This window comes from Schistocerca americana, chromosome 8, assembly GCF_021461395.2.
Source record: "Schistocerca americana isolate TAMUIC-IGC-003095 chromosome 8, iqSchAmer2.1, whole genome shotgun sequence".
In the NCBI taxonomy this organism is placed as follows: domain Eukaryota; kingdom Metazoa; phylum Arthropoda; class Insecta; order Orthoptera; family Acrididae; genus Schistocerca; species Schistocerca americana.
In genome coordinates this window covers 102,028,560-102,100,648 of record NC_060126.1, presented here as the reverse complement: position 1 = coordinate 102,100,648, position 72,089 = coordinate 102,028,560, and the positions used below count along the sequence as shown (strand labels likewise).

General features: G+C 44.1%; 1 pseudogene; it reads left to right on the top strand.

The window, feature by feature from the left end:
* Nucleotides 1-30,235: 30,235 nt before the first annotated feature.
* On the top strand, nucleotides 30,236-30,353 carry LOC124546384 (annotated as a pseudogene).
* Nucleotides 30,354-72,089: the final 41,736 nt, after the last annotated feature.

The following is a 72,089-nucleotide window of genomic DNA, read 5'->3' as shown; positions in this document are numbered from 1 at the left end:
AAGACGACGGATTCGCGCCCTCCCATCGGCGTGATGAAGAAGGTATCGGCATTCACCAGAAAATTCAACGGTCTACCACCGCGCCAACGTCCAGCGCCGATGGTCATGTGCCCATTTCAGTTGTAATTGCGATGTCGCGCTGTTAACGTGGGCATATGCTTGGGCTGTCGGCTGTCATTAGGAGTGTGCGGTGCACTGTGTATCCAGACACACTTGTACTCTGCCCAGCATTAATGTCTATTGTCAGTTCCGCCACAGTTCTCCGCCTGTCCTGTTTTACCAGTCTGCCCAGTCTACGACGTCCGACATCTGTAGTGAGGGGTGGCCGCCCAACCCCACAATGTCTGGACGTGGATTCACCCTGGTTTCGCCAGTTGTTGAAGACACTAACCACAGCACTCCTAGAACACCCTACAAGTCGTGCAGTTTTTGAAGTGCTCGTCTCGAGCCTCTGGGTCACCACTGTCTGCCCACGGTCAGACTCAGATCGCCCACCGTCCCAATTCCACACACGGACAGACCGCTCACTGACGCTACACGCATGGCGCGTGTGTCTGACTAGCACTCATTCCGCGCCAGAGATGCTGCCATCGCCTCGGCGGGTTTATATTGATAGTACGTTGAGCCGTGGTAAAAACTGCTGTTTTGAAGAGCGCGCCGCAGCGCGTAGTGTGAAGTAGTCGCCCTCCGTTTCTGGCGGTGGCGCTGCTGTGGCAATCGCAGCTTTGGTGTTTCCCTGTGGTGGGAAAGGGGAAAGGTTGCCTCTTAACGTGCATTTAAGGGGCGCTATGAGCTCGCTAGTCGGTCAGTCTGGGTCAGTCTCTCGTCCCCATCTTGCTAGTCTGTCTCTTGTCCGCGTTTGTTAGGCAATTAGTGTCTGTCTGTCGTTCGGAGTGCTAGTATGTCTGTCGTTCGGATCAACCTTTAAGGCTGGCAAAATGAGAGTCTTTCCACTCCGCCAGTAAGAGAACTAAGCGAGTAGTCGCCCGGTCGGGCCTTAGTTCCTGCATCTGAGTCTGCGCGTTAGGCGGCCAGTTTGCTCGAGTTTGCTCAGGCAATGGTCACTGGCGGTTGGATAGATCGGTTGGACGGTCGCGCACTGAGACACAAGTTGACTTGTCCGTCTTGAGCGTCGGCGCATGTGAGGTCGCCACGTGAGTCCAGTTGGCCGCGGCGTATAGAGAGGGGTAGTGACTTCGCGGTCGACACGAGAGCAGCAGGAGTCAACCCACGACATCAGTCTGACCGGTGCGAGCTGCGACGACGTGAGACGGGAGATCGGCGCGCCTTCCTGCGTCCGTTGAAGCGGCTGGCAGCGGACAGTTTGGGAGAGCGGTTTGGGGGTGCTGCACCAGGTCTTCTCGAGAAATCGCAGTTTATTAGAGGTTAAGTGATTGGTGATATGTTGTTTGATTTACTCTTGTTAAATTCTACTTGTTTTCTTGGTGAGGTCACCAGCCGTTTTGCTTTGGGGTCGTCCCACCATTCTTCTCCGTTTGCCCACCCGCGCGAAGGAGGTTGTTTATGAATTTGGTGGTCCGTTTTTCCCTTGTGGAGTAGGGGCGGGTTAGAATAACCTGCGGTTTTGGTTGTTCGGTATCTCCCTATCAATCTACCGTACGTTAGTAGCTGCCTCTGCCACGTTAGTCGGATTTGGTGGGTTAACGAATTTATTGCTTGGAGTGTAACGGCCTAATACCTGAAATATGTTTTGATGTTTGGAAACTTTGATATTATTGCTATGATCTTGAGAGGCGGTATCTGTATACTGTAGAGCATCTTAACTATTGTTTGGCCAACCTTGTAGAATTTTGTATAAGATTGCATTTCATGGGCTTTTATTTAAATGATCATTTTAGTATATCAAGTTGCCACCCTTTCATCGTAAGACTTTTCTTAGAAGTTAAAATCGAGTTGCACCTTCGGTGGCAAGGTAGTATTTTAATTGTTAGTGTTTTGTACCGTTTCCATCCCTCCTACGGGGAGGGGAGGGGGTGCGTAGTTTGTGTGCTTGTGTAAATTGTTAAAACTCTTAGTTTAAAGTTATCTGGTGTGTTGCAGATTTGCACCAGTGTAGTCTTTCAGACGCTGTTGTGAGCGGTCGTAACTACGGCCGTGTCAAAAGGGAGCGGCAAGGTTCTCTGCCCCAAATCTCATACAGTCAAAACTTGTTTCTTTCTGCCTCTGAATAAATTGTAACCTTGATATTTAGAGGGTGCTTTATGATTATAATTTTAAATCTGTTTCTTTTAAAAAATGCTTTTAGGCATTATTAAAGTGAATAAAATTCCCATTTGTTGAAAGAGATTTGGTTGTGATCTCATCAGTTACTCTCTGGCAACTACTTCCATGCTTACATAGTGTGATTAAATGTGTTAATGTTCTTGATGAATCGCTAGTAAATAAAATGAATTCTTAAGAATATTCTTTGAAAATAAATCACGGTTCATACGTTGCTGGTCATAATGTGATGGCTGATCACTATATGACCAGTATACAAAATTCTTGGAAGCTGGCTGCATATGGAAAGGGAAGAGCACTTGTCGCCCACACACATCTGATTGATAAGTGTCGAGCGCATCCGAGATGCGTTTATACGAGCCCTCGGAAGTACACAAGACGGGCAAACCAGGAACTTTAACTTCATCGAACAGTGGCGTAGCGTAAATTTTCTTTATTTTACGTCTATGGTCACAATTTTTATCATCAGACTACCGGTTTCGGTCTATAATGACCATCTTCAGACCTGTTTTATAAAAACATATCCTAATATACTGGAGCCATAGTTCATTCAGGAAATTAGGACATGTTTTATAAAACAGATCTGAAGATGGTCATTAGAGACCGAAACCGGTAGTCTGATGACAAAAAACGAAAAGAAAATTGTGACCATAGACATAAAGTAAAGGAAATTTATTCTATATTCACGTCACTGTTTTATTCGCGACCATATCGCAACTTGTGCAACTGTGTAGCGTGTTCTGAACACACTTTTTTTTTTAAGGCACACGCATGTTTTTTCTATGGAAGTGAAAACTAGAGGTACAGCTAGTGATGGCAGACAAGTTTACACTGTTCTGAATCTCATACCTTGCGGAATACGCAGATTTTAAAGAATGGAAACGGTGCCAAAGTTTGTGTCGTAATACGCGAAGCAAGGGTTCTTTCTGTACAGCAGGCTTCAGGCCGGTGCACCGGTGCAGGCAACCCGCAATACGCCAGAAACTGTGGCACTGTATCCATTACTGAAAGTCGAAGTATTCCAGACGGTACAAGGTTTAGAGCAGTGGAAGAAAGTCTGCCATCACTAATTTGACCTCTAGTTTTCATTTCGGTAGAATAAACATGCAAGTAACATTAAAAAAAGTATATTTGTTTACTTTTGGGGACGGTGCATTCTTGCCCATTGTGTGACCCTCTGAAGTATGTGCGTCCCTGGCCAATTTCATTTTTCATATTTTTGTTTCATTCCGGAAATGTAAGAGATGGCAAAGTTACATTTTCTGGCATCTGTTGCTCATAATACGCATGTGAGCTCCAGAGAAATTTGTGAGTACCTCTGTAATAGGTCAACACAGCATGATTTGCATTTTGCACGCAATCTGCTGTGATACATGTTGTGTGTTCCAGTAGTCAACATATTATTTAATGGGACTGCAGAAAACGCATTGAATTCTGTCACTTGGTTCTGATGCGACATCAAGGCAATAGGTTCGCTCTTCAAGTAACTGTCTTAACCCGTGAAGCTACTTTCACAAATCATGGAAAGCGGAATGTAGGATGCGTGCCTTATTGAACCGCTGAGAATCTGCTTTGACCGCGGTAGGTTGAACGTCAGAGCCAGCAGAGTGTGAACGTTTGGTGCGGAGTTATTGGGGCTACATGACTGGTCCTTACTTTCCTGAAGAAACCTTAACGGGTAAAGGTACTTACAATTTCTCACTGACAAGGGAACCTCCCCATCGCACCCCCCTCAGATTTAGTTATAAGTTGGCACAGTGGATAGGCCTTGAAAAACTGAACACAGATCAATCGAGAAAACAGGAAGAAGTTGTGTGAAACTACACTCCTGGAAATGGAAAAAAGAACACATTAACACCGGTGTGTCAGACCCACCATACTTGCTCCGGACACTGAGAGAGGGCTGTACAAGCAATGATCACACGCACGGCACAGCGGACACACCAGGAACCGTGGTGTTGGCCGTCGAATGGCGCTAGCTGCGCAGCATTTGTGCACCGCCGCCGTCAGTGTCAGCCAGTTTGCCGTGGCATACGGAGCTCCATCGCAGTCTTTAACACTGGTAGCATGCCGCGACAGCGTGGACGTGAACCGTATGTGCAGTTGACGGACTTTGAGCGAGGGCGTATAGTGGGCATGCGGGAGGCCGGGTGGACGTACCGCCGAATTGCTCAGCACATGGGGCGTGAGGTCTCCACAGTACATTGATGTTGTCACCAGTGGTCGGCGGAAGGTGCACGTGCCCGTCGACCTGGGACCGGACCGCAGCGATGCACGGATGCACGCCAAGACCGTAGGGTCCTACGCAGTGCCGTAGGGGACCGCACCGCCACTTCCCAGCAAATTAGGGACACTGTTGCTCCTGGGGTATCGGCGAGGACCATTCGCAACCGTCTCCATGAAGCTGGGCTACGGTCCCGCACACCGTTAGGCCGTCTTCCGCTCACGCCCCAACATCGTGCAGCCCGCCTCCAGTGGTGTCGCGACAGGCGTGAATGGAGGGACGAATGGAGACGTGTCGTCTTCAGCGATGAGAGTCGCTTCTGCCTTGGTGCCAATGATGGTCGTATGCGTGTTTGGCGCCGTGCAGGTGAGCGCCACAATCAGGACTGCATACGACCGAGGCACACAGGGCCAACACCCGGCATCATGGTGTGGGGAGCGATCTCCTACACTGGCCGTACACCACTGGTGATCGTCGAGGGGACACTGAATAGTGCACGGTACATCCAAACCGTCATCGAACCCATCGTTCTACCATTCCTAGACCGGCAAGGGAACTTGCTGTTCCAACAGGACAATGCACGTCCGCATGTATCCCGTGCCACCCAACGTGCTCTAGAAGGTGTAAGTCAACTACCCTGGCCAGCAAGATCTCCGGATCTGTCCCCCATTGAGCATGTTTGGGACTGGATGAAGCATCGTCTCACACGGTCTGCACGTCCAGCACGAACGCTGGTCCAACTGAGGCGCCAGGTGGAAATGGCATGGCAAGCCGTTCCACAGGACTACATCCAGCATCTCTACGATCGTCTCCATGGGAGAATAGCAGCCTGCATTGCTGCGAAAGGTGGATATACACTGTACTAGTGCCGACATTGTGCATGCTCTGTTGCCTGTGTCTATGTGCCTGTGGTTCTGTCAGTGTGATCATGTGATGTATCAGACCCCAGGAATGTGTCAATAAAGTTTCCCCTTCCTGGGACAATGAATTCACGGTGTTCTTATTTCAATTTCCAGGAGTGTATATACAGACTGAGTAGTCCATGTGCAAGCTAGACAACATCAAGGAAAGTATGAGCTCGGGAGTGCCGTGGTCCCGTGGTTAGCGTGAGCTGCTGCCGAACGAGAGGTCCATGGTTCAAGTCTACCCGCGAGTGAAAGTTTAATTTTTCATCTTCAGACAATTATCAAAGTTCAGGCACTCACACATAATCAACTTCGCTCTCCAAAATTCCAGGACATGTTCAGATATGCTTGGACGTATGCAGGATTTGACGGTATACACACGGAAAAATTTGAAAACGTTAAAAACATATGTTTTGACAGAGCATAGGGAAAACTGTGCGACTGTGAAAATGTTGCATTCATTTGTTGCAGTTTATGTGACAAACTCTTATGTTTTCATCACTTTTTTGGGAGTGATTATCATATCCACAAGAAAACCTAAATCGGGCAAGGTAGAAGAATCTTTTTATCCATTCGCCAAGTGTACAAGTTAGGAGGGTCGACAACATATTCCTGTCATGTGACCTACATGCCGTCACCAGTGTCGTATAGAATATATCAGACGTGTTTTCCTGTGGAGGAATCGGTTGACCTATGACCTTGCGATCAAATGTTTTCTGTTCCTATTGGAGAGACACGTCCTTTCTTCTACTAATCGCACGGTTTTGCGGTCGCAAAACACAGACACTAAACTTATTTCAGTGAACAGTGATGTCAATGAACGAACAGACAGATCATAACTTTGAAAAAATAAAGAAAGTAAACTTTTCACTCGAGGGAAGACTTGAACCAAGGACCTCTCGTTCCGCAGCTGCTCGCGCTAACCGCGGAACCACGGCGCTCCTGAGCTCTCAGTATCCTTGATGTTGCTTGTCTTGCACATAGACTACTCAGTTTGTATATTTTGCTTATTTTTTTCATAGCTCCACACAACTTCTTCCTGTTTTCTCGATTGATCTGTGTTCAGTTTTTCAAGGCCTATCCACTGCGCCAACTTATAACTAAATCTGAGGGAGGAGGTTCCCTTCTGAGGAAAGACGCACTCTCCTAGATGAAGTACTGTGTTATCGTCCAATGGTCGCAGTCCGCAACGACGAATGGAGTGGCTGAAGAAGGCACGCCTTCTCTTTCAGCACCGTAGCGCCATCACAAGGAAGCCGAGACAGAGGCGAGCGTGGACTCGATCGGCCCAGTTGGTGACCTCCGATGAAGCAGGCAACATTATCTGCACTCATGCTCATAAATTAAGGATAATGCTGATACGTGGTGAAACAACGCTCTGGTGGGCGGTTTGCGGGTTGACCACGCGGTGCATTTGACCTGCGGTCGTGGCACGGTGGCGCTGGCAGCAGTCTACATACGCAGAGGTGTGTTGGAGCATGTCAGAGTATGGTGCAGCGAGTAAGTGTGCAGACGTTCTCAGACGTGCTAATGGTGACAGTGTGTTGAAAATGGCTCAAAGAACACATATTGATGACGTTATGAGGGGTAGAATACTAGGGCGACTGGAGGCTGGTCAAACACAGCAGGTCGTAGCAAGGGCCTTCCGTGTGCCACAAAGTGTGATCTCAAGATTATGGCAACGATTCCAGAAGACGGGAAACGTGTCCAGGCGCTACAGTACGGGACGTCCACAGTGTACAACACCGCAAGAACACCGATATCTTACCATCAGTACCCGCAGACGGCCACGGAGTACTGCAGGTAGCGTTGTTCAGGAACTTAAAGCAGCCACTGGAACAGTTGTCTCCAGACACACAGTCTACAGACGACCGAACAGACATGGTTTATTCGCTCGGAGACCTGCAAGGTACATTCCACGGATCCCTGGTCACAGGAGAGCCTGTAAAGCCTGGTGTCAAGAACACAGTACATGGCCACTTGAGCAGTGGTCCTAGCTTATGTTCATGGACGTGTCCAGGTATAGTCTGAACAGTGATTCTCGCCGGGCTTTCATCTGACGTGAACTAGGAACCAGTTACCAACCCCTTAATGTCCTTGAAAGAGACCTGTATGGAGGTCGTGGTTTGATGGTGTGGGGTGGGACTATGATTGGTGCACGTACAACCCTGCATGTCTTTGACAGAGGAATTGCAACAGGTCAGGTGTATAGGGACGTCATTTTGCACCAGTATGTCTGACTTTTCAGGGCTGCAGTGGGTCCCACCTTCCTCCTGATGGGTGATAACGCACGGCCCAACCGAGATGCCGGCCTGAGTGGCCGAGCGGTTCTAGGCGCTACAGTCTGGAACCGCACGACCGCTACGGTCGCAGGTTCGAATCCTGCCTCGGGCATGGATGTGTGTGATGTCCTTAGGTTAGTTAGGTTTAAGTAGTTCTAAGTTCTAGGGGACTGATGACCTCAGTTAAGTCCCTCAGTTAAGTCCCATAGTGCTCAGAGCCATTTGAACCATTTTTTTCGAACCAACCGAGCTGCCATCGTGGAGGAGTACTTTGAAACAGAAGATATCAGGTGAATGGAGTGGCCTGCCTGTTCTCCAAACCTAAATCCCATCGAGCAAGTCTGCGATGCTCTCGGTCGACGTATCGCTGCATGTCTTCAGACCCCTAGGAAATTTCAGAAGCTCCAACAGGCACTGGCGCAAGAATGGGAGGCTATATCCCAGCAGTTGCTCGACCACCTGATCCATAGTATGCCAACCCGTTTTGCGGCCTGTGTACGTGTGCATGGTGATCATATCTCATATTGATGTAGGGGGAAATGCGCAGAAAACAGTAGCGTTTTGTAGCACATGCGTTCCTGGACGGTTTTCTCAACTTATCACCAATACCGTGTACTTGCAGATCTGTGTCGAGTGTGGTCCCTATGTGCCTATGCTATTAGCGGCAGTTTTGTGTAGTGCCACGTTTTGTGGCTCCACATTCTGCAATTATCCTTAATCTATGAGCACGAGTGTAGTTAGGAGACCAGTGCTATTCAGGTCTCAGATGGAACTTGTACTTTAGGAGAGAGAACTGTGACGCTTTACTGTTCAATGTCAGTTGTAAATATTCGACACACTCATGTGGCAGTGGAGTATATAAAGTTAAGTAAATCTTTTTATCATTCATATAATAAAGTACATTAATGAGTCGTGTCTTGCAGTTAGGATCAGCCAACTGGCACAACAATCAGAGAACCCGCAATTATAACCGAACAATTGTAGTTTAGTTAGGTCATAACAAGTACCACGTAGATCCACGTGGTACCAGCGCGATGGGTGACTCGCTCACCACTCGCTTTTGCGGCAAGGACAGCACTCACCCAGCTCTTTAATGCTCGCTGGACAGTTGGCCTGTACGTTTGCCTGATTTGATGTGAAAATACTTTTATCTGTGGTAGACCTAAAGATGATGACTATGCACAAGTACCGACGACCCAAGAGGAATTTAAACACCACGTTGTTGTAGCGTGTTCAATGGTATCAAAGGAAATTCTTTAGTCCGTCCAGAATTGATTACATTAGCGGCTGCAAACGTGTATTGCAATAGACAGTGGGCACTCAGAACCCTTGTTCGCATAAATGGGATTTTAAGGAAGTGTTAACGACGGCATTGTTTTAATTTTCTTTCTGTTGCTGATTTTGATGTAATTCTGCAATGTAAAGGTGTATCTTGGCATTAAACTCATGATTTAAAGCTATTATTCAGTAATTTTACACTTCAGTTACCTGTTGCTCGAATCCAGTCAATTTTTGGCGCACACATTTCTTTGAAGGCTCTCACAGAAACAAAAGCAGAACTCTTACCGTAGTTAACTGCACTGCTGAATGGCGACTCCTTTGCCGCCAGATCAGCCCGACGCCACAGTTCCGTGTAACAACACAAACTTCCTGATAAGACAGTAGTTGGTTTCAAGTTCAAAGCAGATAAACGACAAGTTCAAAATATTGCAACTACTCCGAAACTACGAGGAATTTTGATATGTGGAACTTCGCTGAATTCCATTGTTAAAGTACTACAATACTAGCAGCAGGAATAAATGTAGTTCTGTTTGAGAAAGCGAAATTGGTGTATATGTGATTGATATAACTTTGAAAAACAACACCATGCTTTATTTGATGAGAAGTTTTTGACAATTCATCTGGATGAGAACATAATTAAGTTGTTTTAAACGGTGCAGGAATATCTGCGTAGTTGTAGACTCAGTAGTGATATGTAGGTTGTTCCACAATTCCTATGAGGGGCTTGTAGGAGTTGTGGAGGGGACTTGGTAAAGTTTTGATGAGAAACTAACGTCCGAAAATTTACTGTTTGGATGTAAAATGACTTTGAAGGTAAGACAAGACCGCTTTCACATCACTCGCTTCACGGTGCTCGGGAAGAGTAGACACCTCTGACCTATACTCTACGGGAAATATTTCCTACAGGCACTTACTACGAGGATCAAAATATTTTTAAAAATGCGTGATGAACAGAATGCTGTCTTGTAAATTATTTATTCAAAACCGATTTGGTCACAGACCATCTTCAAAGTGCAAAAATATCCGCAAAATACAGTCTGCGGGGGAAAAAAAAACGCACCGCGAAGGAATTATCCGAATTGGACGGAAATCGTTATTTTTCATGTACATGTACAGACAAGCGAACGATTACAACTTCAGGACAGGATGATTTATTCAAGAGATAGAGCTACACAAACTGAGCAAGTCAGTAACGCCTTGGTCTAATTCCGGCCCTTATGCAAGCAGTTAATTCGGCTTGGCATTGACTGGAGCGTTATGCTATCAAAATCTCGAGCTGATTGGGTGACCCAGCCAATAACGTTCCGAACATATCTTCGCTGGTCACCGGGGCTCAGTTCGAAGCGGGAGCCACCGCTGAAGACAATTCTGCTCCAGTCAATGAGATTCCAGGCCGAAGAAGTGTCTGGAGACGCCTCAGACAACTGTCGGATACCAGCCTGACTGTCACCTACCATACGGGCCAAGAAGCGGGCGTGATGGTCTGGGCTGCCTCTTCATTTGGTTCCCATCCAGGGCACTCTTACAACACAGCGGTACGTCCAAGATATTCCACCTCTCGCTGTGTTGTCCATCATGGCCAGCCACCCTTGTCTTACATTTCAACAAGATAATGCCCGCCCGCACACGGCGACTGCTGCTTCTCTTCGTGCTTGCCAAACCCCTCTTTGGCCAGCGAGGTTGCCAGAATTCTACCCAATAAAGAACTTTTGGAGACTTATAGGCAGGGCTCTCCAGCGATCACGGAATTTTGACGATCTACCTCGCCATTTGGATAAAATTTGGCACGATATCCCTCAGGACGTCATCCACAACTCTATCAGTCAGTGCCAAGCCGAGCAACTGTTTGCGTAAGGGCCAGAGGTGAACTGACTTATTGACTTGTTCAATTTGTGAAGCTCTTTCTGTTGAATATACATACAATTTATTCTGAAATTTTGTCATTTATTTGTCTTTACATGTACGTCACACCTACCAGTTTCCGTCACGTGACATTCATGCCTTTAAACACGAAATGAAGAACATTAATGACATGTAGTTCTTTGAGCCAGTGTTGTAATGCTGAGTATTTCCGTTTCCTTACTTTCTTCAAGTCATCAGTGTTCTTTATTTCATGTTTAAAAGCGTGAATGTGATGTGGTAAAATATATTTTTCCACTGTGAAGACGGTTTATGACTGAAGCGGGATGTCGCCAAAACAATTTACAGGACAGCGCTGTGTTCAGGAGCTGCTCCACGTGGCGACCCTGCTGTTCGCTACAGATGGTGTACCTGCTTCGCATGCTTTCTTACGCACTGTACGCAGCGCTTCCGTGGAACACCACTGCCAACTCTTCTAGTTTCTATCGTACCAGTTTCTCGCAGCCTTTGTTGCAATAGGACGAAAAATTGTATGAGATGAACTGAGGCAATCCAGAAAACGTTCTCGATACATGTAAAGTGTTGGTCTATCGTTACTTACCTCGCCGTGAAGCGAGAGATTTGGAAGTGGTCCGATCTTCAAACTTATTTTGAATCCCAACTGTACATTTCTAGACACATCTTCATTATCAAAACTTTATCTGCTAAGTCCCCTCCAAACAACTAGTAGCCCATTGTAGGAACTGTGAAATGCGCTGTTTATATCAGACAGCGTGGCTTGGGGTAGCAGATTAAAATTGCGTGCCCGACCGAGACTCGAACTCGGGACCTTTGCCTTTCGCGGGCAAGTACTCTACCATCTGAACTACCTAAGCACGACTCACGCCCGGTACTCACAACTTTACTTCTGCCAGTACCTCGTCTCCCACCTTCCAAACATTACAGAAGCTCTCCTGCGAACCTTGCAGAACTCCGCATGTCTCCGCAATATCCTTTCTTTCAGGAGTGCTAGTTCTGTTAGGTTCGCAGGAGAGCTTCTGTAAGGTTTGGAAGGTAGGAGACGAGGTACTGGCAGAAGTAAAGCTGTGAGTACCGGGCGTGAGTCGTGCTTAGGTAGCTCAGATGGTAGAGTACTTGCCCGCGAAAGGCAAAGGTCCCGAGTTCGAGTCTCGGTCGGGCACGCAATTTTAATCTGCCAGGAAGTTTTATACATATTTTGTTTTAATTTAATGAAATATCAAATACCTTGTGTCGTATTTGTGTTTTCTCCTTACATTGGGTGTTTTTTGTTTGTTTTCAAGTTGTAACGTTTCCATATTTAAAGAGAAAAAAAATACTGAATGCTCTTTGATTTTTCTCACCAGGTGCATCGGACAACTCAAATTTCGTGACAGGAGTCTCAAACAGGATCACAGTTTTTAAAGCAAGGGTAAACAGATGTCTCACATTCAGGTGGTTCCTGTCCAATATGAACACTCTTGTACCATGCATATTTAAAAAGTTTGACGAATCTGGGACAAGAAATCTGATTGCGAATGAGGGGTTGAATTTTTAGAATATTATTTCTCAAATGCGAGTCAACATTATAATATAAACATACCTGAAAAATGTGAACGTGAGCTGAGAGGAACAGTAGACTGTGCGTCCAGCCCTCGGCATGACATCCACTGATGCGAACTCGGCGGCCGGCCGCGGCCTTTCCCTCACACCATTTGTCCGTGCTCTGCCGCCCGTGCCTCAGGGCAACATTGGCCAAGGCAAAGAGAGGGGGAATCATCTCTTCCTTCATGGAATCGTAGTTGTTCGATGCTCTTGACGCGCAAAATCAAAATGCATGGAGGAATTTTTTTTACTCGACCAGTTTTTACTTCCCCATTATTGTATTGATTTACAATAACGTTAAAACAATAATGTACGAACAATTTCAAATACAACGTAACTAAATGTGAAAAGGTTACAACTTCAAAACAAACAAAATACACGAAATGTGAAAAGCAAATACAAACACAACAAAAGACGTTTCATATATCATAAAATTAAAAGAAAATGTATGTATAGAACGATATATGGGGAATAAATATTTAGTATGTATTTGTCTGGGAAAGACCTATTAAAAAACCCAACTCTGCAAATGGTATTGAAGTGGACACACATTGGGCCAGTACCCAGCGTGTTTGGTTATTTGTTCCAAGCAGGAGAATAGGACGGCTAATCAAAAAACACTAACTTTTCCACAGATGTTTATTACTCTATTTTAGTGTTTACGTGATCTTCTCAAAGTACTCCGCGCCTACTTGAACGCATCTTTTATAACGTCTCTGCCAGTCCTCAAATAAATGGTGCAAGCCATTCCTTGTCAGGTCTTTGAGAATCGCCTCACTTTTCTTGAGCACTGCTTCAGAGTTCTCGCTTTCCATCAGGATCATTACGATGCAGCCGCGACTCATCACCGGCGATAATCGATTCGCCAAACGCTTTCCCTCCATCACCAAAGGAGCGCAGCGCCTCACGCTTGTCTCCATTCGCACAGCCTTTTTGTCGGGAGTCAACAGACAAGGCCCAAACAAGGGTGATCTTGAGACGATCGCCCATAGTTGTAAAGACATTACCAAATGAAATTCTCAACAATTCACTAAGACTACATAATGTTGTCCGCCGATCCTCACAGACAATCACAGCACCTGTGTTGATGTTGACAGACAGTCACAGCAGAAGCCGAAACACCAGGCACTCCTTGCTTAAAACAGACAAGTTTAGATTTGTTGCTGGTAGGTTTGATCATCATGCGAGTATTACGGAAATGCTTTAAGAACTCGTGTGGGAGTCTCTAGAGGAAAGGAGGCGTTCTTTTCGTGAATAGCTACCGAGGAAATTTAGAGAACCAGCTTTTGAGGCTGACTGCAGTACAATTTTACTGCCGCCAACTTACATTTCGCGGAAAGACCGCAAAGATAAGATAAGAGAGATTAGGGCTCGTACAGAGAGACGCATATAGGCAGTCATTTTTCCCTCGTTCTGTTTGGGAGTGGAAGGGGGAGAGAAGATGCTAGTTGTATTACGAGGTACCCTCCGCCACGCTATAAGTAGGCTGATAATGTTTTCTTATTGGCAACGTTACGTAGCGCTCTGTATGAAAATCACTGGTTGTGCTGTGTGCAGTCTGTGGCTAGTTTGCATTGTTGTCTGCCATTGTAGTGTTGGGCAGCTGGATGTGAACAGCGCGTAGCGTTGCGCAGTTGGAGTTGAGCCGCCAGCAGTGGTGGATGTGGGGAGAAAAATGGCGGAGTTTTGAAATTTGTAAGACTGGATGTTATGAACTACTATATATATTATGACTTTTGAACACTATTAAGGTAAATACATTGTTTGTTCTCTATCAAAATCTTTCATTTGCTAACTATGCCTATCAGTAGTTAGTGCCTTCAGTAGTTTGAATCTTTTATTTAGCTGGCAGTAGTGGCGCTCGCTGTATTGCAGTAGTTCGAGTAACGAAGATTTTTGGTGAGGTAAGTGATTTTTGAAAGGTATAGGTTAATGTTAGTCAGGGATATTCTTTTGTAGGGATTTTTGAAAGTGAGATTGCGTTGCGCTAAAAATATTGAGGGTCAGTTTAGTGATGATCGGAATAGGTAAAGAGCGAAATGTCTGAGTGCGTTCAGTTTTGCTCAGCTGTTTGAAAATCAAATAATGAAAGAGATTTATCAGCACAGTAATTAATTAATTCTTCTAAGGGGACGTTACAACGCACCGTATGGTGGATTGCGGAGTATGTATGTAGATGTAGATGTAGATGAAGTTGGTCTTCTTTGATGTCCTTGAACCACGTAAACAGTGTTTGACGAGGTTGTGCGTCTTCTCCGCATGCCTGCTACAGCTGTTCTTAATTTTCTGTGGCTGTGTGGTTTAAACAAACACAGAATTTTATAGCACCGTGTTGCTCCTCTCGAGTCAGCTCCATAGTTTGGTATGCGAAATGGAAAGAGCTTCTACAAAACAGATAGTTAACTATCAACCTGCCGACACAAGAATGCTGCCGCCTATGAACATTATAGACAAAAACTCGATCTTTTGAAATATTCATGGTACAGATAGTAACCTATCACGGAAGCTACAAGAAAAATATCAATCTGACCTTTATTGATCTTCTCCCGTGTATTACAACAACAATGTATTCTAGAAGCTCGTCGCAGATAAAGGTAAATGGTACAGGTGAATAATACTGTACATTTCTTTCTGTGGCTCATTAGTAGGTGTGCACCACTTGCGTTCTTTTCCAGTATGTGGGTGAAATTCTTCGTTAGAGGGACCAGCAGCAAACTGTGACAAATAACGGAACTAAGTCACAGAATGTTTGGACCGAGCTCGACATGGACTCCGCCGTTTGGATGGCAACCCTCCCTTTACATCACAACGTGCAGCAGTTCCGTGCGTGTGGGGGCCAGTGGCCGGAGTCCAGATGGCCCTGCAGAACTGCTTCGTTAGTCGGCCGTGCTGGAGCCGGAATCGCAGATCTGAGCGGCTGGCTCGCACGCAGACGCTGACTTAAGCGCTCGGGCAGCCGGCAGTCGAATTATTTTCGCACCTGCTTTTCGAGATTAGAAGCTGCCGAACGGTTAGGGCCCGTTATACCAGGGAGACATTCCTTCCGTGTGGTCAATGAACCCTGGAGGGTCGTGTGGGTTTTTTCTGCTTTGACTAACCATTTTCTTACCAGCGATACCACCTTTGTTAGAATTTTTAATTTATCAACGTAGGTACACCCAAGTACATATGAAATAAACGTAAGTGCAAGTATTCTCATAAAATAGCTATTTTATAATATTTTTATTATGTATTGTTTAACAGTGAACTACTTGTAAGGCGGGGATTGTTCACTTTTGTGATATTCTGTCTGGCTAATTCGTTTTATCTGACGGGGTTTCTCACTGTGCTACAAATGCACACTACCTTGATCCCTTCTGTGGGTATACGCGCATTTTCGATTACCCGTTTAACATGTGGAACGTATGATTTGTAACGTCTGACCTGTAGTGCTGTTGCTTGTTCTCGTTACTGGCGATCACGTTATTGTCTTATTGCCCCCACAGAGCCCGCAATCATTGCAACTCCAAGCTCCGCAAGACTTCGTCTACTTCAAGAAACGTCGCTGAAAATAAGGCTACAGCCATAGAAAAAAAGTGCCGCATTCTGCCGCGCCACCATTTTACTAGCATTTTTACTGTCGGAGGTAACTGATTTCCAGTCAGGTGGTAATTCATCCAGTACCTGAGGTCGCACGCCAATAGGCAGAACAGCCGTAAGAAGACTCCACGATTTTATTATTGAGAAGAGGAGATGACTCGACTCTTACTTGTCACTGGCCATAGACTGAAGTACATGGATTATCTTCTTTCATACCAAAGCTGGCTCACAGCAATAATACACTCCTGGAAATGGAAAAAAGAACACATTGACACCGGTGTGTCAGACCCACCATACTTGCTCCGGACACTGCGAGAGGGCTGTACAAGCAATGATCACACGCACGGCACAGCGGACACACCAGGAACCGCGGTGTTGGCCGTCGAATGGCGCTAGCTGCGCAGCATTTGTGCACCGCCGCCGTCAGTGTCAGCCAGTTTGCCGTGGCATACGGAGCTCCATCGCAGTCTTTAACACTGGTAGCATGCCGCGACAGCGTGGACGTGAACCGTATGTGCAGTTGACGGACTTTGAGCGAGGGCGTATAGTGGGCATGCGGGAGGCCGGGTGGACGTACCGCCGAATTGCTCAACACGTGGGGCGTGAGGTCTCCACAGTACATCGATGTTGTCGCCAGTGGTCGGCCGAAGGTGCACGTGCCCGTCGACCTGGGACCGGACCGCAGCGACGCACGGATGCACGCCAAGACCGTAGGATCCTACGCAGTGCCGTAGGGGACCGCACCGCCACTTACCAGCAAATTAGGGACACTGTTGCTCCTGGGGTATCGGCGAGGACCATTCGCAACCGTCTCCATGAAGCTGGGCTACAGTCCCGCACACCGTTAGGCCGTCTTCCGCTCACGCCCCAACATCGTGCAGCCCGCCTCCAGTGGTGTCGCGACAGGCGTGAATGGAGGGACGAATGGAGACGTGTCGTCTTCAGCGATGAGAGTCGCTTCTGCCCTGGTGCCAATGATGGTCGTATGCGTGTTTGGCGCCGTGCAGGTGAGCGCCACAATCAGGACTGCATACGACCGAGGCACACAGGGCCAACACCCGGCATCATGGTGTGGGGAGCGATCTCCTACACTGGCCGTACACCACTGGTGATCGTCGAGGGGACACTGAATAGTGCACGGTACATCCAAACCGTCATCGAACCCATCGTTCTACCATTCCTAGACCGGCAAGGGAACTTGCTGTTCCAACAGGACAATGCACGTCCGCATGTATCCCGTGCCACCCAACGTGCTCTAGAAGGTGTAAGTCAACTACCCTGGCCAGCAAGATCTCCGGATCTGTCCCCCATTGAGCATGTTTGGGACTGGATGAAGCGTCGTCTCACGCGGTCTGCACGTCCAGCACGAACGCTGGTCCAACTGAGGCGCCAGGTGGAAATGGCATGGCAAGCCGTTCCACAGGACTACATCCAGCATCTCTACGATCGTCTCCATGGGAGAATAGCAGCCTGCATTGCTGCGAAAGGTGGATATACACTGTACTAGTGCCGACATTGTGCATGCTCTGTTGCCTGTGTCTATGTGCCTGTGGTTCTGTCAGTGTGATCATGTGATGTATCTGACCCCAGGAATGTGTCAATAAAGTTTCCCCTTCCTGGGACAATGAATTCACGGTGTTCTTATTTCAATTTCCAGGTGTGTACATAAGTCGTGTTTGTTCTTTCGGAACATGTCCGAAAGTTTGTGACAGCCAGGATTGAAACGCGGGTCTCCTGCTTACAAGCCAGATGCGCTGGCCACTACGGCATCCACACACTGTGGTCACGACGACCGCAAGGACTAGCCTAGCGCGCCTCCCGTCAGATCCAAATTGTCGACATGTACCACACACTACAGATGCAGTGCCCTTGCTCATTAGCCTTATTACTTGTGGCATATCGCCGATTCCTGCAAGAGTTCGATCTTTGTATGCATCTGTACTGAAGGGATCGTTGGCCGCCATCGCTTTAATTGTATACACGGTGGTCCATTGATCGTGACCAGGCCAAATATCTCACGAAATAAGCGTCAAACGAAGAAACTACAAAGAACGAAACTCGTCTAGCTTGTAGGGGGAAACCAGATGGCGCTATGGTTGGTCGGCTAGATGGCGCTGCCATAGGTCAAACGGAGATCAACTGAATTTTTTAAAATAGGAACCCCCATTTTTATTACGTATTCATGTAGTACGTAAAGAAATATGAATGCTTTAGTTGGACCATTTTTTTCGCTTTAACATTCCGCCAGTGCGGACGGTATTTGCTTCGTGATACATTACCCGTGTTAAAATGGACCGTTTACCAATTGGGGAAAAGGTCGATATCGTGTTTATGTATGGCTATTGTGATCAAAATGCCCAACGGGCTGCCCGGTATCCTGGACGGACCGTTCGCCGGATAGTTACGTTATTTAAAGAAACAGGAAGTGTTCAGCCACATGTGAAACGTCGACCACGACCTGCAACAAATGATGATTCCCAAGTAGGTGTTTTAGCTGCTGTCGCGGCTAATCCGCACGTCAGTAGCAGACAAATTGCGTGAGAATCGGGAATCTCAAAAACGTCGGTGTTGAGAATGCTACATCAACATCTATTGCACCCGTACCATATTTCTATGCACCAGGAATTGCATGGTGACGACTTTGAACGTCGTGTACAGTTCTGCCACTGGGCACAAGAGAAATTACGGGACGAAGACAGATTTCTTGCACGCGTTCTATTTAGCAACGAAGCGTCATTCACCAACCGCGGTAACGTAAACCGGCATAATATGTGCTATTGGGCAACGGAAAATCCACGATGGCTGTGACAAGTGGAACATCAGTGACCTTGGCGGGTTAATGTATGGTGCAGCATTATGGGAGGAAGGATAATTGGCCCCCATTTTGTCAATGGCAATCTAAATGGTTCAATGTATGCTGATTTCCTACGTAATGTTCTACCGATGCTACTGCAAGATGTTTCACTGCATGACAGAATGGCGATGTACTTCCAACATGATGGATATCCGGCACATAGCTCGCGTGCTGTTGAAGCGGTATTGAATAGCATATTTCATGACAGGTGGATTGGTCGTCGAAGCACCATACCATGGCCCGCACGTTCGCTGGATCTGACGTCCCCGGATTTCTATCTGTGGGGAAAGTTGAAGGATGTTTGCTATCGTGATCCACCGACAACGCCTGACAACATGCGTCAGCGCATTGTCAATGCATGTGCGAACATTACGGGACCAGCCGCACTGTTGAGAGGAATGTCGGTACAGGTACTGCCAAATGCATTGAGGTTGACGGACATCATTTTGAGCATTTATTGCATTAATGTGTATTTACAGGTAATCACGCTGTAACGTTCTCAGAAATGATAAGTTCACAAATCTTCATGTATCACATTGGAACGACCGGAATAAAATGTTCAAACGTACCTACGTTTTAATTTAAAAAACCTACCCGTTACCAGCTGTTCGTCTAAAATTGTGAGCCATATGTTTGTGACTATTACAGCGCCATCTATCACAAAGCGAAAAAAGTGGTCCAACTAAAACATTCATATTTCTTTTGGTACTACACGAATATATAATAAAAATGGGGGTTCCTATTTTAAAAAACGCATTTGATATCCGTTTGACCTATGGCAGTGCCATCAGGTTTTTCCCTTCAAGCTAGACAAGTTTCGTCCTTTGTAGTTTTTTCGTTTGACGCTTATTTCGTGAGATACTTGGCCCGGTCACGTTCAATGGACCACCCTGTATATGGCACCTGTTCTTTTGGACACTTGTATAATTATAGTGTGCGGTTTAAGTTGAGAGTTTGGGTCTGACAAGAGGCGCGCTAAGATATTCCGTGCAGTTGTCGTGTGTGCAAGACATCAAAAGAACGGTCAGGATCATCACTGTAGCTCAGAAGGTACCAGCAGACGACAAATATCAGCTGTAACACCACTTATAAGGTTGGAAATCGAACTAAAGTACGTGGTTTCGCACAGTAACCACTAGTAGAGAAAGCTGAACGTACATTCTGAGCGTGTACTCGCCTCCCGCTGACAATCTCTCACTTTAGTGGTAGGCTACGCAGCTAGCAGTCACTGTCATCATTTTCATTGAAGGCATTGGCTCAACAGCCTATCCCTGTGCTCATCGTCGCACTGATCTGTCCTCGTCTCACTTGCCTCCACGTTCTCACAGGGAAACGGCCCTGTGACAGCTGGGCTAGAAGCTCTGTAGTCCGACGCGTTCCGTACATTACATTGTATACATTTAATTTACAGAAGATGTCATCGTTCCTTATATTTTTTGTGCTGCTACACCCCTTTACCTCTCGAGAAATTTATCCTTATTGGAGTGGACCGTACTCTCGAACGTTCCCTTCTTGAAAGTGTCGAAAGTCACTTCCGCATATGAAATGCACATGCGGTGTTTCAGATCAGGTGTAACGTACAAAATATATGGTAAGTAAAAGGAATTTTTATTTAGGTAGTAGGTAAACTTAACGAAGGTTGCACTTTCTGTGGAGTTACGAACGTAGTTTATTTCTACATCCACACACATACTCCGCTAGCTACTGTAGGGTGCATGACGGATGTTAACTTGTACCACGACCGGTCATTTCCTTTCTTGTTCTACTCGCAAATCGAGCAAGGGAAAAACGACTAGCTACAAGTCCCCACATGAGCCCTAAGTTCTTTTATTTTCATAGCCATTACGCGAAATGTACGTTGACGGTATTTGAATCGTTCTGCAGTTAACTTTAACTGCCAACTCTCTCAGTATTCCCAATAGTTTTTCATGAACCGAAAGTATTCTTCCCTCCACAGATTTCCGTTTGAGTTTACAAAGCATCTCCGTAATACATGTTGATAGAACCTACCGGTAACAAATCTAGACCTTTGCCTGTGAATTTCTATGTCTTCATGTAATCCGACCTGTCAGAGATTGTAAGCACTCGAGCGGTACCCAAGAATGGGTCACAAACCAGCCACTTGCTCTAATGACCATTATGTAAACAAACCACTCACTTCTTCCTGTGTTTTGTTTATTTAGGATGTAATAAATGGGCAATAACTGTCATTATAATTGCAATTAATAGACTGTAAGTGTGTTACTATTATTTACAGACAATATGGTTGCCAAGTAGCACACTTGTGCTCAGCTTTACGCAGGTGTCAGTTATGGTCAAATGGTGCTAACTGTCATCATGAAGATGGTAATTTATGACCCAAAAGGGGCGTCTCTCCTATTCCAATGGTGCAGGATGCTCCTACTGGTCCAGGTCCCATCACCATCTTTCTCAGTGCACCCAGCACCCTGTAAGGAGACTCGACATTCATAGAATGTACCTTACACGGGCAATAGCACCATCATGAAGCATTAGAGATCATCTACCATATTCAAGGAGGAATCTGAGCTATGGGAGCCATTCAATTTTCCACAGGACTTACCTGATTTGTCGGACTTCAGATTTTCAACTTTGAGCGTCCATCATATCGACAGCGGTGCTCCACTGGCGAAATATTGCACGGCAATCTAGAATAACTGTTCTTCTATTATCTTGAGTTCATGCTGTCACTGGCATCAGCACCACCACCCATGCGGTTCTAGTGGCATACCTCATGTACTAAGTGTTTCTATTCACAGCTACATACAGTCTAAATGTGAGTGGTGGTAAGTGTGTAGTAATGTACAAGTCATCTCGACACGCGTTCAACACTCTAACTGAAGTCTCCTGGCTTGAGGCACTTTTACAATAAGTCGGTGATTACACTCACATTTTTTTCACATAAGCTGATGGTGCCAATAAATTGATTCGTAAATTCAAAACAAACAAGAAAAATACTTCTTAAAGAATAAAGGAATGACTTTTTTGACAACTAAAAGTTCTTGAAAAACAACATGAATAAATCTTTGCATGAGACTATCGTTTCAAAAATTCTCTTGTAAACGAAAACGACTGTCTTCTTAGACATGCACAGTAGGCAGAATCCAATCTCAAGAGCAATACAAGAAGTCCACAATGGAGCAGCAGGGTGCTGTCTATGGTGGTTCCCGGTAGCAAGGGCGACGTCGAGTCCGGGCGGCGGAATGGTGCTGACAAACTTCTTCTTCTGCTGGCAGAGATGGAACTGCCTGATACTAACGCAGACGCAGCAGATGGACGCGCTTCCTCAGCTCGATCTAGGGCAGGCTAAGCACAGTGTGCTGTTCCTGCAATACCTGATTGGATTTGTGTCCTGACAGATACAACTTGCATACTGTGGACCGGAAGTGGTCCCTCACCAGCAGGATGCCGGTGTCTTCATGTAGTTGTTGCATGGGATGGGCCCTGGGTAGGCACACGGCGAGTTTAAGCACCATGTTTTTTCACCCTCTGCTGTATGGCTGTCTTCGAGTCAGCAGCATTGCCTCACATCATTGCCACGTACTCCACCACTGGGCTTATTGGTGTGAGGTGTATTGTAATACTGTGGTGAAGAGTCAAGGTCGACTACAGGTTCAGCAGAGGGTATAGGGCGTGGAGGCACACTGTAGCCCTCTTCCTAATCCAAAGGATGTGAGGGCCCCACGAGAGGCGCTGGTCTAGCTTGACGCCGAGGTAAACTGCTATCTTGGTGCACAGGATGGAGCCTCCCATGATAGTGAGTGGCGCAAGGTCTGAAAGTATCTTCCTCTTAGTGAAGGTGACCATCTGGCTCTCGGTGGGGCTGAACTCGAGGTGCCACCAAGCCCCTAGTGCCTCATAGAACAGTTGCAGATGGCGTCCCTTGGTGTGAGTGATCATGCTACAGATGAATGGGGCAGTGTTGTCAGCATAGAGAGCTAATTCCACCCAGTCCACTTGAGGTGTGTCAGCCATATAAATGGAGTGCAGCAGGGAGACCAGAATGTACCCCTGAGGCACTCCAGCTCAGATAGGCTGGACAGTGGACGTTCCTTGTTCGGCCTGCACGTGGAACGAGAGGCCAGAGAGGTGTGACTTCAGGAGGACCACATGTGACATTCGGACCCCTTGTACAAAGAGTTTGAACACGAGGCTGTCATGCCACATTGAGTCAAGGGCCCAGGAGACATCCAGGAAACCCGCCCCAATGTATTCCCTCGTCCCAGTGTCTTCATTGTGGGCTTCACTAGGAACAACAGCTGTTGTCTAGTGGCAGGCCACCCCAAAAACCAAACTCTTCATCCAGAAGGAGATGTTCCTGGTCAACAGGTATTCAGTGTCTCAAGTTGTGAAGTGACCTCCTCAGCAGAGATTGGGACGATGATGTCATGGCAGATACAGTCATGGCCAGCTTTGGTAATGTATCTGGTGGTGCCAGATAGAGATTTGAAGTAGATAGCAGTGCCATTGCTGGCAGTTGTCTATCCATCCATTAGCAGCTGAAGTTCGCCACCCTGACAGCGATTCCAGGCTTGAGGTGGTCTCATGGACGAGGCAAATATATATTGCCTCATCATAGAGAAATTGCCTGAATTCTCCTTGTTGTAGGAGGGACTACTGGCTCTGAAAACGCAGACCTCCAGGCTGTAGATATGGTTGTGGAGGTAATGGCGACCTGGAGGGCCGTCGAGACAGCGGAGACCAGCGCTGGAAGCTGGGACATGACTGTGTAAACGGTTTGCAGCAGAACACGAAGCTTGTTTGCAGGAACCCCATTGGTTGGCGCGGCCGCAGGAGTGGAGATTTTGAGCAGCAGATGCGGCCTGGGAGGTCGCTGCAGGGAAGGCAGACAGTGCCAGCACGTCTGTGGTAGTGTGCTGGGTAACACAGTCAGCCTTTTGTGGGGCGGGGACCACAAGAGGGCGTTCTATGCGGCGTCCGCGATGGTTAGAGGTGGACTCCTGGACAGTCACCTGTGCTTTGGCGACAGAGGTGTGGCTAAATCCAGGCTGGACATTGTGTACTGCCCTGCCACAACAGTTGTGCATCTTGAACGCAGTGCAGCCCCTGTAGCAAGCCATGTGGGTCTGACTACAGTTGCTCTTCTTTCTTCTTAGAGCATTACTAGCTCTGGTGCTGCCCAGAGCGTTTGACGCAGTGGACAGGCATGGTACAATTCTTGGAAACATGGTCGAGTCCTTGGCAAGAGAAGCATTGCAGTCTCTTGCCCTTGGCTCGAAGTGTCTCAACTGAGGCGTTGATGTCGGTGATCCTGTCGACATTGAAGATCTTGCGGTTATCACAGTTGTCAAGTTGTCAACCAGGCTGCTGAGAAACAGGGGCATGTTCCTGTGTGTCCCAGGAGACTTCATGTGTTCAAGTGTGCGAACCATGAAGCCCATGTTGACCAGCTCTTGTTTGAGGTTGTCAGCCGCCATCTTGAGGGGAAGGTGGCGAAAAATCACCTTCAGCAGCTTCAGCAGCTCAGCATTGTGTGTAAAACAATGGAGCCCCTGTTGCCGGATGAATGCCATTAGTTTTTGGCGGTAGTCAACTGTGGCATGGAAGACCTGGTAGAGGTCCTCACCCTTTGTTTTGAAACCTGTGATGATGGCGAAGCATTCACCATCTTGTTGAAGGTCATGTAGTCTTCCTTCTGCTGCATGACAATCGTTGGAGGTCTAAGCGGCTTTGGTCCCTGTTGAGGGTTTGGGTTTTCATCCATAGCGTCAGTGGCCACATCTGTGTCAAGTAGGAAGCGGTTTGAGGTGGCGACAGGTTGTGCTTTTACTTGTTCCAGTTTCTGTGCCCCGAATGACTTCTGCCCAGAGTTCCTGAAGGTGTCGTCCTAAGGTTGAGGCGGATTAGGCGTTCCTGGAGTGTCCTGGTAAGTCGCCTTCTTCATAGTGTGGCTCATGCGAACAGAAGAATGTGTAGCAGCGGACGAGGTATCGTCCATATCTGCCACAGCTGCTTGCTTACACGAGACCTGCGACAGCTCCATGTGTGTCTGGTCTGAGAGCAGGGTCATTAGGTTCGCCTCCGGTATGTCCTGAGTCTTCAAAGCGCAGGGACTTCTTGCATAGTCACGCCGAGTTGAGCAAAAGCAGACAGGGCAGTGGCCTCTTGACTGGCAGAGACCGATGGGGCATCCAACAGGACATCGGCTGCTTGTATAGCCGAGCCTGGGGGCGCAACATCAGTGGGGACTCAGGATCCATGAGTAGTTGGGTGTAGTTGTGCACGACCCTCCTGGGCCGCCACTGGCAGGGCAGTGCCATCTTGAATAAACACGCCTGGCAGGGCTCCTGGCGGTACTTTTTCTTCACTGGCCGCGCATGGCAGTGTCTGCAAGTAGAGTTGAAAAGCTCTGAACGCCTTTTCCTCAGATCGCGGCCAGGATATGCACCTCTATGAAAGCGCGTACAGCTGGGGCGCCGACAGTGGGCAAACGTCCGTAGCAGAACCCAACGCATCGTCTGTCTTCGAAAGCATAGCCGTCGTAAACAGGGGGCCGGATGGGGCCGCCTACGGAGCACGCTCCTTCGCCTGAGCACGTCCCACGGGACAGCGATCCGCCACACCCTTCGCCCGAGCAAAGGGGTCCTCCTCACTCGCATACGAACACGGAATGACTGATGCCTCCTCTTCGTCAGGCGAGGCCAGCTATACCTGCTTAGCGGATGGTTACTAGATAGCTATTGGTCTAGCCACGTGTGGGCGGATTGGCTGAGGGAAAATGGTGGGGCGGATGCAACAAGGGTCTCCATATGTGGCGGCCTCTATTGCGCCCTAGGAACTAGCCTGCAGGCTAGGCGACGTTCAGCTGACTTTGGCCGATGCGCCTGCGACGACCTACATAGTGGTAAAACGTTGCGGGTTGTGGCGTTGTAGTAGACCCCAGAAACACGCCACTAACAGTGTTTGAAAGTCATCTGCTTAGCGACAAGAAAGTTATGCTTTCGTCAAAAGAGTGGTAGCAATTATGCACTAATTTCTCAAAGATCGCTTATCTGTTCAACGATCAAATCACCCCCTCCCCCCTATGTTACTGGACTGCCACACACTGCATGTTGGTGACTATTCAAAAACAGTTAACATGTACAACAATGAGGATAGGCTACAGCACATTCATTTACAGTAAGCAACGTTCAGAAACTTGATGTGTGTTAGTTCTGCCATCCATTGGTCAGTGAATAGCTGTGTTGGGGGGTGGGCGGTGCAATTATTTGTACAGATTTTTTTGACAATGCGTGGTATGCTCTTTCAAAGTTAACTAATGAGATTGCTTTTGAGGATACTTTCAATAAAAATTTCGATATGTGTTGTTATGCTGTATATAGAATGCATCGTGCATCACCGGTACCTGATGTGGGCAAAGAAATGTGTGCATACTTACAGATGTTCATATTCTCTACAACGTAATCCGAAATGAAGAGAGGGAATAAATGAACTGTAAAAGCAATTCCTTGTAGTTTATTTCAAGTAAGATGCAGTGCCATTGCAGCTTGGTCAGTAGCGCATTATAAACAGTGGAACTCTTCAAATAGTTTCTGGATTTTTTGTAAATAAAAATATATGAGAGAGTCATAAATATTTCATAATTTCTGGTTATACAGTTTTTATATCTTTTGTACAGAGATATATTCAATAGAAATCATTGAGATACATTTTTCTTTGGTATCTGACATAATGACTAGATACCGAGGACTAGATAGATTACAGACACACATTTGCTTTGGTATATATGCTTCAATGATAAGAATTTTTTTACATTTGTACATCTCCAATGAATGTCTAAAATAAATGCTATCTGTTTTTGACACAACATTAGAGAGAATATTTTTTTTATTTATACATATATCATTGCAGTTATCATTTCGTTCCTCTTTGTCACCAGAGTTGGTATTGGAAAATGGGAGACCAAAAAATGCATATGTACAAGTGATTCACAATTCCTGTTACAGGCTCTTGGAGGTAGTAGAGGGGACTGATCTAGACGAAGTTTTGACAAGGAACTCATGTTCAGAAATGTATGGTTTGTATGTAAAATCAATTTGAGGATTGGATCACTTTCATATCTCACACTTCATAGTATGCACACGCCTGTATGCTGTAGTAGTAGTAGTACCATAGACCATAGACCATAGTAGGTGTTATGGCGTAAAGGCAAGCTGCTGCACGCCAGTCGAGAACGACAGGGAAGAGGAGGCTGTGAGGAGAGGTCAGCCAATCGCACACTGACCGGACCTCCCTCCAGGATGACAACACGACACCAGCGGCCTCTATGTGGAGAGGACATAAGCGCCGCGATCGATTGGTGACAGCCCAGTTCAGTAGCAGGTTCAAGATTAGCGACTTGGATAGCAGCATCAACGGTGGATCACTTCGCTTGTACACTCTATGTACTAAGACTTGGGATTGTCTATACTGAAGAAAGCTGATTATTTCGTATGTCGCCCTTAGCTTGCAACACATCTGTGTAATTGCCAAAGTTAAATATTGTAATTTTCTTGTTGTAATAAAATTCATTAATAGGACTTGTTTATTGGTTGGCGAGCGATCCGAGTATACAGGCTTCCTAGACACTACATTAGGAGTTCTCTTGTTTGTGATGAAGGACGTCTTCTTCAAAGAAGAGAGCGCAGTGCTACTCCAGTTCACCACAGCCAGTCCTGCTAGTTTCGAACATACAAATTTCTCACAGCCATTGCTGTACCCACTGAGGCTGTTATGTGACGTGATAATTACAACATAGATTGATGACAGCGCCCTCTTCTCAGCATGTGTGCATGCCATGAAGTGAGACATATGAAAGTGATCCGATATTCAAACTTGCACTACATATCCAAATGGTACATTTTCAAAAATGGGTCCCTTAAAAAATCTTAATCTACTAAGTCCCCTCTGCAACCTCTATGAGCCTGTAATAGGAATGTTGAATCAATTTATATATTCACTAATAATACTGAGATGGATAGCAGTAGGTCAAAGAAAGACACTGTACATTATATACAGGTTTTATATCACCTGCAACAGCTGTAAATACCACAGGCAAGATGTTCGTATTGCCTCACTCACTACATGCAAACATAGTCCACCAGAAAAAAATGAACAGTATCTTTATGTAGGAAATTTAATGTAGTTAAATTTTGCACTGGGATTCTTTTCCAGTAGACGCCACAGTTTTCGGATTATTCAAGAAAAACGTACAAAGGTGACGTTCAAATACGCTTTTCTCGAATAATTCGAAAACCGTGATCTTCGAAAACGTATCTCAGTACAAAATTTAGCTACAAAAATGTCTTATTTATTTTTCTGTACGACTGATAGTTTGCATGTAGCAAGTGAGAGGATATGAAAATCTCTCCCATAACTTTGGAAGTCATTGAAGTGTAGCTGCCACTGCCAAATGTAACTGTTGGCATGCGGCGGAGGAATGTAGGACGTGGATGGAAAATGTCTGGATGCGTCATATTAAAACTCGGTCGTGATCTTCAAGTGTTTTATTATTCCCAGATACAGTGCTGTGTTCCTCTTTGTCTGCGTCACAGGGTCCCGCGATGCCGAAGACGTCACTTTGCTGTCTGTAAAACAGCTTGGCGCCGAAGGACTACCTCAGCGACCCGTGCAACGTAGTGCAGCATGCTGGACGTGTACAGCTGTGATGTTTTAACGACATCAGGATGCGCCGGCAGCCGACTCAGCGGCCTCCATCCCCATTACCTCAGCACTGCTCACAGGGAGCCACACGGGCGGTCCACTGGGTGCTTCTTCACTGTCATGGTTAAGACCAAGGGCGACAACAAGCGCCTGTGATACGCCAGCCAAATCTGCAGCCCTTGCTCCGGGATGCCTCCGGCGTGTGTTGGGAGCCAACAAGACTGCCCGTGGTAGCAAGCCGTCGGTTGGCCCGCCGCTGGCTGGCTACAGACTCCACGTTGGCCTCAGATGGTCAAACCAGCGACACGCCATGGACTGGAACGCTGCCACTCCATCTGCTGCTGTGTTTAGCCTGTGGTGTGACGTGCCCCGCCATCCAGCAGAGCTGCCACACTTGAATTCCCCTCATTAGAAAACCGGCACCTATTTACATGTGGCTGTGCGCCTCTGTTTTGCTAATGCGCCAATCTGAGTCACGTACTCATAACACCTAGGTTGGGCCAGTTGGCCCCTTCTGCCTGTAACTTGCGCCTCACAAATCACTGAGTTTACTCTTTTCAGTGGATCTATGGACTTGTGGCCTCCATTCTACTTCGCAACCGCTGGTAAGTGTAACTTACCGTCAACAGACCTGTCCCTAGCTGTAGCTTGTCACTCAGAAATATTGCACCGAATATAACTTTTTCCTATCTTAAATGGTGGTGCAGCTACAGAAGATTACAAACAGTCCAGACATAGGAATAGGCGAATCATCAGTTACAGACACACACACACACACACACACACACACACACGCATTGTCATACATGGATATAGCACACACATACTGCATTTATGATTTACATATGCACACAGTATGCAGCTGACTCTATGCACAAACACGCATATATAAACGCTTATTTACATAACTATGACAAACAATGCACATACACTAGCATGCACAACTGCTATTTACAAATAAACGCACACTCAAACGCTGACGGGAGTAATGTAAGTATGGTAGACTCTTGATCCCCTCTGCGTAGATGAACCGTTTGTCATCACAATGAGACAAACTGATTTTAAGTTGCGAAACAGTATACATGCTGTGGCCTTGTGATCAATGTTCACTTGGTGGACCACATGTGGAGAAGAAGAATCCTCTCCAGGTGGCAGGCACTCCAAGTAATCATCAATCGTGAGAGCCACTGAGGCTGCACCATGCACTCCCTTAGCCCGCGTTCGGGTGGCATCTGTTTTTGTAAGGTACACATACATTTTCGGCCTAAGTCCCACAAACTCCACAATTTGTGAACCATTCGCCTCGTCTTTCGTCGGGCCAATTACTCCGTCTTGAGGTGTAATAGCGTAAGGACTATCGGCCGCATTTCCAGAGGTGTTGAATTCTATGTGATTGTAACCAGTTTTTTACATGGATCCCAGCCTTTCACTCAGTAGTTGAAACTCTGGATCAAAGAAGTTTGGCTTCGCAAACTCATAGTGAAATTGGTAGATGTGGATTTTCGAAAGGTCCATACACACATACCAACTTAAACACGTCTTGCGAACTCTATCGAAATCTTAGCCATCTACAAAGCGACTAATCCTTGATGGAAGATTGTGACCCGTTTAAAATCTGAACTGGCGATTTAATCTTGCACCCCATAACGTCCCTCTAAATAACGCGGTGGTTTGTCAAATTCTGCGTGGCGTTCCAGAAAATATAATAGCATTATTCATTAATTTGGGCAACGGCCTTGCCGCAGTGGCTACGCCGGTTCCCGTCAGATCACTGAAGTTAAGCGCTGTCGGGCGTGGTGGGCACTTGGATGGGTGACCAACCGGACAGCTATGCGCTGTTGCCATTTTTAGAGGTACCCTCAGCCTCGTGATGCCAATTTAGGAGCTACTCGACCGAATAGTAGCGGCTCCGGTCAAAGAAAACCATCATAACGACCGGGAGAGCGGTGTGCTGACCACATGCCCCTCCTATCCACATCCTCAGTTGAGGATGACACGGATGGTCCCGATGGGCCATTTGTGGCCTGAAGACGGAGTGCTTATACATTAATTTGAAAAAATATTTGTCAAAGTAACACGTAGCGAGATCGCTCTGTTTGGTTTCATTTTCAATCGCACTTTCACATTCTAAGTCTGGCGCTTACTTGCGGCACGATACTTTAAAAATTATTCGTATTTTCCCAATCAGATAAAAAGCGTTATGGCGAAAGAGCCATGCACGAACCAGAAAGAGACTATTCATTCTTTCGGAAAATTACGCTACCAGCGAAAGTGAATAAGTCCGTTTTGTGGACAGATGGCGATAACAGTCCTGCTCCAACGGATGAGTTGGAGAAATATTTAACTGTGAAATGGATGAAATTGACTATGTATTAAAAATTAACATCCAAAATCTGCAGTTCTTCAGAACATCTTCTGAAAAATATTGTGTATACAAGCATCTAACTCGGCTTCTGACGGAAATTTTAGTTCTACTTGGACAATACTGATGCTTTTCTTTTTATTCAAAGTAACCCCAATCTTAGAGAAACATCAGTGAAAAAAACAAGTTGAAACCAGGTTTGCATGTTAATTTCCATTTACAGCAGTTTTCGTTGTTGCGTATGTTTGTTTACGTAACTGGTTCGGAGAAAAGCACAAAATGCTACCAACACGAATGACCACAATATGTAGCACGCGAAACGAAGAGCATGGCGCGATGCGAAATCTGGGTCCATGTTAATCGATATCAGCATAAGAACTGACTGGCACAGCCTATCGCCAACAGTAAGTAAACACGTCGTCAGTACATCGGCCCACGTGCTGCCACAAGCGTGCTGTCCGTGGTAGCTTCTGTATTTGCCACGAGACCCACGCCTGGTCATCTCTGTCCACACGTATCGCCACTGGTGGGGATAGTAAAGATGTTATTAATGTAGCCATATGTTTCATAGTTTATTATAAAACATACCTGAGGCGACGCTTTTACGAAATGGCCCCTTACACTACAGTTGGAATCTTATGCATAGTACGTGGGCTTCGCTTGAATTTTAAATAATAACTACGTCTGCTATTACGTTCTACGGGATTTCATGTGACAATTAATTTCACATCCCTTGTGCATTTCGTGATTTAGTTACGACCGTTGACAACTGTTGACTGTGGCAACAAAAAGTATGATTAACTTGTAACTCTCTAAGGCAAGGCAAGTGTACCATAGTTGGCCGATGTCGCGTCCAGCCACCAGGCATGTTAGTAGTCAACATACCTGAACCTGTTCAGTCACGATATATATTTTTTTTTTTTTTGGTCATCAGTCTACTGACTGGTTTGATGCGACCCGCCACGAATTCCTTTCCTGTGCCAACCTCTTCATCACAGAGTAGCACTTGCAACCTACATCCTCAATTATTCGCTTGACGTATTCCAATCTCTGTCTTCCTCTACAGTTTTTGCCCTCTACAGCTCCCTCTAGTACCATGGAAGCCATTCCCTCATGTCTTAGCACATGTCCTATCATCCTGTCCCTTCTCCTTATCAGTGTTTTCCACATATTCCTTTCCTCTCCGATTCCGCGTAGAACCTCCTCATTCCTTACCTTATCAGTCCACCTAATTTTCAACATTCGTCTATAGCACCACATCTCAAATGCTTCGATTCTCTTCTGTTCCGGTTTTCCCACTGCCCATGTTTCACTACCATACAATGCTGTACTCGAGACGTACATCCTCAGAAATTTCTTCCTCAAATTAAGGCCGGTATTTGATATTAGTGGACTTCTCTTGGCCAGAAATGCCTTTTTTGCCATAGCGAGTCTGCTTTTGATGTCCTCCTTGCTCCGTCCGTCATTGGTTATTTTACTGCCTAGGTAGCAGAATTCCTTAACTTCTTTGACTTCGTGACCATCAATCCTGATGTTAAGTTTCTCGCTGTTCTCATTTCTACTACTTCTCATTACCTTCGTCTTTCTCCGATTTACTCTCAAACCATACTGTGTACTGATTAGACTGTTCATTTCGTTCAGCAGATCATTTAATTCTTCTTCACTTTCACTCAGGATAGCAATGTCATCAGCGAATCGTATCATTGATATCCTTTCACCTTGTATTTTAATTCCACTCCTGAACCTTTCTTTTATTTCCATCATTGCTTCCTCGAGATTGAAGAGTAGGGGCGAAAGGCTACAGCCTTGTCTTACACCCTTCTTAATACGAGCACTTCGTTCTTGATCGTCCACTCTTATTATTCCCTCTTGGTTGTTGTACATATTGTATATGACCCGTCTCTCCCTAAAACTTATCCCTACTTTTTTCAGAATCTCGAACAGCTTGCACCATTTTACTCTGTCGAACGCTTTTTCCAGATCGACAAATCCTATGAGTGTCTTGATTTGTCTTTAGCCTTGCTTCCATTATTAGCCGTAACGTCAGAATTGCCTCTCTCGTCCCTTTACTTTTCCTAAAGCCAAACTGATCGTCACCTAGCGCATTCTCAATTTTCTTTTCCATTCTTCTTTATATTATTCTTGTAAGCAGCTTCGATGCATGAGCTGTTAAGCTGATTGTGCGATAATTATCGCACTTGTCAGCTCTTGCCGTCTTCGGAATTGTGTGGATGATACTTTTCCGAAAGTCAGATGGTATATCGCCAGACTCATATATTCTACACACCAACGTGAATAGTCGTTTTGTTGCCACTTCCCCCAATGATTTTAGAAATTCTGATGGAATGTTATCTATCCCTTCTGCCTTATTTGACCGTAAGTCCTCCAAAGGTCTTTTAAATTCCGATTCTAATACTGGATCCCCTATCTCTTCTAAATCGACTCCTGTTTCGTCTTCTATCACATCAGACAAATCTTCACCCTCATAGAGGCTTTCAATGTATTCTTTCCACCTATCTGCTCTCTCCTCTGCATTTAACAGTGGAATTCCCGTTGCACTCTTAACGTTACCACCGTTGCTTTTAATGTTCAAATGGTTCAAATGGCTCTGAGCACTAGGGGACTCAACTGCTGAGGTCATTAGTTCCCTAGATCTTAGAACTAGTTAAACCTAACTAACCTAAGGACATCACAAACATCCATGCCCGAGGCAGGATTCGAAACTGCGACCGTAGCGGTCTTGCGGTTCCAGACTGCAGCGCCTTTAACCGCTCGGCCACTTCGGCCGGCGCTTTTAATGTCACCAAAGGTTGTTTTGACTTTCCTGTATGCTGAGTCTGTCCTTCCGACAATCATATCTTTTTCGATGTCTTCACATTTTTCCTGCAGCCATTTCGTCTTAGCTTCCCTGCACTTCCTATTTATTTCATTCCTCAGCGACTTGTATTTCTGTATTCCTGATTTTCCCGGAACATATTTGTACTTCCTCCTTTCATCAATCAACTGAAGTGTTTCTTCTGTTACCCATGGTTTCTTCGCAGCTACCTTCTTTGTACCTATGTTTTCCTTCCCAACTTCTGTGATGGCTCTTGTTAGAGATGTCCATTCCTCTTCAACTGTACTGCCTACTGCGCTATTCCTTATTGCTGTATCTATAGCGTTAGAGAACTTCAAACGTATCTCGTCATTCCTTAGTACTTCCATATCCCACTTCTTTGCGTATTGATTCTTCCTGACTAATGTCTTGAACTTCAGCCTACTCTTCATTACTACTATATTGTGATCCCATGTGGCATAAGATAAGAACCCTCACCAGAGATAATAATCTCAGATACAGGTATAGTACGGTAAGCCAAAATTTCACGAGTTTCAAAGGATTCTAAACCAGCTCGTATACAAAACACTTGTAAATGTGGACGGCACACTTGGTGCTGCTGCATCTACAGGTAAGGGGAAGAATGTTGTTAGGGGAGTAGGTAAAACTGCTCAATTTCTACTTTTAAATGGGCCTACCTTGTTTTGTGGCGCGAGATTTAATTTTTCTCTATTGAAAAGTACAATCCAGTATCTGATTTCGGAATCTCTGTCTGACATGACGTAATCTAATTGAAATCTTCCCGTATCTCCCGGCCTTTTCCAAGTATACCTCCTCCTCTTGTGATTCTTGAACAGAGTATTCGCTATTACTAGCTGAAACTTGTTACAGAACTCAATTAGTCTTTCTCCTCTTTTATTCCTTGTCCCAAGCCCATATTCTCCTGTAACCTTTTCTTCTACTCCTTCCCCTACAACTGCATTCCAGTCGCCCATGACTATTAGATTTTCGTCCCCCTTTACATACTGCATTACCCTTTCAATATCCTCATACACTTTCTCTATCTGTTCATCTTCAGCTTGCAACGTCGGCATGTATACCTGAACTGTGGTTGTCGGTATTGGTCTGCTGTCGATTCTGATTAGAACAACCTGGTCACTGAACTGTTCACAGTAACACACCCTCTGCCCTACCTTCCTATTCATAACGAATCCTACACCTGTTATACCATTTTCTGCTGCTGTTGATATTACCCGATACTCATCTGACCAGAAATCCTTGCCTTCCTTCCACTTCACTTCACTGACCCCTACTATATCTAGATTGAGCCTTTGCATTTCCCTTTTCAGATTTTCTAGTTTCCCTACCACGTTCAAGCTTCTGACATTCCACGCCCTGACTCGTAGAACGTTATCCTTTCGTAGATTATTCAATCTTTTTGTCATGGTAACCTCCCCCTTGGCAGTCCCCTCCCGGAGATCCGAATGGGGGACTATTCCGGAATCTTTTGCCAATGGAGAGATCATCAGTCACGATAGAGTTACATTATCACATTAGATTTCTGGCATTGCTGGCTGCCACTCTATTGCCATTTCTGTTGCACAAAGCATTCCGCCTTCCAGTGTTCAAGTAGCAAACTTCTATAGACGCGAAAATTTCTCTGTACCATGAAAAAACATTACTACTGTAATATCGCACCTGTTCCAGTTGCGACACAAAGTGGTCCTTGATCTTCTTTTTTAATGTAGATTTATACTTATTTTCTCGTTCGTGTTTCTTTTTCTATCTACTAGTCATTCACTGAAACAAAAATATATTTCTGCTAAGGATATGTTGTATTCACTTGGCGTCAAATATATAAATGTGACAGGAAAGTGCCAGGTACCACGAAAAGCAGTTGGTGTTGTGAAGTGGTTTTCTTGCACATAGCAATTATACAGCCTCGTCACAGGGACAAACAAGCGTTAGGCCACATCTGTGACAAGGATGATGGCTGTACAGATTAGCAACAAATCAACGATTTAATTTATTAATAAAAAATTTTACACTGCTTAATTGGCATACGAAGATAGTGCAAAGGGATGTAGGTTAGTACTCACTTGTACTGCTCAATCTCTAAACACTATTATAGTCCTAGATGCCACAAAACGATAACTAATATCACTTCTAGCATGTCCTGTTGGGTCTTCTTCACAGTGACTGTAAATCGAGGCTTATGAGAAAGACAGGCCACGGTGCGTATCTCACAACATGGACAAAGCATGATTTATGAATGCCACCACCCATCTCTAGCAGAGATTGAGTAGCTATTTCAGACAGTTTGAACAATTATTAAGTGTATGTTTAAACGCATGTATGTTCTCTACAGCACAGACAAAGTTGAGATATTTAGTGGGTATTTTTTCATCGACATCTTGATTTCACGTGGGTCGTAGTCGAATGAAGTCAGGTGCTGCTGAGGAGATTAGATCAGGAAATGAGATACTTAAAGTGGTAGATGAGTTTGGCTGTTTGGGGAGCAAAATAACTGATGATGATCGAAGTAGAGAGGATATAAAATGTAGACTGGCGATGGCAAGGAAAGCGTTTCTGAAGAAGAGAAATTTGTTGACATCGAGTATCGATTTAAGTGTCAGGAAGTCTTTTCTGAAAGTATTTGTATGGAGTGTAGCAACGTATGGTTGTGAAACATGGATGATAAATAGTTTAGACAAGAAGAGAATAGAGGTTTTCGAAATGTGGTTCTACAGAAGAATGCTGAAGATTAGATGGGTAGATCACTTAAGTAATGAGGAGATACTGAACAGAATTGGGGAGAAGAGGAAATTGTGGCACAACCTGACTAGAAGAAGGGGTCGGTTGGTAGGGCATGTTCTGAGGCATCAAAGGATCACCAGTTTAGTGTTGGATGACAGTGTGGAGAATAAAAATCATACAGGGAGACCAAGAGATGAATACGCTAATCAGATTCAGAAGTTACTCAGAGATGAAAAAGCTTGCACAGGGTAGAGTAGCATGGAGAGCTGCATCAAACCAGTCTCCGGACTGAAGACCACAACAACAACAAATGCTGCATCGGGCTGTGTGAGTGATTCTGGGAAGCAGCGTTCAGTGGGTCACACATGCAGAAGGACTTCTAGCCGAAGCCCTCTCCTCCTTCCCTTTTATGGTCGGACACAAGGGCGCTGGTTCGCAAAATACTTCGCCTGGGCCAGGCGGCAGTCCATCGCGAAGGCGGCCTGTTGGCATAAAGTGGGTGGAGGAAGCTGCTTAAGAGAGATTTCTGCAAACAGGGGGAGGGTCATAGAACTCCTTGTATTCTCATGTTAGAAGCTGGAACGATACAGACAGAGTGCAACTGTTTAGTGGAGCCAACAGTGTAATCCCCCTGATGCCAGAAAGTCGCCAGGTTCTTTTAGCGAGCGGGAAATACAAACATTTCATGGGAACGAATGTCTGGGAAGCTTAAGAGCCTTCTTTCAGAAATTGTAAATGGTCAGCTGATCTTTAAGGACTGTGGTCCTGTCTAGGTACATGTTTTTTGCCAAAACATGGCCGTACTTACTGTGTGAATGACGCATTCCTGATCAAAAATCTTCCTTTTTCAGACATGAGAGATCGGGAGTCTGTGATTCGCTCATCTGAGGACTTGCGAAGTGTGGGAAGCCAGGTGCTGTGTCTGGACAGGATACCAGGCCAGCAGAATAGCCAAAAGATTTAATGAGTAGAGGACTGCACTGGCATAGGGTTGTTAAGTTATGCTCACAGACCCCTGTTCTCAGGTGAACCATGGATAGTGGTATACTTGCTTGTAGTTGATTCCATTTGAATAGTGTTGAACGTCACTGTGGATTAATGCAAAAGGGACTAATTCAGGGGAGAATTTGTATAGCTTACACCCCAATGTGTAAGCTATACAAATTCTCCCCTGAATTAGTCCCTTTTGCATTAACCCACATTGACCCCAACGTCCCTCCCCCCCCATGAACCATGGACCTTGCCGTTGGTGGGGAGGCTTGCGTGCCTCAGTGATGCAGATAGCCGTACCGTAGGTGCAACCACAACGGAGGGGTATCTGTTGAGAGGCCAGACAAACGTGTGGTTCCTGAAGAGGGGCAGCAGCCTTTTCAGTAGTTGCAGGGGCAAGAGTCTGAATGATTGATTGATCTGGCCTTGTAACACTAACCAAAACGGCCTTGCTGTTTGGTACTGCGAATGGCTGAAAGCAAGGGGAAACTACAGCCGTAATTTTTCCCGAGGACATGCAGCTTCACTGTATGATTAAATGATGATGGAGTCCTCTTGGGTAAAATATTCCGGAGGTAAAATAGTCCCCCATTCGGATCTCCGGGCGGCGACTACTCAAGAGGACGTTGTTATCAGGAGAAAGAAAACTGGCGTTCTACGGATCGGAGCGTGGAATGTCAGATCCCTTAATCGGGCAGGTAGGTTAGAAAATTTAAAAAGGGAAATGGATAGGTTAAAGTTAGATATAGTGGGAATTAGTGAAGTTCGGTGGCAGGAGGAACAAGACTTTTGGTCAGGTGAATACAGGGTTATAACTACAACATCAAATAGGGGTAATGCAGGAGTAGGTTTAATAATGAATAAAAAAATAGGAGTGCAGGTAAGCTACTACCAACAGCATAGTGAACGCATTATTGTGGCCAAGAAAGACACGAAGCCCACGCCTACTACAGTACTACAAGTCTATATGCCAACTAGCTCTGCAAATGACGAAGAAATTGATGAAATGTATGATGAGATAAAAGAAATTATTCACATAGTGAAGGGAGACGAAAATTTAATAGTCATGGGTGACTGGAATTCAAGAGTAGGAAAAGGGAGAGAAGGAAACATAGTAGGTGAATATGGATTGGGGCTAAGAAATGAAAGAGGGAACCGCCGGGCAGAATTTTGCACAGAGCGTAACTTAATCATAGCTAACACTTGGTTTAAGAATCTTGAAAGAAGGTTGTATACATGGAAGAACCCTGGAGATACTAGAAGGTTTCAGATACATTATATAATGGTAAGACAGTGATTTAGGAACCAGGTTTTAAATTGCAAGACATTTCCAGAGGCAGATGTGGACTCTGACTACAATCTATTGCTTATGAACTGTAGATTAAAACTGAAGAAACCGCAAAAAGGTGGGAATTTAAGGAGATGGGACCTGGATAAACTGAAAGAACCAGAGGTTGTACAGATTTTCAGGGAGAACAATTGACAGGGATGGGGGAAAGAAATATAGTAGAAGAAGAATGGATAGCTTTGAGGGATAAAATAGTGAAGGCAGCAGAGGATCAAATAGGTAAAAAGACGAGGGCTAGTAGAAACCCTTGGGTAACAGAAGAAATATTGAATTTAATTGATGAAAGGAGAAAATATAAAAATGTAGTGTCTGAAGCTGTCAAAAAGGAATACAAACGTCTCAAAAATGATATGGACAAAAAGTGCAAACTGGCTAAGCAGGGATGGCTAGAGGACAAATGTAAGGATATAGAGGCTTATCTCACTAGGGGTAAGATAGATAATGCCTACAGGAAAATTAAAGAGACCTTTGGAGAAAGGAGAACCACTTGCCTCAGTATCAAGAGCTTTGATGGAAACCCAGTTCTAAGCAAGGAAGAGAAAGCAGAAAGGTGGAAGGAGTATATAGAGGGTCTATACAAAAGCGATGTACTTGAGGACAATATTATGGAAATGGAAGAGGATGTAGACGAAGATGAAATGGGAGATATGATACTGCGTGAAGAGTTTGACAGAGCACTGATAGATCTAAGTCGAAAGAAGGCCCCAGGAGTAGTCAACATTCCATTAGAACTACTGACAACCTTGGGAGACCCAGTTCTGACAAAACTTTACCATCTGGTTAGCACGATGTATGAGACAGGCAAAATACCCTCAGACTTCAAGAAGAATATAATAATTCCAATCCCAAAGAAAGCAGGTGATGACAAATGTGAAAATTACCGAACTATCAGTTTACTTAGTCATGGCTGCAAAATACTAACGCGAATTCTTTACAGACGAATGGAAAAACTGATAAAAGCCGACCTCGGGGATGATCAGTTTGGATTCCGTAGAAATGTTGGAACACGTGAGGCAATACTGACCCTACGACTTATCTTAAAAAAAGGTTAAGGAAAGGCAACCTACATTTCTAGCATTTGTTCACTTAGAGAAAGCTTTTGACAATGTTGACTGGAATACTCTCTTTCGAATTCTGTAGGTGGCAGAGGTAAAATACAGGGAGCGAAAGGCTATTTATAATTTGTACAGAAACCAGATGGCAGTTATAAGAGTCGAGGGGTATGAAAGGGAAGCAGTGGTTGGGAAGGGAGTGAGAAAGGGTTGTAGCCTCTCCCCGATGTTATTCAATCTGTATATTGAGCAAGCAGTAAAGGAAACAAAAGAAAAGTTCGGAGTAGGTATTAAAATCCATGGAGAAGAAATAAAAACTTTGAGGTTCGCCGATGACATTGTAATTGTGTCGGAGACAGCAAAGGACTTGGAAGAGCAGTTGAATGGAATGGACAGTGTCTTGAAAGGAGGGTATAAGATGAACATCAACAAAAGCAAAACGAGGATAATGGAATGTAGTCGAATAAAATCGGGTGATGCTGAGGGAATTAGATAAGGAAATGAGACACTTAAAGTAGTAAAGGAGTTTTGGTATTTGGGAAGAAAAATAACTGATGATGGTCGAAGTAGAGAGGATAGAAAATGTAGATTGACAATGGCAAGGAAAGCGTTTCTGAAGAAGGAAAATTTGTTAACATCGGGTATAGATTTTAATGTCAGGAAGTCGTTTCTGAAAGTATTTGTATGGAGTGTAGCCATGTATGGAAGTGAAACATAGACGATAAATAGTTTAGACAAGAAGAGAATAGAAGCTTTCGAAATGTGGTGCTACAGAAGAATGCCGAAGATTAGATGGGTAGATTACATAACTAATGAGGAGGTATTGAACAGAATTAGGGAGAAGAGGAATTTGTGGCACTAGAAGAAGGGATCGGTTCGTAGGACATGTTCTGAGGCATCAAGGGATCACGAATTTAGTAGTGGAGGGCAGCGTGGAGGGTAAAAATCGTATAGGGAGACCAAGAGATGAATACACTAAGCAGATTCAGGAGGATGTAGGCTGCAGTAGGTACTGGGAGATGAAGAAGGTTACACAGGATAGAGTAGCATGGAGAGCTGCATGAACCCAGTCTCAGGACTGAAGACCACACCAACAACAACACACCCCAATGTATGCTTTGCCAAAAACACATTTGCTGATTTGTGTTTGTCATTTTTGTGTAAAAATCAGCTAGTTGTAGTTACAAATGGATTAATAATACGTGTCACTGTTTTGTGTACTTAACTACGGCAATGTTTTCATTCATACGCCCCCAACTGTTAACTGTTTTTATTTTATTGTGGTGGTACATAGGTACACCAGCAACTTAAGGTTCAGTTTTATTACATTAATTAATTTGAGTTATGAAAGTGACCACTGGCATTGGTAACAAAAGTGCCATGAGTAAAATCACTAATTCATATATAAAAATTGAGAGTGAAGGTCGCAATTTGAAGGTTACTGAGAAGATAATAGTTTTCTTTAAGTATAAATAATAATATTTAGCATAACTGAGACATACATTTTTGATCAAACCAAGTGACGGCTTGTGGTGTGACGTCACAAGTTCGTTGCAGAGCCCCTGTTTCTCGTGAGTCCCACTGCGGGTGATGTGGCGTCACAGCTGGACTTGCAAACTTTTCCCCTATTTTCCTGAACAACATTGCTGTATAACAGCACCTATTACACACGAATAAAACAATTTTCAAATTAGTTTTTTCTCAATATCTCTGTAATACTGCGATACGTGTAGCCAAAAGTGATTGACAAGGTAAAACTCTTATTATCATTAGGTAGAAAATACGTGGACTGATTTGGAATTCTATTATATTACCTGGTCTGCTGACGTCTGTTGCTGTATCGATTGGAACGGGGATGTGAGCTTATGTTTCTCATTTTAAAAATCTTGGAAATATTTTCTTTATTATAGACGACATAATTTGGAATCAAGTTACTTTTGGTGAAGTCGAATTATTTGAATACTGTGGTTTACAATCTTTTTAAGAGCCATCTCTTGCACGATTGTAATTTTGTTACCATGTCCGATAGAACCTGCTATCATTTTTGTTATATTCCGTTCATGAATAGAGAATTCAGTTATTAATTTATTCTGCTTTTAATACCAATAGTAAAAATTATACATAACATTGTTGCTGAAGTTTCAGCGTCAGCTGCTAACAATATATTTGAACTTAGAAATATATACAAATATAAAACATGTATCAGTTTGTCACTCTCCAATACAACGTCTATTCACAAGATGTCGAGCGGTGGCCATTATGAAAGTTGGTAAACGTTATTCAGCTGTCAAACACACAGAAAGGCTTAATGCATGAATGTTAAAGCTTAAGTAAAGTACATCAGTCGTTGGAGCTCCGGAGAGAGGATGCTTACATCTCGCTGGCCGGAGTGGCCGAGCTGTTCTAGGCACTTCAGTCTGGAACCGCGCGACCGCTACGGTCGCAGGTTCGAATCCTGCCTCGGGCATGGATGTGTGTGATGTCCTTAGGTTAGTTAGGTTTAAGTAGTTCTAAGTTCTAGAGGACTGATGACCTCAGATGTTAAGTCCCATAGTCCTCAGAGCCATTTTGCTTACATCTCATTGGCAGCTGCGGAATCGTTCGAGGCAGCGCCCTTGTGCCACTGTGGCGGCTTTAGGAAACGCAGCAGCGTAACTCATGGCGTGCGTATTTGAAAGTGGGGCCGACTGGATAGCGTCCAATACCACAATAGCAGTTTTATGACGCCCGATATTATTCCTAAATAATTTTTTACGAAAGGAGAACATTATTTTTTCCCGAAGGAAAACGTTATTTCCTTCCACAGTCGATTATAAATTTTGCCAAGCTAACTGTTGTCTGTAGCTATTTTAATAAGTGTAATAAAAGGAAATCATACCATTATTATTTATTCTTGCATTTTTCATGCAAAAATTTACAAAACATCAGAAAGAAATATTTTCACCTCCTGGTCCCAGTTTTTGTTATAACGTTACCCCTAAAGATAGAATTTTCTGTAGTTGATTCACGTAACTCAATGCTTGATGATTACAAGATTCAGAAACTAAGTTTACTATTCCAAACAACACGGATGGTAACATTACAGTGAGTCTTTGGACACTCACTGGGACACGGTTCTGGTGCTCTCTTGAGATATTGCGCCGAAACTGTCTGCTGAGAGGAGCTGTGTCTCTGCTTATATCGGTGTTGTTGGGTGAATGGATGTCCAGTTGGGAACTATTTGTGTGATGTCAGGTGGAAGCATAACATATTGTAGTTGTATACAATAGGATGAGATATTGCAGTGCCTTCGGTGTTTTGAATTATGATGCAATGTTCCTTCGGACACGCATGCATGTCTGAAGGAGCAGGCACAGCAGCGACTACAGCAGGAAGATGAATTTTCGCATCTCTCGTTTCACCACAGTCACCAGATCAGAATGCTATTGAACTTCTGTGGTCTACTTTGGAGAGGAGAATGCGTAATCGCTATCTATCTCCATTTTCGTTATCTGAAGTGCCGATGTTTTGCTGGAAGAATGGTATATAAGATTCCACTGAAATACAGGACCTGTATTTCTCAATTCCAAGACGATATGAAGCTGTTTTGAATGCCAACGAGTTTCCTACACGTGTTAGGCATGATGATGTGTTACCTTTTTGCTGTTTCTATATTTTCAGGCACCCGTTGTAAATCTAATATTCGTGGGTGCTAATGTTTTTGCAGTGTTTGTGTAGCGTGTATCTGGGGTGGACATGGACACTATCTTAGTATTCATCCAGAGAAAAGTGGAAAATCGTCGAAAAACCGGATGCGAGCTGGCTCGACTCCCCGAGTAGAGCACTGCAGCCGAGTGGGGAAGCCGCGTGAATAGCGCTTGTCTCCACCAGTCGCCATGCAGACGTTAGCGGATGCACCTGACTGGCAGTTCACTCACTCAGTATTGATGTGTCGACAGAAGTGCCGACACAGTGTGGTTTGAGGAGACCGAAATACACGCTATAAGCTCACGCAGGATGGCGTGAGGTCTGAAACAGGATACGTAATGAATGCTATAAAGAAAAGTACGTAGCTGCTGGAATACTTAACTTTAATCCATCCTTGTTGTACATCGCTATTGACTCTGTAGATTCAGGCAATAAACTACTAATGACGCCTTGCTAGGTCGTAGCCATTGACTTAGCTGAAGGCTATTCTAACTATCTGCTCTGCAAATGAGCGAGGCTTCGTCAGTGTGCATCGCTAGCTACGTCGTCCGTACAACTGGGGCGAGTGCTAGTATGTCTCTCTAGACCTGCCTTGTGGTGGCGCTCGGTCTGCTATCACTGAAAGTGGCGACACGCGGGTCCGACATGTACTAATGGACCGCGGCCGATTTAAAGGCTAGCACCTAGCAAGTGTGGTGTCTGCCGGTGACACCACAAGTATCACTCGGTACTCACTCACTGAGTGACGGGCAATAGCCCTGTGGCCTCACCACGTGGGTAGGGAAACACACACGCAACAGGTAATCGGTCTGGCTGACCAGTTTCGCACCCTGCTCCGGCCACTGAGGGTGACGTCAGAGCCTACAGCAGTGCTCCCACAGCTTCGACACAATGTAGCGCCACTAATCGCCCCTGCAAACGTTCAGATGCATTTAAAATTAGAATTTCTGTTTAGCTGTCGATTTTCCATGTTTTCTAGGAAGAAGGTGTACGCTGTATGCCTGAAATTCACTGTTACCACAATATAGCGACAATTGGAATTACTGTTCATTTTCCGTCACTGACATTTAGACATACACTGAAGAGAAAAAAAAAAAAGGTACAGACATTTGTATTCAAATACAGAGATATGTAAACAGGCAGAATACGGGGTGGGGCTGAGCTCGGTAACACCGGTATAAGCCAACAAGAGCCTCGCGCAATTGTTATATCGGTTAGTGCTGCTACAATGGCAGGTTATCAAGATTTAAGTGAGTTTGAACGTGGTGTTATACTCGGCGCACGAGCGATGGGATACAGCATATCCGAGGTAGCGATGAAGTCGGTAATTTGCCATACGACCATTTCACAAGTTTACCGTGAACATCCGACATCCGACATCGCTGCAGCCGGAAAAAGACCCTGAAGGAACGGAACCAACGACGACTGAAGAGAAACGTTCAACGTGACAGAAGTACAACCCTTCCGCAAATTGCTGAAGATTTCAATGCTGGGCCACCAACAAGTGTCGGCGCGCGAACCATTTAACGAAACATCATCGATAAGGGGTATCGGAGCCTAAGGACCACTCGTGCACCCTTGATGGCTGTACGACACGAAGCTTTACGCCTCGCCTGGGACCGTCAACACCGACATTGGACTGCTGATGACTGGAAACATGTTGCATGGTCGACCGAGTCTCAAATTGTATCGAGCGGCTGGACGTGTACAGGTATGGAGACAACCCCATGAATCCATGGACCCTGCATGTTAGCAGGGAAGTATTGAAGCTGGTGGAGGCTCTGTAACGGTGTGGGGCGTGTACAGTTGGAGTGATATGCTCCCCTTGATACGTCTAGTTAGGACTCTGACAGGTAACACGTATGTGAGCATATTGTCCGATCACCTGCACCCATTCATGTCCATTGTGCATTCCGACGGACTTGGAAAATTCCAGCAGGATAGTGCGACACCCCACACGTCCAGAATTGCTACAGAGTGGCTGTAGCAACACTCTTCTGAGTTTAAACATTTACGCAGGCCAGCATACTCTCCAGAGCATATCTGGGATGCCTTACAACACGCTGTTCAGAAGAGATCTCCACCCCGTCGTGCTCCGACGGATTTATGGGCAGCCCTGCAGGATTCATGGTGTCGATTCCCCCCAGCACTACTTCAGATATTCGTCGAGTCCCATTCGTGTTGCGGCACTTCGGCGTGCTCGCGGAGACCCTACAGTGTATTTTGAAAAGAACAAATTAAAGAGATTTACGTTGAGAGTGTGAAAAGAGACTATAATTGCAAACTTTGTTTATAATTAACTAAAAAATTCAAACCAGGTACACTTCAGGCTTTCATAAATAAATCGACAAGTGAACTAGTTGGACTCGCTCATTTGATAGCATGAACTTCGGAAAGAAAGTGGAAAGTGCAGTGGTGAAAAGAGAGGTGTATTATTCGAACACATGTCGATATGGATAATTATTCGAATAAACAGGTCATTCAAACAAATTTATTCACTAATAAATTATCTATAAATTAAATAACAAATAACACATAATGCCACTGTATTTTGTTTGCTTACTATATAAAATTAGTATTTGTTCTCTTGCCTCAGTGCAGTTTCTGTTTTATAAATAACTTATTAACAATTTGTCCAGAAATGTGCCATTATCTACATCTGCATTTATACTCCGCAAGCCACCCAACGGTGTGTGGCGGAGGGCACTTTACGTGCCACTGTCATTACCTCCCTTTCCTGTTCCAGTCGCGTATGGTTCGCGGGAAGAACGACTGTCCGAAAGCCTCCGTGCGCGCTCTAATCTCTCTAATTTTACATTCGTGATCTCCTCGGGAGGTATAAGTAGGGGGAAGCAATATATTCGATACCTCATCCAGAAACGCACCCTCTCGAAACCTGGCGAGCAAGCTACACCGCGATGCAGAGCGCCTCTCTTGCAGAGTCTGCCACTTGAGTTTATTAAACATCTCCGTAACGCTATCACGGTTACCAAATAACCCTGTGACGAAACGCGCCGCTCTTCTTTGGATCTTCTCTATCTCCTCCGTCAAACCGATCTGGTACGGATCCCACACTGATGAGCAATACTCAAGTATAGGTCGAACGAGTGTTTTGTAAGCCACCTCCTTTGTTGATGGACTACATTTTCTGAGGACTTTTGCAATGAATCTCAACCTGGTACCCGCCTTACCAACAATTAATTTTATATGATCATTCCACTTCAAATCGTTCCGCACGCATACTCCCAGATATTTTACAGAAGTAACTGCTACCAGTGTTTGTTCCGCTATCATATAATCATACAATAAAGGATCCTTCTTTCTATGTATTCGCAGTACATTACATTTGTCTATGTTAAGGGACATTTGCCACTCCCTGCACCAAGTGCCTATCCGCTGCAGACTACAAAACTAAGGCTTAGGGTTCGATCTCCCGTTGGTCCAACGATTTTCCCTGTTTATCGTTTCTTTCATCTATAATAATGACAATAATGCCAAGTCACGCTGCACCGTATTTCGGAGTACATGATGAAACGTAGATCCCCCTCTGGCCGTATCTGTTCAGAGGTGGGAGAACTCAAGGGCACATCACATGCCTAGTAAAGCACTGCAGTGTTGAAACCATCCTTCAAGTTGAGCACAGTCTTACTTGGTTTACAGCGTAACAAATGAAACATTAAAGAGTTTGTAGGTGGACGGCCTCAGCAGTTAGGGCTATAACGCACTGGGCAGGCGCAATGTTCAGGAGCCAACTTAGTCAGCCAGTTGACGGCCAATCGTGACCTATCAGCCGAGCGAAATGGGCATGGAATATGTTATGCCTTTTTTCTCATAAGAAACGTACTTTACCATAATTATAAAAATTATATTTGGGTCGTTTTACTTGCTTTACGCGCTGCAGACTATAAGTTCACTTACATTGATGTAGGAGCACACGGAAAATATAGTGACTCGTCCATTATTATGTAATCATAAAAATCTCTTTAGTAAACTGTTACAAACATCGGGGAAAAACACCATGTCAAACAAAGGAGTACCGATGCCGTGCACCACTGTCAGACACGAGGCATTTGGTATATATGAATATTCATTTCTTCCTTATGAAGGAAAGAGTTGAACAAACAATAAAAGAACCTTTAAAAGCGAGCTGTCTCGGACTAGGCGATTTATAGAGTACTCTTGCAAATAAATGTAGAACGGAGAATTTTTCATCGCCCAACGGATGTTCGAGATGAATTTGCAATTGCCGCAATGTATGCATGCTGTTTTTTACAAAATAATGTGCCAGAACATGAAGATTATAAATTTGAGGACATATTGTATGTCACTCCAGATCTAGAAATTCTCCCAAGTCCTACGAGCTGTCGAAAGTCATCATCAAATTTATTTCAGGATGCAAGGAAGGTCTGGCTGCTTCGCCAGGTGCACGGACACGGTAGGCACCCATATAAGTTCTCCAAGAGACAACCTGCTCACAACTGGCAGTGCGAAGCCAGCGCAGCGGCTAAGTATGCGGGTTACAATGCACTGCTTTTCTTATTATTGACTTCCCCAGACGGCCTGCTTAGTGCGTTACCGCCTTACTTCACTACCGACTCGGCCTCCTTCATCTTCTCCGCACCTGCCAGTATGTATGCCTCCCCCTCCCACTTCTAACACGGCACGAGAACTGTACGTAAGCAACTATGAGAATGTAGCTGCCAAAAACTTGAAATCTTCAAAACTTTTCTTAGATGGCTAACACTATCGGATATTCGCGTTGTAGTGCTACAAAATGAGTGATGCAAGCAATAATTCAGTGTTCCTAAAACCTTTATGGAATGCGGCATGACGTCCAGTCCAGGGTCATCTACAGAGTTTTAGGATTCACTTCAAGAGGGCTTGTCTTCAGAATGTGAAATAGTTTTCCATTCCGGCATCCGTCTATGCGATTACGTAGAGCTTTGAGATTCAAAAGTTTCGAAAGAGACTCTGGGTTCGAGTATATAAAAGAGTTTGTCATGTTACACCACATATGCAACTCGTGTACCGTGAAAGTAACAAGGGACGATTGTAAGACGTTCTTCACCCTTCTATTCCAACTGCAATTGTATGCTTTAAAGTATTACCCACTATTTGAAAACAAGTAGTCAACCTTTACTGCTATTCATGACTAGGGAGGCTCACAAAAAACTTCAGATATATAATAGCCAAGGAAATCGGGTCACAGTTCGAATCACATTATGATGTAAAAAGAATATTTTATTACGAATGCTATTTGAGAAGTGACATTAAAGTCAAATCATGACGAATTACACTACTGGCCATTAAAATTGCTACAACACGAAGATGACGTGCTACAGACGAGAAATTTCACCGACAGGAAGAAGATGCTGTGATATGCAAATGATTAGCTTTTCAGAGCAATCACACAAGGTTCGCACCGGTGGCGACACCTACAACATGCTGACATGAGAAAAGTTTCCAACCGATTTCTCATACACAAACAGCAGTTGACCGGCGTTGCCTGGTGAAACGTCGTTGTGATGCCTCGTGTATGGAGAAGAAATGCGTACCATCACATTTCCGACTTTGATAAAGCTCGGATTGTAGCGTATCGCGACATTGCTGCTCGCGTTGGTCGAGATCCAATGACTGTTAGCAGAATATGGAATCTGTGGGTTCAGGAGGGTAATGTGGAACGCCGTGCTGGATCCCAACGGCCTCGTATCACTAGCAGTCGAGATGACAGGCATCTTATCCGCATGGCTGTAACGGATCTTGCAGCCACGTCTCGATCCCTGAGTCAGCATATGGGGACGTTTGCAAGACAACAACCATCTGCACGAACAGTTCTACGATGTTTGCAGCAGCATGGACTATCAGCTCGGAGACCAGGGCTGCGGTTACCCTTGACGCTGCATCAGAGACAGGAGCGCCTGCGTCGGTGTACCCAACGACGAACCTGGGTGCACGAATGGCAAAACATCATATTTTCGGATGAATCCATGTTCTGTTTACAGCATCATGATGGTCGCATCCGTGTTTGGCGACATCGCGGTGAACGCACATTGGAAGCGTGTATTCGTCGTCGCCATACTGGCGTATCACCTGGCGTGATGGTGTTGGGAGCCATTGGTTACACGTCTCGGTCACCTCTTGTTCGCATTGACGGCACTTTGAACAGTGGACGTTACATTTCAGCTGTGTTACGACCTGTGGCTCTACCCATCACGCGATCCCTGCGAAACCCTACATTTCAGCACGATAATGCACGACCGCATGTTGCAGGTACTGTATGGGCCTTTCTGGATACGGAAAATGACCGACTGCTGCCCTAGCCAGCACATTCTCCAGATCGTTCACCAATTGAAAACGTCTGGTCAATGGTGGCCGAGCAATTGGCTCGTCACAATACTCCAGTCACTACTCTTGATGAACTGTAGCATCAGGCTGAAGCTGCATGGGCAGCTGTACCTGTACACGCCATCAAAGCTCTGTTTGACTCAATGGCCAGGCGTATGAAGCCATTAAATTATGGCCAGAGGTGGTTGTTCTGGGTACTGATTTCTCAGGCTCTATGCACCCAAATTGGGTGAAAATGTAATCACATGTCAGTTCTAGTATAATATATTTGTCCAATAAATACCCGTGTATCATCTGCATTTCTTCTTGGTGTAGCAATTTTAATGGCCAGTAGTGTATTTGCCAAAAACTACAGCAGAATTGATTGTTTCTCAATTTTTGCTGAAGAAGATTGTGAGCTGAAAGCCGAACATCATTGTCATGATTAATGACGAATTCAGGAGTGCATTGCATTTTAGAACGTATTTTCTTTGCGTCATAACGGAAAATCTCCGTAAATCAAATAATGTTTCTGATGAGACGTTTCAAAAAATCAGTTTATCTGGAGACTAATTCTAAAGAAACTAGAAGTACATCCGTTAATGAATGAGAAAGAATTGGAGCTATAAATTCAATTGGCTTTCAGATTTATCTCTTATTTTTAATACTGTCTATTCACTTGTTATTCACGAATAACGAATATTAATTTATATCTGTATTAGTTATTTACCATTCGCATAAATTTCGCCCAATTCCAGTGCTAAGTGAAGTGCATCGCACATGCGCACGTTGTAAATTCTCAGCCTGTCTGAAAGTGGGCGCAGGCGAGTGAAGTCCGCTTGGGTCACGCCACTGTGTCAGCCGCGTATACATGCGCTCGCGTGGTAAGTTTCATCAATGTCCGCAAATGTTCGAAAATCGTATTGGCGCTCTCACTCGCGCACTACAACGCGTGTGGGCAATGTGGATACGCCACGCCACTGCTGGGCTCTATCCCTGGGTATAACATGCCGGTGAGCAACACTCTCGGGTGTCCCGGAGCGTCAAAATTCATGATTACTAACAATTAAATATTGACAAAATTGAGAAGAAGGCCTACTTTATGAAGACCCGTGCTCTAGGGGTAGCGTCTTTGATTAAAAATCAAAACGTCTTCGGTCCCGGGTTCGATCCCCGCCACTGCCTAAATTTTGATAAATAATCAGCATTGGCGGCCGAAGACTTCCAGCATAAGAAGTCAACCTCATTCTGCCAACGGCCTTGTCAAAGAGGGCGGAGGAGCGAATAGAGGTTCAGGGCACTCTCTTGTCCTAGGGGTGGGAAATTGCCCCTAAAGGCAGAATAATCAGCAATGATCAACGACATGAGGATGCAGAAGGCAATGGAAACCACTGCATTAAAGACACGTAACGTGTATCCACAGGACATGTGGCCTGTAATTGAAGAAGTATCATGATGATCACTCCATTGGCAAAATATTCCGGAATAGCCCCCATTCGGATCTCCGGGAGGGGACTGCCAAGGGGGAGGTTACCATGACAAAAAGATTGAATAATCTACGAAAGGATGACGTTCTACGAGTCGGGGCGTGGAATGTCAGAAGCTTGAACGTGGTAGGGAAACTAGAAAATCTGAAAAGGGAAATGCAAAGGCTCAATCTAGCTAGATATAGTAGGGGTCAGTGAAGTGAAGTGGAAGGAAGACAAGGATTTCTGGTCAGATGAGTATCGGGTAATATCAACAGCAGCAGAAAATGGTATAACAGGTGTAGGATTCGTTATGAATAGGAAGGTAGGGCAGAGGGTGTGTTACTGTGAACAGTTCAGTGACCAGGTTGTTCTAATCAGAATCGACAGCAGACCAATACCGACAACCACAGTTCAGGTATACATGCCGACGTTGCAAGCTGAAGATGAACAGATAGAGAAAGTGTATGAGGATATTGAAAGGGTAATGCAGTATGTAAAGGGGGACGAAAATCTAATAGTCATGGGCGACTGGAATGCAGTTGTAGGGGAAGGAGTAGAAGAAAAGGTTACAGGAGAATATGGGCTTGGGACAAGGAATAAAAGAGGAGAAAGACTAATTGAGTTCTGTAAAAAGTTTCAGCTAGTAATAGCGAATACCCTGTTCAAGAATCACAAGAGGAGGAGGTATACTTGGAAAAGGCCGGGAGGTACGGGAAGATTTCAATTAGATTACGTCATGGTCAGACAGAGATTCCGAAATCAGATACTGGATTGTAAGGCGTACCCAGGAGCAGATATAGACTCAGATCACAATATAGTAGTGATGAAGAGTAGGCTGAAGTTCAAGACATTAGTCAGGGAGAATCAATACGCAAAGAAGTGGGATACGGAAGTACTAAGGAATGACGAGATACGTTTGAAGTTCTCTAACGCTATAGATACAGAAATAAGGAAATGCGCAGTAGGCAGTACAGTTGAAGAGGAATGGACATCTCAAAGAAGTTGGGAAGGAAAACATAGGTACAAAGAAGGTAGCTGCGAAGAAACTATGGGTAACAGAAGAAATACTTCAGTTGATTGATGAAAGGAGGAAGTACAAACATGTTCCGGGAAAATCAGGAATACAGAAATACAAGTCGCTGAGGAATGAAATAAATAGGAAGTGCAGGGAAGCTAAGACGAAATGGCTGCAGGAAAAATGTGAAGACATCGAAAAAGATATGATTGTCGGAAGGACAGACTCAGCATACAGGAAAGTCAAAACAACCTTTGGTGACATTAAAAGCAACGGTGGTAACATTAAGAGTGCAACGGGAATTCCACTGTTAAATGCAGAGGAGAGAGCAGATAGGCGGAAAGAATACATTGAAAGCCTCTATGAGGGTGAAGATTTGTCTGATGTGATAGAAGAAGAAACAGGAGTCGATTTAGAAGAGATAGGGGATCCAGTATTAGAATCGGAATTTAAAAGAGCTTTGGAGGGCTTACGGTCATATAAGACAGGAGGGATAGATAACATTTCATCAGAATTTCTAAAATCATTGGGGGAAGTGGCAACAAAACGACTATTCACGTTGGTGTGTAGATTATATGAGTCTGGCGATGTACCATCTGACTTTCGGAAAAGCATCATCCACACAATTCCGAAGACGGCAAGAGCTGACAGGTGCGAGAATTATCGCACAATCAGCTTAACAGCTCATGCATCGAAGCTGCTTACAAGAATAATATACAGAAGAATGGAAAAGAAAATTGCGAATGCGCTAGGTGACGATCAGTTTGGCTTTAGGAAAATTAAAGGGACGAGAGAGAGAGGCAATTCTGACGTTACGGCTAATAATGGAAGCAAGGCTAAATAAAAATCAAGACACTTTCATAGGATTTGTCGACGTGGAAAAAGCGTTTGACAGTGTAAAATGGTGCAAGCTGTTAGAGATTCTGAAAAAAGTAGGGATAAGCTATAGGGAGAGACGTGTCATACACAATATGTACAACAACCAAGAGGGAATAATAAGAGTGGACGATCAAGAACGAAGTGCTCGTATTAAGAAGGGTGTAAGACAAGGCTGTAGCCTTTCGCCCCTACTCTTCAATCTGTACATCGAGGAAGCAATGATGGAAATAAAAGAAAGGTTCAGGAGTGGAATTAAAATACAAGGTGAAAGGATATCAATGATACGATTCGCTGATGACATTGCTATCCTGAGTGAAAGTGAAGAAGAATTAAATGATCTGCTGAACGGAATGAACAGTCTAATGAGTACACAGTGTAACATTACGAGTCAAGACAGCTGTAACGGAACTTGAATAGCGTAAAGTTATCGTTAAAAACGCACGCCGCGCGATTTGTTATGATTTGGTCGGTCATAATAGTAGTAACATGCTTTTGAATACAATTAAAATATAACGGCGATACCTGTTTAGCGTTATTGGAAATAATATGTAATAAATTAATGAGTAAGGTAGCCGATCCTATAAGAAGTGGTAAAATTGGGCATATTAAGGTGTTTTGCTTTATATCGACTAAGCCGATGATACGGTGTCCTTTTTTTTCCGTTTACTCTTAGAAGAAAAAAAAAGAAAACAAGTAACGAAGTGCTAATTGTGCGTTGTGAAAAATATAGGGGCGAATTTTAAATAGCTACTGTGTATAATCAGATTAACAAATGGACATTCAGTTACGCGAAATAGCCGACAGTGAAGTGTGGTCATTAAATTGAGTACACCTACAGGGCGGTCAATTCCAGGATAAGTCTATTCGCGTCTCACGAGGCACGCGGTATTGAGACCGGTTTTTTTTATTATATCACGGAGAGCGGGCTTCAATTTATAAAAAGGAGAAAAGCTGTATCATTATCATTGACTGTTGGTGTTAAGCAACCAAAACTGTTCATCAAAGGGTTTCGGTGAATGAGTGGTGAATGTGAAATGAAACTGTGAACGAAGTTATGTTAAATAAAGCAGAAGAGACAAGACAGTTTGGTCGTATCTGTTATTATTCCATAAACCGTAACATTTATTCTCGTTGTACGAAGCCTTTATAGACGATCGTTATGACAATTTGCTTTGAAGGGATCTCGTTACGAGTTAAGTTTTGGGGACCCGGTCAACAGGGGATAGTTCGTAGATCTTAACTACTGCAGCTATTCTGGAATCAGGTGCTACCGTGACCGTTGTGTGTTGTCTATGGCTTAAGGTCATCATATCTCATGCTCTAAGATCGACGCGCCTTTCCTCTTGGTATAACGGTGTCTCACGGTAACCACGACAACGCCGACGGCGAAGGAAGATACGGTAGAACAGTATGGTTTGAGAGTAATTCGGAGAAAGACGAAGGTAATGAGAAGTAATAGAAATGAGAACAGCGAGAAACTTAACATCAGGATTGATGGTCACGAAGTCAAAGAAGTTAAGGAATTCTGCTACCTAGGCAGTAAAATAACCAATGACGGATGGAGCAAGGAGGACATCAAAAGCAGACTCGCTATGGCAAAAAAGGCATTTCTGGCCAAGAGAAGTCTACTAATATCAAATACCGGCCTTAATTTGAGGAAGAAATTTCTGAGGATGTACGTCTCGAGTACAGCATTGTATGGTAGTGAAACATGGACTGTGGGAAAACCGGAGCAGAAGAGAATCGAAGCATTTGAGATGTGGTGCTATAGACGGACGTTGAAAATTAAGTGGACTGATAAGGTAAGGAATGAGGCGGTTCTACGCAGAATCGGAGAGGAAAGGAATATGTGGAAAACACTGATAAGGAGAAGGGACAGGGTGACAGGCCATCTGCTAAGACATGAGGGAATGACTTCCATGGTACTAGAGGGAGCTGTAGAGGGCAAAAACTGTAGAGGAAGACAGAGATTGGAATATGTCAAGCAAATAATGGAGGACGTAGGTTGCAAGTGCTACTCTGAGATGAAGAGGTTAGCACAGGAAAGGAATTCGTGGCGGGCCGCATCAAACCAGTCAGCAGACTGATGACCAAAAAAAAAACATATAAAAAGGAATGCCATACGAAACTTTGAAAAGATCCGATGCTGAGCGATGTTTTTCGGTCATCATCGAAAAAATTGTTTCAGTGGATAAATAATTTTCGTGATTTTTCTTGGACTGGAAAATTTGATCAGATAAAGAAAAACTAATATAACTCAGGCCATTACTAAAAATAAGAATATGCTTTTGACATAAAGAGAAACATTGTACTGCATGTGAATTTGAAGCTTTGTGCGTTATCTATGTAGGAGGCAGAGACTTTTAAAGTGTTTTTCAGTCGTGACAGAGTGGAGCACTGCATCAGCTGCCTGCAAACGCTGCTTGTCGCGACTTTAGACTATGGATATATACAGGCCGTGCAAGCCCATATGTCTGTCGTGATGAGGTTTGAAAACAACGTGTAAGTCACTTGACGGAGGGTAAAAGGACAGCTTTCTGTCGCTGTGCACTATGCGAAGTGGAGCCGACAGGTTCAACTTCTCCCATTTATAACTGAAATAAAGCATTGGTTTAAATAACTTGTTGAATTACCATTACTAGTGTAGTGGTGCAGTCAACATGCTTCCTCCGAAATTTCCGATATTAATACTATTGTGTGGCCAGGTGAAAGGGTAGCGAACAGTTTCAAACACTGTACTCACAGTTCTTTCTTTTTATGAGCGGCAGGATAATTGTGTTCATTGAATTTCTGTATTTGTTGCACAGTGAGCCGTCTAGTCCACCGCTTCCACAGGAGCAGAAGACAAAAGCAGGAAAAATTTAGTTTCCTGATGATTCCTGAGTAAACAGTGTAAAATGTTTTACTGTTTTTTTGAAATAAATGACATCCGTTTCTATCCAAAATGTCCAGTATTTCGACAAAATAAGCGATTATCTTTTTCTAGTGCAGATTCCGAAATAAAATCGAGATAAGAAGCGTAATATAACACCAGTGGTGTGCAGTGACCTTTCATACAGCTGAATCACAGAAATTATAATTACTTTATCATACTATTCGTTATACTATTATTTTTGCATATTAAGTATAATGATACTCCTAATTAATTAATTATGTTTCTATTATAATTTTAAGTAAACAGTAATAGATCGAAGGACGGGCTCATCTCCATAACAATTAGACCTAATATCAATTTATAGTACTATAAGCAAATGTTTATTGAAAGTAACTAGTTTCCGACTTTAATCTCTAACCCGACACTTTGGTAGACCACCTCTGCAAGATCAACAGAATTGAAATTCCATTCCTCTCTCCTGGGAACGCTTTCTGCGTTCTTCTGGTATGCGAGCATAAATTGAAAACTGAGACGGGTTCTCTTCTCCCGGAAAATTTCGACAGTAGCTTTTCATTCTCTTCACAGCCGAAAACCGCCTTTTTGACTGAACACGTACTCACGGGTATTGTATGCAGTAATGACACCAACAAATTAAACTGCTGAAAACTTTCGTTTTGGCATTGAAGTAGTGCTCAGGAGCTTTGCAAGTCCACTCGTGGTTTTATTTCTAAGCTCTTCAGAATTGTGCATCACAGTCATCGCACTTTGCAGCCGAATGACGTCGAAGAACTTTCTACATGCATCTAGGGGACTTTGAAAGCCACTTTCGGGATACTGGTTAGAGTATTGTCCACAATTACATAGTTTTCATGTCAAAATTAATTTAAAAATTTCAGTTTACAATAATCTTGAAATCTTAAATCCAAGTGGGTATCAATGTTACCAAACACTTCGCAATAGATGAGTTTATAGTTGATACTTCTCCTATTCGAAGGTTCTCCTGCTTGAGACTGTGTTCAAAAGAAAAACAAATTTGAAATCTTCTAAAAGTGCAAAAAGGCCCTTAACTGGTGCAAAATATCTGAATAAATCTCTCGTGGATGTTCTAGCATGGCTCTAAACGCATTACAAAGTTCAGTTCTGTTCCTTCACACGGTGTTCACCAAACTTGAGTAGTCCCTTCACGTTGGATAAACGTGTGGAAGACAATATTGCAAGTATGTATAAAGTATTTTGAAGTGTTTAGAAGACTGTGAAAAGAAAATCTGCAAGTCCAACAAGCGAATTAAAAAAATATTTTCGACTTGAGTATTTGGCAGATATTTTGAGACAAAACGAGGTTTAGAGCATAGGCATAACAGTGAAAAATATGGTTTCAGGATGTGTGACATTGATTAATGCTTGAACCCTATTCAAATTTCTCATCATAGTCCGCGCAGTGTTAAACATTTATGCATACATACGATTTTTGATAAGAAGTGTCGGGTGAATATTGCAATGTACTGACCATGTTTTTCACAGCTTGTACCACAGTACCTCAAGAATCATTCCTTTATCTCTGCTTCATGTACGTAATACAGGACAAAAGAATGCCGCGCTGAATGGCCGCGCGGTTTGAGGCGCCATCTCACGGCTTGCGCGCCCTCTCCCGCCTTAGGTTCGAGTCCTTCCTCGGACATGAGTTTGTGTGTTGTTCTTAGTATAGGTTAGTTTCAGTCAGTTTAAGTAGTGTGTAAAACTAGGGACCGATGACCTAAGCAATTTGGTCCCTTAGGAATTCACATACATTTGAACAAAAGAAAATTATGCTTTATTTGCAATTTCTCACGTTTCGTCAACCTTGACGGCTCTAAAGGAAAATCCATAAGTTTCCGCTTTATAGCTGGTAAAACGGTTTAACCTACGGCTTGTATTAGATCATGTTAAATTCGATTAGAAATTTCTTTAAACACAGAAGAAGTTTCTATGTACTGGTTCAAATGGCTCTGAGCACTATGGGACTCAACTGCTGAGGTCATTAGTCCCCTAGAACTTAGAACTAGTTAAACCTAACTAACCTAAGGACATCACAAACATCCATGCCCGAGGCAGGATTCGAACCTGCGACCGTAGCGGTCTTGCGGTTCCGGACTGCAGCGCCTTTAACTGCACGGCCGGCTTTCTATGTACTCCACCAAACGAGGATCATACTCTGCAGTTTACTCCGACTGTCCCACTTACTTGTAGTATCCCTGATTAGAAGAATTTGTTGTTTTATCGTGTCATCTAAAGCCCAACTCTTGTTTTCCCATATAATGCAATGCATTGATAAGCCTTTTAAAGATATCCCTGCCAAGTCCTACCCTTTGACTGTGTAGAGATATTTAACTTTTAATCTGGTCATCAAACGCAGTTTTTGTTTTGCTCTGCCCAAAGACAGCTGTGGCTACAAACGATCGTAGATCGTTAATAGAGTGTCCATACTAGGTTATTGACCTCACTAAATTTCCAATATGTGTGTACGCAGTTTTGGTCAAAGTACCATCTCTATCCTTTTGAAACAGCAGACAGTATTAGTAAAACGCTGGATCTGGGTCACTGCTACCGGCTAACCAGTCACCTTTGGCATAAATATTACATTTAAAACGCCTAGTGGATTTATTAGTCTTTTGAACCTAGTTCGGCAGTTCTGGTGTTAGTCCTCCATTTTTAGTGATCTCCTTCTTTTCTGGGAAAGAATGCGCAGAAAACGGCTTAGAGAAAAGCTCTTGGGTGATACATACAGACACAGTTCTATGTTACATTGCTAGGTACTACCTGTCACTCTGACACCTCAACACACTTTCGAACAAATTCGGGAAACTCTTAATCTCAGCATTACAATATTGTACTATTATTGACACACTCCGTCACTATGAATTATATGCCCGTCTGAAGCTAGCATATCTTCTAACCAAAAGTAAATAAAAAATTTAAAAAAGCGCACACGGCCCGTTGTCAACAAAGGTGAGGGCGCAGTTTTCTCGCTGCCCAAAGTTAGCTTTGGCTGTGGCAGAAAAACGTGCGCACGACCCACGACCAATAGAGTTGAATGCGCCACTCTCGCTGCTCGTCTAAGCTATACTAGCATTGCTTCCGCTACGCTCACAACGCTCTATGAATGTAACGTAATGAACGTATGAGTTTCTGTTTCAGAGAAATAGAAAGGTTTTATCTACATAGGGCGTTCGATAAGTAATGCAAGACTTCTTTTCTGAAAGCAGCTTGGTTTTATCCAGGATTCCAATACGTCGTATTATTCCCCACTATTTTGGGTCCAAAACACTACTTTTCAACATAATATCCATTCAATGGGACGCCCTTACGCCGCCTTACTGCGATGGGATGCTTGCCCGCGTGGTGCCACTCTAGAAGTTGACGTCGGAGCCAACGTCGCGCTGCATCAGTAACCTCCCCATCATGCAGCAACGGCCTCGTAAAGCGCAAGCAGTTCCTCACAGATGGTCCTTCGTTGCTCGTTATGGTCTTCTGTTAGGCGGCAAGAAACCCAGCGGGGGCGCACTTTGAGTCCCCCAACTGGAGGAAGAGTGTGTCAGCATTACCAACAGAGACGTAGAGCTGAGCAGCGAGGTGTTAGATTGTGATTAGCCAATCACCTCCAACGAGAGTCTCTGCGCGTCCCAACACTGAAGGAGTCACAGCTGTGTGCCGCCGGCCGGCACGTGGGAGATGCGACAGGCTTGCGATGATGACAGACGCCTCGCCCAACGACTAACCGTGCTTTTGTTCACTGCCAGGTCTCCGTAGGCATTCTGCAAGTGCCTGTGAATATCTGCGGTGCTCTGGTTTTCCGCCAAAAGGAACTCAATGGCAGCTCTTTTCTAGGAACGCACCATTGTCATAGACGCCATTTTGAAGGCGACGTATAGCGCCGCCACTTATCAGAACTTTTTGAATCTCTAGTGGCTGAAGCAGGCATATTCCACGATTTCGCACATAGGTTCCGCATTTTTTCAACTGAAACTGGCCGAGGAAAGAAAGTGATGCATTACTTATTGAACGCACTCAGACAGCCCACTGGTTGCAATGTATTTTATTGTCGAATTGACCATGGTTTCGACTCCTAAACTAAGGGAGTCTTCATCAGAATTTATATTACGTACGTAAGAAGTTGAGCATAACAGCTCTCGTCATACAATTTTAACACCAAAAGGGCCACGTCACATAATAAAACATCCTACGTAAAAGTTTTACTGTCATTTCTAGTTAAAAATTAAAGATTACCGCTAAGGGCTGCTTGTGTATACTGAAACAGATTGCATCAAATTGGGTCGCTCAGTATACACAAGCAGCCCTTAGCGGTAACCTTTAATTTTTAACTACAAATTACAGTAAAACTTTTACGTAGGATGTTTTATTATGTGACGTGGCCTTCTTGGTGTTGAAATTGTATGACGAGAGCTGTTATGCTCAACTTCTTACGTATGTAATATAAATTCTGATGAAGACTCCCTTAGTTTAGGAGTCGAAACCATGGTCAATTCGACAATAAAATCCATTGCAACCAGTGGGCTGTCTTTATTATATAAATCACGGTTGCTGCACACAGCTATGTTTAAAGTTGCACTCGTATATATTGTTGAATAAATGTGTATTTATAATCACATAATGCATAGTCATAGTTATAGTTATTGTTACCGAAACAGTGCTTCAATTGCTTCCCCTGAATGCACGCTACTGCATAAGATGTTGATTACAAAAAAAATTCTTATAGCGAGTCAGATCTTAAAATTCAGTCTTCTCAAAATCTTCGTCACTCATCGAGTTTTTCATTTGAGAATCAACGTATTTTTGCGAGATAGATGTATAACACTCGTCACTCAATTCAATACTCTAAATAGAAGCCAAATCGCATCTGTTTGGTAACGATATCACTCGTCTGCTTCAGCCTCTAAATTCACTGACTTACTCTCCAAAAATTCGTTCGCAATTTTGTTTTTGGTGCATTTCAAACAACTTTCTCTGCGTGAGGTATAGCGCCTTTACAACGCACCTATAGTAATTAAGACGAGCGAGCAGCATCCTGCAGCTATGAATCATGGTTATCTCGTAACTGACGTACGATCCGATATAGCAGCTTGCTGCAGGCAGTTGAGGCCACGGCCGGAAGGCGCCAGCATTTCACAGAACTATGAAATCCAATAGACAAAACAGTATACTTTGAAAATAATATTTTATTTTTTATGAATATGTGTTCGGTTAACTATTGCTGATTTAATATATTTCTTTATTAGTATGAATAAAGTGTCAGTGTGAAATAATATAATAAATTAATATTGTTATATCTACTGACTGAGTATGTGTTAGCGTGGGCAATGTGCATCTACAGAGAGAGTGAATCCTTCTCTCAGGAGAAATTTGTAAAGTGCAGTGGGAAAACAAAAAACGTTTTGAGATAATTCAGTTATTTGAAGAGGAAGTTAGTTTGATATCTGCGGATTTTCTAAATTTGTTCATTTAATCAACTGCTCAGAATAGCTGTTAGGTTGTGCTTGGTTAAACAAGAGACACAGGACAGCGTGGATTTAATGCCGATATCGGATTCGGTATGGTGTTTTTCAGGTAAAATGGAATCGTTGACCGGGAGGCCCCATCCGGAGAAGTTCGGCCGCCGAGTGCAACAAGTCTTATTTCAGTCGACGCCACATGGGCCGACTTGTGCACCGGTGATGAGGATGAAATGATGACGAGGATAACATAACACCCAGCCCCAGAGCAGAGAAAATCACCAGCGCGGCCGGGAATAGAGCACGGACCCGCTACATGGGAGCTGTAAGCTTGTTGACACCAGTGCCTACCAATTTAAATGATATATTACAGCACTCAAGATGGTCACTGGTGACCGAAAATCGATTTTGCGGTTAATAAAACAAAAAAATACGACCAATGCTGTCTCTCCTTCCAAGTATACACTTGACCTTGTGACACGGCTCGTTGTCTTGTTGAAAAATGAGACTGCCATCAGAAAGAATGGCCGTTATGAAGGGGTGTACGATATTCCTTGGCCGTCATGGTGCCTTGCACGAGCTCCACTGCACCCAAGGACGCCCACGTGAATGTTCCCCAGAGCATAATGGAGCCTCTGCCAGCTTGTCTCCGTCCCACAGTACAGGTGTCAAGGAACTGTTCCACTGGAAGACGGCGGATTGGCGCCCTCCCATCGGCGTGATGAATAAAGTATCGGGATTCACCAGACCATGCAACGCTTTGCCACGGCTCCAACTACCAGTGGCGATGGTCACGTGACCATTTGCGCCGTAGTTACCGATGCCGTCGTGTTAACATTGGCATATGAAGAGTCGTCGACTGCAGAGGCCCTTAAAAAAAATGGCTCTGAGCACTATGCGACTTAACTTCTGAGGTCATCAGCCACCTAGAACTTAGAACTAATTAAACCTAACTAACCTAAGGACATCACACACATCCATGCCCGAGGCAGGACTCGAACCTGCGACCGTAGCGGTCGCTCGGCTCCAGACTGTAGCGCCCAGAACCGCACGGCCACTCCGGCCGGCAGAGGCCCTTAGTTAGGAGTGTTCGGTGCACTATGTGTTCAGACACTCTTTACTCTGCCAGCATTAAAGTCTGATGCTAGTTCCACCAGAGTTCACCGCTAGTCCTATTTTACCATTCTGCCCAACCTATGACGTCCGACGGCATCTGTAATGATGATTGGCCGCCCAACCCCAAGATGCATGGAGGTGGTTTCACCTTCGTTTTACTAAGTGTTGAAGACACTCGCGGCAGCACTCCTCGAACACCCGACAAGTCGTGCAGTTTCCGAAATGTTCGTGCAAAGCCTCCGGACCATCACAATCTTCCCTTGGTCAAACTCATATAGGTCGCGCGCCTTCTCCTTTCTACACAGGGACAGCACACTCACTGATACTACATGCACCGTCCATGTGTCTGACTGGCAGTCGTTCCTCTCCAAGTGACGCTGCTATTACCTGGTCGGGTTTATATCGATAGTAACTCGGTGGTCGCAATGTTCTGGCTGATCAGTGTATCTTTTGGTGCAACCAAACGCTGCACCAAATTTTACCACCGTAATAAAGGAATTTTTACTGAGAATACTGTAATTAAGATGGAGATAAATTGTGCAGTATCTCAGACTAGAAGTGGTTTGCAAATGAATTCCGCCACTAGTCAGCTTATCGAGATGCTGTTTTGAATACGACATCATGCGCAGTCTATATCTCGAACGGTCTAAGTGTCGCAACAATGTCCCAACTATGAATGCCAATAACTTTAAATCAGACTGTAACGAATGCTACTCCGCCACCCCACGCAGGCCTACTGTATTCTTGTCTGTTGTCTGGCTGTTGGTCCGGAGCCGCTATCGGCCATCTCCTGGGCGTTCGCCCGAGGCGTATTCATCACGGATCTGCCGCCAATTAAAGCGTTTTTACTCGTCTAATTGGAAACGTTTTTCTCATTTTCTGCCCCGTGCTGCGCTCTTAATGAAAACGTCTGGAAACCAGCTTATGTTGTGTTGCATTTTTCTTTTGCGCTCCTTTTCAGTATTTTTTTTTTCTCCCTTCTCTCTCCCCAGTCTGTTGCGAAAATGATGTATATAAGCAGGAGCGAACGTTCCGCGATAAGCGAGAAATTGTTATTGTTCTCCGGTCTCAAATTGTAGGCGGGTTTCGGTCAATTACGTAACAAGGTACGTTTAATCTGCTGCTGCTAACTGCTCTATTTCTAGGCACAGGTAGCTCGAAGGCGGCACTCGATGTACGTGCACTGACAGATTTCGTGACACTGAACAGCTATGTAGAACACCAAAGAAAAATTTGGAAAAGGAATGTTCATGCGGAAGAAATTAAAATTGCAAATTCTTTCCCACGACGCTGTAATTGTCTGAGAGACGGCAAAGGGCTTCTAAGAGAAGTTGAAGGGGTTGGGCAGCGTCTTTGGAAGAAGGCAGTCGAACTAAATCAGATGAGTTGGAAATGAGACAGAAAATTAGTTGAGTTTCGCTATTTGACCAGCCGAAGTAGATAGGATATAAAATATAGACTCGCAATAGCAAGAAAAGCGTTTCTGAAAAATTAAGTTTCTTAACATCGAATGTAAATTTAAATGTCAGCAAATCTTTTGTGCAGAAATTTATAATGTATCGTCGTACAGCTTGTAACGGATATTAGTGCAGATACTTTTATTGGTGATTGGGGACAGTGTATTGATCAACATTACGTCAGTATTTACGTGATTTTCAGACCAAAATTTATAACTGTTAGGTGTAGTATGTTTCTAGATTGGTTAGCACTTCCAAGTACATGTGCCAAAAGCAAGTCATAATTTTCTTCTGGACAGCACGTCTGGTGTTGAAGCATGGACGCATGGACGCGAAACTTAGTCTATACATCAAGAGTAGTGCGCTTAGTGGTGCAGTTGCCACCGTGCAGGAAACATCAGTTAGTAAATGACGTGATGTGTTAGTGGGGAGACTGTTAGATACAGAGAAAAAACAACACACACACTCATTTTTGTACATATTAAGGTACCACATACAAAAATGTCTCCAGTTATCGCTGTATAAAAGTGAAATATGGACGATAAAAAGTTGAGGCAGGAAGAGAATAGTTGCTTATCAAATGCTGTGCTACAGAATAACGCTGAATACCAGATGGAATATGAGGAAGTATTGCATGGTACTGGGGAGAAAAGAAATATATGGCACAACTTGACTAAATAAGAAATCTGCTGATAGGCCAAAACGTGAGGCATCAAGGAATCTGTTTGGTAATGGAGGGAAGCGTCAGGTGGAAGGAGCTCAGATGAAGAAGCTTGGGCAGGACAGATTAGCGTGTCGAGCTGTATGAAACTACTTTTAGGACTGAAGACATCAGCAAGAGTTAGCTGGTATCCAAAATGTTTAAATAACGAGGTGACCGGGAGAAAAGTTTATGAGGTATGGTTCAGGGCCAGCAGAACATTTTATTTTGTTAGCTGAGCAGCAGCGTGGTTGATCTCGATACTTGCCGGCAATCATGTATTCGTAATGCCGTACTTAATGTAGCTGATCTGATATCGCGACTTGCAAGTGATACGCGTATGAAACAACTGCTCAACGAATTCCTTATTCTTCTGATGTTTCAATACACAGTAGATGAGTCTACCTACACGGTGCATAAACCACCGTTCCATGTGGTCTGCCTGCAGACTATATCATAGAAACGCCTAATCCAGCTAAATTTGTGGTACGTGCTACCATGCTCCCTGTGGTGTCACCGCCAGACACCACACTTGCTAGGTGGTAGCTTAAATCGGCCGAGGTCCATTAGTACATGTCGGACCCGCGTGTCGCCACTGTCAGGATCGCAGACCGAGCGCCACCACAAGGCAGGTCTCGAGATACGGACTAGCACTCGCCCCAGTTGTACGGACGACATTGCTAGCGACTATACGGACGAAGCCTTCCTCTCATTTGCCGAGAGACAGTTAGAATAGCCTTCAGCTATGTCCATGGCTACGACCTAGCAAGGCGCCATTAGCCTTACATAGTTTGAGAGTTATCGTATAAATGTCTCAAGAAGAACGTTGTAAACAAACAAAGAATAAAGTTAAGTATTCGAGGAGCTGCATACTTTTCTTATTAGAATTCAATACTTATCCTCTTCCAGACTTCACGCCAGTCGACGTGTGTGTACGCGTGCCTTTCTTTCGGCTACCCGTCACTGTGGACTGGCTGCATTGTCAGTCCACATCACTCCCAACGAGGCCTACTTAAATAATTCTGTCTGAAGAAAAACAGCTTACTGACGACAGTGGAGCCATTGTTTGAGACCAGCCCTAATTTCAACTTTTCGTATCAACTTCGACTGAACTGGTTTGTGATGTTAGACTCTTAGGACATGTCGACTTTTTTTCCGCCAGTTTCGCACTGTAGGCGTATCTCTGTAAGGTGACAGCAGGCCTGAAAAATTCTTTTTAACGGAAATCGCCATCTTGGCGATTGCTAGAAAATTTTTAATGCCAATATTAAATGTGTTCAAAGATCACGGTGCCTCACCAAAGTCGACAACGCGTGTAAGTTCCACAGATATTAACGACGTCTCGCTGCAATCAGCTTCGACGAATGGGAGACGATAAGGACGACACGATCTCCCTCTCTATATACCGTATGGAAGTCGCTATAAAGCCGAGCATGATTCGCTCTGCCCTAGTTCCTGACCTTCGATGAAGCAGCCAACATCACCCACTTAGGACAACAGTGCTGTTCAAGTCTCAGGTGAAACTTTTACTTCAAGAGAAGGGTTTGTAATTTTGTGGATCAAGTGCTGCTTTTCTATTCAAATGCAGTCGTAAATACGCTGACGGAAAAGAAATTACAACACCAAGGAGGAGTCGTGCGACATAAACAAAGTTGGTAGGTTGGTCCTGTGGTATCGATAGCTACGATGAGACGACGTAGGTGCAAGTTCTTAGGTCGGCACTACGACACCGACACCGACACCGACACCGACGACAGCACCCTCTAGCCGACGCTGTGCAGCTCTACGAGCGCCGCTCCAGATTCTACCCATTTGTTCGCGAACTGACGAACAACCAACACTGTTTCATCTTCATAGTGGGCGAGCAACTACAGATTTTACCTGTTAGCTTTGATACATCCGGCTTCTCACCTACATGTTCATCTTCACCAAAGTTTAAGAAGTTACGTATGTGTCATTGACTAATATTCTCTATTAAATGTACTTTTACGTTAAAAGCAATACCGAGATTTTTACCTCACTTGCTCCTACTCGCTTCCTACATTCGCCCTACCCTTTACAGGAGCAGACCCACGCCAGGCGAGATACAAAAGGTTCGACGTCCGAAAACTTTGTGTTCTGTCTTACGGCGGGTCTGGTCATGTGGAAAGCCTCGTCAGGGAGGTCCACCGCATGAGCGTCTAGGGAAGTGATTCCAGTGGTGGTTTCCCGTTGCTTCCACTGGTGATGATGAAATGATAATGAGGACAACACAACACCAGTCCCTTAGCGGAGAAAATCTCCGACCCAGCCGGGAATCGAACCCGGGCCCCTTGGCGAGACAGACCGCCGCGCTGACCACTTTTTTTTTGTGTACTAGCCGTTGCACCACCTTTTTTTGTGATCTCATTTTGTTCGTTTTCGTTCGTTCTATTTGCTCCGGGCGGACGTTCCATGACGTTAGTTCAAGTTCATCGTTGAACGATTAACTCAGTTTTTTTTTTAGTAATATAGTACGTGTTGGCTGTCTAGCACATGTGGTGCACAATTCCTTACAAACTGGCTCAGATTGCCTACCCATCGACTGCCAATTAATTGTAAACAAAATCTACCAGCATTTCCACATATATACGGTAAGGGTTGAATCTCTGAAGTAATTCTGTAAGTTTACTGAAACTGAATACAAAACCGTACTTGGGCACAGCAAGACAAGGTGACTATCTCTGCTACCAGCATTGGAAAGAATTGTAGAGATATTTCGTGCTTTTATATCATATTTCATTTCCCTTGATAAGTGTCCTGTTATCCTCAAACAATTCTTTGATAACCTTGTGTCTATTGTTCTCCTACATTTTCTTTTTAGCCAGCTAAAACATTTCTCCACAACAATTAAATGTATTGAGAAACAACAAATCACAATAGTGGAAGTTTATCAAGAAACAAACAAATTATTCGGCAAATTACAATGTAGAAAATCTGAAAGATTTCTCACATCCTTTGTACACGAGACTCTAAGAAAGCTGGAAGAAGAGGGTGAAATTACTGTAGAGCAATTTCATATTTATGCTGACGTCTTCTATGACTCTTGCATTGAGTGTATTAAAGAATGGTGTTTACCATTTCTCACACCATTTAAAGCATTTGACTGGGTTAATACTGAAAAGGAGCAGCTACAGTGGAAGGATATTCAGGAGTGTTGTGTTTTCGTTAAAAGTAGTGTACCAAATTTTCCGGTTGATGAAGACGAACTGTTTGATGAAGCTTCATGTGCACAGAACTTCATAAAACGTGAAGGAGGAGACAAAGAAAGTGTTAATGCAATGTGGTGTAAAATATTTGCTTATTTCAAAAGTGAAAACATTAACATGAAAAACATGATTCATTTGGTGGAGTTTTGTCTGGCAATTCCTTGGTCAAATTTTGCTGTGGAACGCCCTTTGTGGTCAGATGAAAAAAACCAGAATGAAAGTTGGAACAGTTGGGGCCTTGCTCATTGTCAAAACACACTTTAATGATGTATCGTGTACTGACTTTTATGTTACAATTTCAAGCGAAAATGCACTTCTTGATAAAGTTCATGAAAGTGAAAAGTACGGTGATAGTGTGGGAGAATAATTGTAAAAAGTGATCTGGGGTCATCTGAGTGCACGTTGTAAAGGTAAACTTGTATGTGTATTAAATTTAGTCAATACATTATTTATGTCCCGTTTTTTTCTTCATTGTCACAGGTTTTTCTCTAATTTGTTTTAAATGTCCCCTTTTTCAATGAAAATGAAATGGACACCCTAATTTACTATAAACTTCGTATACTCATAGTACTTCATGAGGACAACAAAATGTGTAAGCAGTAGCGCGTACTTCTCAAGCGTTACTGAGAAAATCGCAAAATAATTTCGGTAGTCAAATGTATACCAGTGCGTCTCCATTTTTACCATGAAGCGGCGACAGCCGAGTGGTTGGCTTCTAAGCCCCGTAATCACTGGATCGAGTCCCGTTCGTCTGTGTTTTTTTTTTTATTTTCAACACAGTATTTTTCTTTACTATTTATATTACAATTGATATAATGGGAAAAATACGTATAATCGGATGAACGTTTATTAAATTTACAATGTTATTTGGCAGTCTACTAATTTTTATTATCACAAATAATATAATATTCATTACTATCGACTTGTAAACGACCAAACGCATAAAGTGATACTGAAAATGTATGCTTGTCCATGTCTTCAAAATTGTTCGTATTTAAGAACGAGAAATTGCTTCTCGGAAGACGCTATTTGTTGTGGATTGGCAAGAGAGCCAACCCACTACGAGAGGAAGCCGAAAGGCACGCGTTTTAGCTCACGCAGGCTGGCGTGAGGTCTGGAACAGGACAAGGAAGTTAGACTTTAGCAAAAAAGGACGTAGCTGTTGGAATACTTAACTTTAATCCGTAAATGGTGAACATCGCTCTTGACGGTACATGTTTTACAGCATCAATAGTAACTGGTAATGGCGCTTTGCTAGGTCGTAGCAAATGACGTAGCTGAAGGCTATGCTAACTATCGTCTCGGCAAATGAGAGCGTAATTTGTCAGTGAACCATCGCTAGCAAAGTCGGCTGTACAACTGGGGCGAGTGCTAGGAAGTCTCTCTAGACCTGCCGTGTGGCGGCGCTCGGTCTGCAATCACTGATAGTAGCGACACGCGGGTCCGACGTATACTAAGGGACCGCGGCCGATTTAAAGGCTACCACCTAGCAAGTGCGGTGTCTGGCGGTGACACCACATTATTAAAATACACTCCATACTGCATAGCCAATTATCAGCGCCGATTTTTAAGGAAATACTGCGTTATGCATGGTTTGCTTCCAAATTATCGTCCGAAAGAGAGATTTTTGAAAATGTTAACGAGGTTTGTTTTTCCAAGGAAAGCGACAAAAGATCTTGCGTATGAGGAAAGATAGCATTTATTCGATGCAGCTGGTGTCATTTAACTTAATGTTTTCCATGTTTTTACGAAAAATACCATCCTGCAACTTGTGCTCGTAATGTCGAAAGCGACGATTAATTGTACATCCTTCGAAAGCCGTCTGTGCCGGTCAAAACTTGGAGGTAACAAGTCGTTTCGGGCTCCTTCCAGGTATAAGGGGTTTCTCAAATCGCGGAGCATACATTTACAGTATCACTTTATGCGTTTGGTCGTTTTCTAGTCGATAGTTATGAATATATATTATTTGTGATAATAAAAATTAGTAGACTGCCAAATAACAATGTAAATTTAATAAAAGTTCATCCGATTATACGTATTTTTCCCATTATATCAATTGTAATATAAATAGTAAAGAAACTTACTGTGTTGAAAATAAAAAAAAACACAGACGAACGGGACTCGATCCAGTAATGACGGGGCTTGGAAGCCAACCACTTGGCTGTCGCCGCTTCATGGTAAAAATGGCGAAGCACTGGTATACATTTGACGACCGAAATTATCTTGCGATTTTCTCAGTAACGCTTGAGAAGTACGCGCTACTGCTTACACATTTTGTTGTCCTCATAGAGTACAACGAGTGTACAAAGTTTGAAGTAAATTCGCGTTCCAAACGTCGTGGCCTCCGCCTGTAAGATCAACTCATCGCGTCCTGCCTCAAAGATGACTCACGTTCACGACCGTTAACGCGCGTGTTTAAAGCAAACTTGATTTGTGACTTCAAAACGGTGCTAATAGCGCCACTCTTATTGCGACTGGTTTGAAATTTGAATAGACATTATCTTTCGGCTGTAGAGTCCGCCCCGATAGCTGAGTGAGTTTTTCCTTTCCACTGCTTACCACCAAAACTGGTGTTAGTGTTGTCTGCAGAAATTGCAATCACCTTTCCCTCAAGATCATATTTCTGTAGAACGTCCAGCACATAATTCTGAAGTAAATCTGAAGCTTCTCCAGCTAAATTAAACAATTCGAGCACTTTCACCGTGATGCCACTTTCAGTGTGAAAATACCTGATAAGGAGAGGAACCAAATTCAAATCCAGATGATTCGATGTATCAATCATTACAGAAATGATTCCAGCACTTTTCAGTTCCTTTAAAACCTGCTGATCTGCATATGGTGCAATAACATTTGAAATGATTGCATTACATTTTGTGTGTCCACATGTGAATTTAGGATTGAAAAGTTTTGTAACAACCGCTGTAGAACAGTCCATTGACTTAAAGCTATGGTTATGCATTGCACTGTGGTATGCAAACGTAGCTTCTTGTGCTGCCAACTGCCTATCCATTTCTGGTACTGATTTTAAGTTTACATAGTAGTCACTCACGCATTTATTTGCTCTTTTCGTTTGATCACTCATGCGATGTTTCTTAGTCTTAATGTGATTCACAATGTCAGACTTTCCACCATGACCAATAGCAAATTTTGATCTGCACAACGTACATTCTACAGTTTCTCCACTACCAATGATAAGAGGAAACTTGCTTTTTATATTGCTGTTAAAATTACACTTTCGTTTTGGCATAATGAAACAGTGATTGCACAATGCAAAACATTAACAGTGTGGTGACGAAAGCCAGAGAGCAAGAGTGTAGAGTATCTCTGGACCGAAAGAAAGGATTCAGTGGATCGATTTAGAAGAGAAGAATCTTCGTTGTTATTCGTAACCTATAGTGCGTTTAAAATTACTTGCGATTTTTGACAAAATGGTTCAAATGGCTCTGAGCACTATGCGACTCAACTGCTGAGGTCATCAGTCGCCTAGAACTTAGAACTAATTAAACCTAACTAACCTAAGGACAGCACACAACACCCAGCCATCACGAGGCAGAGAAAATCCCTGACCCCGCCGGGAATCGAACCCGGGAACCCGGGCGTGGGATTTTTGACAGTTCGGTACATGTTTGGGGTATGCTGAAAGTCATCACACGCTTTCTAGCGTAAATAATTGAGCAGTTAATAGCAATTCGAACAACCAGTAGCGTAAAATACTCTAGCCAAGCGGAATCATAAAAAAAAACGGGACATTTGAGCGTCCCCAGAAAAACTTTCGGGACAGCGGGACATTTTGGAAAAAAACGGGACTGTCCCGGGAAAAACGGGACGAATGGACACCCTATAGTAAATCCGCGTTCCAAACATTGTGGCCCCACCTTGTTAGTCAAGAATGCCTTTAAGGTGACAAATACGCCGTTATGAACAGCCCACTTAGTCTGAACGACGTCTTGTAATAGGACCACGAGAAGCTGCACGTTCCTTCTGCGATATTGCAGAAAGGCATGGCAGTTACACAGCGACG